Raw genomic sequence first — 72089 nt, 5'->3', positions numbered from 1 at the left:
TCGGTCTTCTCTCGGGAAAATGATCCAAATGCCCTGTCACGGCACGGCTAATCGTCTGGAGGCATCACCCTTGTCAATGGTTACATCCTATCCTCTCAGTGAAAATGGTCAACGCACCCTGTCACGGCACGGCTATTCATCTGTCGGTTCTCGATCATGTTGGAATAGGATTTACTATCCTTTTGCGTCTGTCACTACGCCCAGCAATCACGAGTTTGAAGCTCGTCACAGTCATTCAGTCATTGAATCCTACTCGGAATACCACAGACAAGGTTTAGACTTTCCAGATTCTCTTGAATGCTGCCATCATTCTAGCTTACACCACGAAGATTCCGATTAAGAGATCTAAGAGATACTCATTCAATCTAATGTAGAACGGAAATGGTTGTCAGGCACGCGTTCATAGGGAATGATGATGATTGTCACGTTCATCACATTCAGGTTGAAGTGCGAATGAATATCTTGGAAGCGAAATAAGATGAATTGAATAGAAAACAGTAGTACTTTGCATTAATCTTTGAGGAACAGCAGAGCTCCACACCTTAATCTATGGAGTGTAGAAACTCTACCATTGAAAATACATAAGTGATAATGGAGTTCATTGGTCTCGGCCCCAGAGGGGAACCGGAGTAACCAAGACTCTGAATACAATGATAAAAAGTTCTATTTATAATAAACTAGTCACTAGGGTTTACAGAAGTAAGTAATTTGATGCATAAATCCACTTCCGGGGCCCACTTGGTGTGTGCTTGGGCTGAGCATGAATGTTACACGTGCAGAGGTCATTCTTGGAGTTGAACGCCAGCTTTTGTGCCATTTTGGGCGTTGAACTCCACTTTGCAACTTGCTTCTGACGCTGGACGCCAGAATTGGGCAGAGAGCTGGCGTTGAACGCCAGTTTACGTCATCTAAACTTGGGCAAAGTATGGACTATTATACATTGCTGGAAAGCCCTGCATGTCTAATTTCCAACGCAATTGGAAGCGCGCCATTTCAAGTTCTGTAGCTCCAGAAAATCCACTTTGAGTGCAGGGAGGTCAGAATCCAACAGCATCAGCAGTCCTTCTTCAACCTCTGAATCTGATTTCTGCTCAAGTCCTTCAATTTCAGCCAGAAAATACCTGAAATCACAGAAAAACACACAAACTCATAGTAAAGTCCAGAAATGTGAATTTAACATAAAAACTAATGAAAACATCCCTAAAAGTAACTAGATTCTACTAAAAACATACTAAAAACAATGCCAAAAAGCGTATAAATGATCCGCTCATCACAACACCAAACTTAAATTGTTTCTTGTCCCCAAGCAACTAAAAATCAAATAGGATAAAAAAAAGAGAATATACTATAAATTCCAAACCATCAATGAAACATAGCTCCAATCATATGAGCGGGACTTATAGTTTTTTGCCTCTTGAATAGTTTTGGCATCTCACTTTATCCATTGAAGTTCAGAATGATTGGCATCTATAGGAACTCAGAGTTCAGATAGTGTTATTGATTCTCCTAGTTCAGTATGATGATTCTTGAACACAGCTATTTTATGAGTCTTGGCCGTGGCCCTAAGCACTTTGTTTTCCAGTATTACCACCGGATACATAAATGCCACAGACACATAATTGGGTGAACCTTTTCAGATTGTGACTCAGCTTTGCTAAAGTCCCCAATTAGAGGTGTCCAGGGTTCTTAAGCACACTCTTTTTTTTGCTTTGGACCTTGACTTTAACCGCTCAGTCTCAAGTTTTCACTTGACACCTACACGCCACAAGCACATGGTTAGGGACAGCTTGGTTTAGCCGCTTAGACCAGGATTTTATTCCTTTAGGCCCTCCTATCCACTGATGCTCAAAACCTTGGGATCCTTTTTATTTGCCCTTGCCTTTTGGTTTTAAGGGTTATTGGCTTTTTGCTCTTGCCTCTTGGTTTTAAGAGCTTTGGCTTTTTCTGCTTGCTTTTTCTTTTTCTTTCTATTTTTTTTTCTGCAAGCTTTGTTCTTTGCTGCTTTTTCTTGCTTCAAGAATCATTTTTATGATTTTTCAGATTATCAAATAACATGTCTCCTAGTCGTCATTCTTTCAAGAGCCAACATATTTAACATTCTTAAACAACAACTTCAAAAGACACATGCACTGTTCAAGCATTCATTCAGAAAACAAGAAGCATTGTCACCACATTAATATAATCAAACTAAGTTTAAGGATAAATTCAAAACTCATGTACTTCTTGTTCTTTTGAATTAAAACATTTTTCATTTAAGAGAGGTGATGGATTCATAGGACATTCATGACTTTAAGACAAAGTTACTAACTACTAATGATCATGTAATGAAGACACACACATAGATAAGCACATAACATAGAAAACGAAAAACAGAAGAAATAAGAACAAGGAATGAATCCACCTTAGTGATGGTGGCGTTTCCTTCTTGAGGAACCAATGATGTCCTTGAGCTCTTCTATGTCTCTTCCTTGTCTTTGTTGCTCCTCCCTCATTGCTTTTTGATCTTCTCTAATTTCATGAAGGATGATGGAGTGCTCTTGATGTTCCACCCTTAGTTGTCCCATATTGGAACTCAATTCTCCTAGGGAGGTGTTGATTTGCTCCCAATAGTTTTGTGGAGGAAGATGCATCCCCTGAGGTATCTCAGAGATCTCTTGATTTGCAGCCACATGTTCTACCACTCTGCTATAGACCTTTGAGATGAATCTTTCCATCTCCTATGACTCGGAGGTGGAAGCCTTTGTCTTCCCTTCCCCTTTTCTAGAGGTTTCTCTGGTCTTAGGTGCCATCAATGGTAATGGAAAAACAAAAAGCTTATGCTTTTACTACACCAAACTTAGAATGTTGCTCGCCCTCGAGCAAAAGAAGAAAGAATAATAGAAGAAGAAGAAGAAAATGTAGAGAAGATGGGGGAGGTGTGTCTCGGCCAAGAAGAGAAGAGAGGGTGGTGTGTATGGATATGAGTGGTGAATGGAAAGCAGAAGGGATGATCATGAATGGAGAGAGAGAGGGTGAGGTGGGTGGGGATCCTGCGGGGTCCACAGATCCTGAGATGATCATGTGGGGTCTACAGATCCTGAGATGATCCTGTGGGGTCCACAGATCCTGAGGTGTTCAAGGATTTACAACCTTGCACCAAATTAGGCATGTAAAATGCCCTTGGACACAACTCTGGGCGTTCAGCGCCAGGTTGGTGCCCATTTTGGGCGTTCAACGCCCATTTGTTGCCATTTCTGGCGTTGAACGCCAGAACCATGCTTGTTCTGGGTGTTCAGCGCCAGGATGCTGCCCATTTTGGGCGTTCAGCGCCAGAACCATGCTCTGTTCTGGCGTTGAACGCCAGACAGGTGCTTCCTCCAGGGTGTGATTTTTCTTCTGCTGTTTTTGATTCCGTTTTCAATTTTTATTTTTATTTTGTGACTCCACATGATCATGAACCTACAAAGACATATAACTAATAAAAATATAATTAAATAAAGATTTGGTTGCCTCCCAACAAGCGCTTCTTTAATGTCAATAGCTTGACAGTGGGCTCTCATGGAGCCTCACAGAATGGCAGAGCTGTGTTAAGACCTCCCAACACCAAACTTAGAGTTTGGATATGGGGGTTTGACACCAAACTTAGAGTTTGGTTGTGGCCTCCCAACACCAAACTTAGAGTTTGACTGTGGGGGCTTTGGTTGACTCTGCTTGGAGAGAAGCTTTTTCTGCTTCCTCTCCATGGATGCAGAGAGAGATCCTTGAGTTGTAAACACAAGGTTGTCCTTATTTAATTGAAGGATCAATTCTCCTCTGTCCACATCAAACACAGTTCTTGCTGTGGCCAGGAAAGGTCTTCCTAGGATGATGGATTCATCCTCTTCCTTTCCAGTATCCAGGACTATGAAATCAGTAGGGATGTAAAGGCCTTCAACCTTTACTAACACATCCTCTACCTGTCCATAAGCCTGTTTTCTTGAATTGTCTGCCATCTCTAATGAGATTTTAGCAGCTTGCACCCCATAGATTCCCAGTTTCTCTATTACAGAGAGGGGCATGAGGTTTATACCTGAACCCAGGTCACACAGAGCTTTAAAGATCATGGTGCCTATGGTGCAAGGTATTAAGAACTTTCCAGGATCCTGTTTCTTCTGAGGCAATGTCAGTTGATCCAGATCACTTAGTTCATTGGTGAATAAGGGAGGTTCATCTTCCCAAGTCTCATTGCCAAATAATTTGGCATTCAGCTTCATGATTGCACCAAGAAACTTGGCAGCTTGCTCTTCAGTAACATCCTCATTCTCTTCAGAAGAGGAGTACTCATCAGAGCTTATGAAGGGCATAAGGACGTTTAATGGGATCTCTATAGTCTCTAGATGAGCCTCAGAGTCCTTTGGTTCCTCAGAGGGAAGCTCCTTATTGATCACTGGACGTCCCAGGAGGTCTTCCTCCTTGGGATTCACGTCCTCCTCTCCCTCTTTGGGTTCGGCCATTTTGGTTATGTCAATGGCCTTGCACTCTCCTTTTGGATTTTCTTCTGTATTGCTTGGGAGAGTGCTAGGAGGGATTTCAGTGATCCTTTTACTCAGCTGGCCCACTTGTGATTTCTAATGGAAAACCTTGTTTCATTCATGAAACTCACAGTGGCTTTAGATAGATCAGAGACTAAGTTTGCTAAGCTAGATGGATTCTGCTCAGAATTCTCTGTCTGTTGCTGAGTGGATGATGGAAAAGGCTTGCTATTGCTAAACCTGTTTCTTCCACTATTATTAAAGCCTTGTTGAGGCCTTTGATCTTTCCATGAGAAATTTGGATGATTTCTCCATGATGAGTTATAGGTGTTTCCATAAGGTTCACCTAAGTAATTTACCTCTGCTATTGCAGGGTTCTCAGGATCATAAGCTTCTTCTTCAGAAGATGCCTCTTGAGTACTGTTGGATGCAGCTTGTATTCCATTTAGACTTTGAGAAATCATATTGACTTGCTGAGTCAATATTTTGTTCTGAGCCAATATGGCATTCAGAGTATCAACCTCAAGAACTCCCTTCTTCATAGGCGTCCCATTATTCACAGGATTCCTTTCAGAAGTGTACATGAACTGGTTATTTGCAACCATGTCAATGAGTTCTTGAGCTTCTGCAGGCGTTTTCTTTAGGTGAATGGATCCACCTGCAGAAGTATCCAATGACATCTTTGATAGCTCAGATAGACCATCATAGAATATATCCAGGATGGTCCATTCTGAAAGCATGTCAGAAGGACACTTTTTGGTCAGCTGCTTGTATCTTTCCCAAGCTTCATAAAGGGATTCACCTTCTTTCTGTCTGAAGGTTTGAACATCCACTCTAAGCTTGCTCAGCTTTTGAGGAGGAAAGAACTTGGCTAGGAAAGTCGTGACCAGCTTATCCCAAGAGTTCAGGCTGTCTCTGGGTTGAGAGTCCAACCAGATTCTAGCTCTGTCTCTTACAGCAAATGGGAAAAGCATGAGCCTGTAGACTTCAGGATCTACTCCATTAGTCTTAACAGTATCACAGATCTGCAAGAATTCAGTTAAGAACTGAAAAGGATCTTCAGATGGAAGTCCATGAAACTTACAGTTCTGCTGCATCAGAGAAATTAGCTGAGGTTTCAGCTCAAAGTTGTTTGCTCCAATGGCAGGAATGGAGATGCTTCTTCCATGTAAATTGGAATTAGGTGCAGTAAAGTCACCAAGCATTCTCCTTGTATTATTATTATTTTCGGCTGCCATCTCCTCTTCCTGTTCGAAAATTTCTGAAAGGTTCTCTCTGGATTGTTGTAATTTAGCTTCTCTTAATTTCCTCTTCAGAGTCCTTTCAGGTTCTGGATCTGCTTCAACAAGAATGTTCTTGTCCTTGCTCCTGCTCATATGAAAAAGAGAGAACAGAAAAATAATAATAATAGGGGTCCTTTTTACCACAGTATAGAGGTCCCAGTGTGAGTTAGAAGAAAAGAGGAAGAAGAATTTCGAACACAGATGGAAGAGGGGGTTCGAATTTGGGTGAGATGAAGTGTTAGTAGATGAATAAATAAATAGAGGGAGATGAAAGAGAATGGGGATTTTCGAAAATAATTTTTTGAAAAAGAGTTAGTGATTTTCGAAAATAGTTTTTGAAAAAGGTTAGTAGTTTTCGAAATTTTTAAAATCAAAAGTTAAAATAATTAGTTAATTAAAAAGAAATTTTGAAAAAGAGGGAAGATATTTTCGAAAATTATAGAGAGAGAGAGTTAGTTAGGTAGTTTTGAAAAAGATAAGAAACAAACAAAAAGTTAGTTAGTTAGTTGAAACAAATTTTGAAAAGATAAGAAGTTAGGAAGTTAGAAAAGATATTTTGAAATCATATTTTGAAAAAGGTGAGATAAGAAGATATTTTTGAAAAGATATGATAGAAATTAATTTTTGAAAAAAGATTTGAATTTTTAAAATCACAATTAATGACTTGATTCACAAGAAATCACAAGATATGATTCTAGAACTTAAAGTTTGAATCTTTCTTAACAAGTAAGTAACAAACTTGAAATTTTTGAATCAAAATATTAATTGATTATGTTATTTTCAAAAATTTGATATAAAAAAAGAAAAATATTTTTGAAAAATATTTTTGGAATTTTCGAAAATAACTAAGAAATTTGAAAAAGTCTTGACTTTTGAAAAAGATTTTGGAAAAGATGAGATTTTTAAATTGAAAATTTGATTTGACTCATAAAAACAACTAGATTTTTAAAAATTTTTAAAAAAGTCAAATCTAATTTTCGAAATTTTAAGAGAGAAGAAAGGGAAAGATATTTTTTTGATTTTTGAATTTTTAATAATGAGAGAGAAAAACAAGAAAAATGATGCAATGCATGAAATTTTTAGATTAAAACAATGAATGCATGCAAGAATGCTATGAATGTCAAGATGAACACCAAGAACACTTTGAATGTCAAGATGAACACCAAGAACATATTTTTGAAAAATTTTTAATGCAAGGAAAACATGCAAGACACCAAACTTAGAATTCTTTAATGCTTAGACACTAAGAATGCATATGAAAAACAAGAAAAGACACAAAACATGCAAATGCAAAGATCAAACAAGAAGACTTACCAAGAACAACTTGAAGATCATGAAGAACACTATGAATGCATGAGAATTTTCGAAAAATGCAAGATGCACATGCAATTGACACCAAACTTATAACACGACTCAAGACTCAAACAAGAAACACAAAATATTTTTGATTTTTATGATTTTATGATTTTTTTGTATTTTTATTTTAAAATTTTTGAAAATCATTTTGAAAAAGAAAAAAAAAGAAAAAATAAGGATTCAAAATTTTTCATATGAATTCCAGGAATCTTGTACTCTTTAGTCTAAAGCTCCAATCTGAGGGTTAGACATGGCTTAATAGCCAGTCAAGCTTTAGAATGGATTTACATCCATTGAGGTGATTAGTTGAAGACCAATCCCAAAGGAGTTTGGGTATGGCTTTTCAGCCAGATAGGATTCAACATGTTACCATGAAACTCTAGAATTCATTCTTGAAAGTTTTGAAGCCATAGAATAATTTATTTTTGAAAACATTTTTATTTTAAAAATTTTTTTCGAAAACAAAGGAGAAAATTTTGAAAGATTTTTGAAAAATTTTTGAAAACAAAACAAAAAGAAAGTTACCCAATCTGAGCAACAAGATGAACCGTCAGTTGTCCAAACTCGAACAATCCCCGGCAACGGCGCCAAAAACTTGGTGTGCAGAAATTGTGATTACACTTTAATTATGTAAAATTCATCGCTCTTTCTTTCCCTGGTAGTGGCGCCAAAAACATGATGCCAATACCATGGTTCACAACTTCGCACAACTAACCAGCAAGTGCACTGGGTCGTCCAAGTAATACCTTACGTGAGTAAGGGTCGAATCCCACGGAGATTGTTGGTATGAAGCAAGCTATGGTCACCTTGTAAATCTCAGTCAGGCGGATATAAAATAGTAATGGGGTTTTCGAAAATAATTAATAAAATAGGGATAGAAATACTTATGTAAAGCTTTGGTGAGAATTTCAGATAAGCGAATAGAGATGCTTTCGTTCCTCTGAACCTCTGCTTTCCTGCTATCTTCATCCAATCAGTCTTACTCCTTTCCATGGCTGGCTTTATGTAATGCATCACCATTGTCAAGGGCTACTTTCGGTCTTCTCTCGGGAAAATGATTCAAATGCCCTGTCACGGTACGGCTAATCATCTGGAGGCATCACCCTTGTCAATGGTTACATCCTATCCTCTCAGTGAAAATGGTCAACGCACCCTGTCACGGCACGCTATTCATCTGTCGGTTCTCGATCATGTTGGAATAGGATTTACTATCCTTTTGCGTCTGTCACTACGCCCAGCAATCACGAGTTTGAAGCTCGTCACAGTCATTCAGTCATTGAATCCTACTCGGAATACCACAGACAAGGTTTAGACTTTCCGGATTCTCTTGAATGCCGCCATCATTCTAGCTTACACCACGAAGATTCCGATTAAGAGATCTAAGAGATACTCATTCAATCTAATGTAGAATGGAAGTGGTTGTCAGGCACGTGTTCATAGGGAATGATGATGATTGTCACGTTCAACACATTCAGGTTGAAGTGCGAATGAATATCTTGGAAGTGAAATAAGATGAATTGAATAGAAAACAGTAGTACTTTGCATTAATCTTTGAGGAACAGCAGAGCTCCACACCTTAATCTATGGAGTGTAGAAACTCTACCGTTGAAAATACATAAGTGATAATGGAGTTCATTGGTCTCGGCCCCAGAGGGGAACCGGAGTAACCAAGACTCTGAATACAATGATAAAAAGTTCTATTTATAATAAACTAGTCACTAGGGTTTACAGAAGTAAGTAATTTGATGCATAAATCCACTTCCGGGGCCCACTTGGTTTGTGCTTGGGCTGAGCATGAATGTTACACGTGCAGAGGTCATTCTTGGAGTTGAACGCCAGCTTTTGTGCCATTTTGGGCGTTGAACTCCACTTTGCAACTTGCTTCTGGCGCTGGACGCCAGCATTGGGCAGAGAGCTGGCGTTGAACGCCAGTTTACGTCATCTAAACTTGGGAAAAGTATGGACTATTATATATCGCTGGAAAGCCCTGGATGTCTACTTTCCAACGCAATTAGAAGCGCACCATTTCGAGTTCTGTAGCTCCAGAAAATCCACTTTGAGTGAAGGGAGGTCAGAATCCAACAGCATCAGCAGTCCTTCTTCAACCTCTGAATCTGATTTCTGCTCAAGTCCTTCAATTTCAGCCAGAAAATACCTGAAATCACAGAAAAACACACAAACTCATAGTAAAGTCCAGAAATGTGAATTTAACATAAAAACTAATGAAAACATCCCTAAAAGTAACTAGATTCTACTAAAAACATACTAAAAATAATGCCAAAAAGCGTATAAATTATCCGCTCATCAGGGATTTTATGACCTTTTAACCACATTTATTCAATGAAATAGCATGGTTTCATGATTGTCTCCTAATTTGTGCTTAAGTGTGAAAACATGCTTTTTAGGTCCTTAATTGTTTAATCTTGATTTACCATTGATTCCATTAGATGCCTTGATATGTTTGTTAAGTGATTTCAGATTTAGGAGGCAAAGATTGGATCAAGGAAATGAAGGAAAAGCATGTAAAAATGGAGAACTCATGAAGAAATGAAGGAATCGCAAAAGCTGTCAAGCCGACCTCTTCGCACTTAATCGGCCATAACTTGAGCTACAGAGGTCCAAATGATGCGGTTCCAGTTGCGTTGGAAAGCTAACATCTGGGGCTTCAAAATGATATAAGATTTTCTATAGTTGCTACACGTATGGTAATGCATACGCGCACTGTATGCACATGCGTCGTTGCTACCATATGATCCACTTAAAGCAATTAGTGGCCAGCGAATTCTAAAGCCTTGTGGGCCCAATCTAACTCATTTCTAATGCTATTTAACCCAAGGATTGAAGAGGGATGTCACATCTAGTCCTTAGTTTAGTTTTATTTTAGTTTTCACATGCTTTAGTTAGTTTCTAGAGAGAGAAGCTCTCTCTTCTCTCTGGAATTAGGAGTAGGTTAGATCTAAATTAGGAATTCTTAGATCTAGGTTAATTTCATGCTTTGATTTACTTTTCCTTTTGCAATTCTTCTTCTTCTACCTTTTCTCTCTCTAGTTTAGCATTTAATTCATGTAATTCTCTACTTTTATATTGATGCACTTTTGTTCTTCTATCTCTCTTTCAATGCAATTTATGATTCATGTTCCTTTATTGTTGATTTGATTTGTTGTTGTTTAATTTCTTGCAATTGAGTAGTGTAGATTTACATTCCTTGTAATTTTACTATGCTTTCCTTTTATGCCTTCTAAGTGTTTGATAAAATGCTTAGTTGGATTTTAGAGTAGAATTTTAGTGCTCTTGGCTTGGGAAGGTAACTTAGGAACTCTTGAGTTACTAATGTCCAAGTGATTGACGATTGGGAGCCATTAACGCTAGATCTCACTAATTGATTTGGTGGAGAACTAGGACTTATGGTCTTGGATTGACATAGCTCACTTGACTTTCCTCTACTATTAGTTAGGGGTTAACTTAGTGGGGTTTGTCCTTGCCAATTCTTATGTTGTGGTTAGTGATAAGGATAGTGATCCTTGACCACCAACCTTTGCCAAGACCTTTTTAGTTGTTAGTTTATTTTTATTGTCATTTACATTTCTTGTCTTTTATCCCAAAAACTCCAAAACATACCTCATAACCAATAACAAGACACTCTATTGCAATTCCTAGGGAGAATGACCCGAGGTTCAATACTTCGGTTTATAAATTTAGGGGTTTGTACTAGTGACAAACAATCTTTTGTATGAAAGGACTATTGTTGGTTTAGAAACTATATTACAACGAGAATTTATTGTGAAATTCTAAACCACACAAAAGTCTAATCATCAAAATGGCGCCGTTGCCGGAGAATTGCAATGGTGTTGTGTTATTGGTTATTATATATATGTGAATATTGTAAATAGCTTGATTTTTGGATTGCTTGTTAGTTTTTTGCTAGTTTTAGGATTTTGTTTCATTATTTCTTATTAGCTTTTGTTCTTATTTTCTCTTTTCATTATGAATTCTCACTTTGGCTATGAGTTTGGTTCTAATTATGTTGTAGGATATGAGAGCTTCAATGAGGATGTGTATCAAGGATGGGACAACCAAAGGTGGGAGGAGCCATATGCATATAATCAATCTTCATGGCAACAACCTCCACCAATGCACTATGAAGAAGAGCCATTCTTTGATGCATATCAATCCAATGGCTATGGTGAATCCTCTTGTGACTTTCAAGAACCACCACCATATGCCTGTGAGCCATACCCTCAACATAACCCTCAACCATACTCACAAGTCTCTTTTCACCAAACACCTCCATATGACCTTGATCCATATCCACCATACCAACCACCTTTTGAACCATATGAGCCATACATGGAATCACCATTCCAAGATTACTACTCCCAAGAACCACCTCACTATACACCACCACCTTACCAAGAAGAACCACCTTCCTATTATGAACCTATTCTCCAAGACATTGAACCCTCCTACCCACTCCAATCCTCAATGGATGAAATCCTTAGCCTTATACTTCAAGGGCAAGGAGAAATGCAAAGGGAGACTGATGAGCGGATAATTTATACACTTTTTGGCATTGTTTTTAGTATGTTTTTAGTAGAATCTGGTTACTTTTAGGGATGTTTTCATTAGTTTTTATGTTAAATTCACATTTTTGGACTTTACTATGAGTTTGTGTGTTTTTCTGTGATTTCAGGTATTTTCTGGCTAAAATTGAGGGACTTGAGCAAAAATCAGACTCAGAGGTAGAAGAAGGACTGCTGATGCTGTTGGATTCTGACCTCCCTGCACTCAAAGTGAATTTTCTGGAGCTACAGAACTCAAAATAGCGCGCTTCCAATTGCATTGGAAATTAGACATCCAGGGCTTTCCAGCAATATATAATAGTCCATACTTTGGCCGAGTTTAGATGACGTAAAAGGGCGTTGAACGCCAGTTCTACGCTGCTGTCTGGAGTTAAACGCCAGAAACAAGTCACAAACCAGAGTTGAACGCTAGAAATACGTTACAACCTGACGTTCAACTCCAGAAAGAGCCTCTGCACGTGTAACATTCAAGCTCAGCCCAAGCACACACCAAGTGGGCCCCGGAAGTGGATTTATGCATCAATTACTTACTTTTGTAAACCCTAGTAATTAGTTTATTATAAATAGGACTTTTTACTATTGTATTAGACATCTTTGGATCATCTTTGAACGCCTGGTTCTTAGATCATGGAGGCTGGCCTCTCGGTCATGCCTGAACCTTTCACTTATGTATTTTTAACGGTAGAGTTTCTACACTCCATAGATTAAGGTGTGGAGCTCTGCTGTTCCTCATGAATTAATGCAAAGTACTACTGTTTTCTATTCAATTCAACTTATTCCGCTTCTAAGATATTCATTCGCACTTCAACATGAATGTGATGAACGTGACAATCATCATCATTCCCTATGAACGCGTGCCTGACAACCACTTCCGTTCTACCTTAGATTGAATGAGTATCTCTTAGATCTCTTAATCAGAATCTTCGTGGTGTAAGCTAGATTGATGGCGGCATTCATGAGAATCCGAAAAGTCTAAACCTTGTCTGTGATATTCCGAGTAGGATTCAGGGATTGAATGACTGTGACGAGCTTCAAACTCGCGAGTGCTGGGCGTAGTGACAGACGCAAAAGGAGGGTGAATCCTATTCTAGTATGATCGAGAACCTCAGATGATTAGCCGTGCTGTGACAGAGCATTTGGACCATTTTCACAAGAGGATGGGATGTAGCCATTGACAACGGTGATGCCCTTACATAAAGCCAGCCATGGAAAGGAGTAAGATTGATTGGATGAAGATAGCAGGAAAGCAGAGGTTCAGAGGAACGAATGCATCTCTATGCGCTTATCTGAAATTCTCACCAATAATTTATATAAGTGTTTCTATCATTATTTTATGTTTACTTATTATTTAATTTCGAAAACTCCATAACCTTTTGATATCCGCCTGACTGAGATTTACAAGGTGACTATAGCTTGCTTCATACCAACAATCTCTGTGGGATCGACCCTTACTCACGTAAGGTTTATTACTTGGACGACCCAGTGCACTTGCTGGTTAGTTGTATCGAAGTTGTGAATGAAAAACGATTTATTAAGACGTGCGTACAGAGTTTCTGGCGCCGTTGCCTGAGATCACAATTTCGTGCACCAAGTTTTTGGCGCCGTTGCCGGGGATTGTTCGAGTTTGGACAACTGACGGTTCATCTTGTTGCTCAGATTAGGTAATTTTCTTTTGTTTTATTTTCAAAAAATTTTTCAAAAATCTTTCAAAAATTTCTCCTTTGTTTTCGAAAAAAAAAATATTTTCAAAAATATATTTTTCGTCAGAATTTTTAAGAATGAATTCTAGTGTTTCATGAAGCATGTTGAAGCCTGGCTGGCTGTAAATTCATGTCTAATTCTTTTGGATAGGGTATGTCAGGCGTGTCATATCTGAGTTACATACTAAAGCTTGGCTGGCTATTAAGTCATGCCTAACCCTCAGATTGGAGCTTTAGACTAAAGAGCACAAGATTCCTGGAATTCATATTAAAAATTTTGGAATCCTTATTTTTCTTTTTCACATTAATTTTCGAAAAATCCAAAAAAATTAATAAAATCATAAAAATAAAAAATATTTCATGTTTCTTGTTTGAGTTTTGAGTCAAGTTGAAAGTTTGGTGTCAATTGCATACTCATCTTGCATTTTTCGAAAATTGCATTCATGCATTGCATTCATCATGATCTTCAAGATGTTCTTGATAAACCTTCTTGATTGATCTTCATATTTTAGTGTTTTGTGTTGTATGGTGTTTTTCATATGCATTCTTGAATCCATAGAGTCTAAACATGAAAGATTTCTAAGTTTGGTGTCTTGCATGTTTTCTTTGCATTAAAAATTTTTCAAAAATATGTTCTTGATGTTCATCATGATCTTCAAAGTGTTCTTGGTGTTCATCTTGACATTCATAGCATTCTTGCATGCATTCATTGTTTTGATCTAAAAATTTTCATGCATTGCATTATTTTCATGTTCTTCTCTCTCATCATTTAAAAATTCAAAAAATCAAAAAAATATCTTCCCCTTTTTCTCTTAAATTCAAAAATTTGAGTTGACTTTTTCAAAAATTTTTAAAATCTAGTTGTTTTTATGAGTCAAATCAAATTTTCAATTTAAAAATCTTATCTTTTTCAAAATCTTTTTCAAAAATCAAATCTTTTTCATTTTTCTTAGTTATTTTTGAAAATTTTAAAAATATTTTTCAAAAAATCTTTTTCTTATCTTTGTCTCCTATTTTTCGAAAATAACATCATCAATTAATGTTTTGATTCAAAAATTTCAAGTTTGTTACTTACTTGTTAAGAAAGATTCAAACTTTGAGTTCTAGAATCATATTTTGTGATTTCTTGTGAAGCAAGTCATTAATTGTGATTTTAAAAATCAAATCTTTTTCAAAACTAATTTCAATCATATCTTTTCAAAAATATCTCTTTATCTTATCTTTTTCAAAATTTGATTTTTAAAATATCTCCTCTAACTTCCTATCTTCTTATCTTTTTCAAAAAAAAAAAATTGATTTTCAAAATTTGTTTCAACTAACTAACTAACTTTTTGTTTGTTTCTTATCTTTTTCAAACTACCTAACTAACTCTCTCTCTCTAATTTTCGAAAATATCTTCCCTCTTTTTCAAAATTTCTTTTTAATTAACTAATTATTTTAATTTTTTTTATTTTAATTTTCGAAAACTAACCTTTTTTTCAAAAACTATTTTCGAAAATCACTAACCCTTTTTCAAAAATAATTTTCGAAAATCCTTCTCCCTCATCTCCCTCTAATTATTTATTCATCTACTAACACTTCTCTTCATCTCACATCACTTCTCCTATCCTTACCCTTGTGTTTGGATTCTTCATTCTTCTTCACCCCTATTCCTTTTCTTCTTCTACTAACAATAAGGAACCTCTTTACTGTGACATAGAGGATTCCTCTTCTTTTCTTGTTCTCTTCTCTTTCTTATGAGCAGGAACAAGGAAAAAGGCATTCTTGTTGAAGCTGATCCAGAACCTGAAAGGACTCTGAAGAGGAAACTAAGAGAAGCTAAATTACAACAATCCAGAGATAACCTTATTGAAAATTTCGAACAAGTAAAGGAGATGGCAGCCGAACCCAACAACAATAATTCAAGGAGGATGCTTGGTGACTTTACTGCACCTAATTCCAATTAACATGGAAGAAGCATCTCCATTCCTGCCATTGGAGCAAACAATTTTGAGCTTAAACCTCAATTAATTTCTCTGATGCAGCAGAACTGCAAGTTTCATGGACTTCCATCTGAAGATCCTTTTCAGTTCTTAACTGAATTCTTGCAGATATGTGATACTGTTACGACTAATGGAGTAGATCCTGAAGTCTACAGGCTCACGCTTTTCCCTTTTGCTGTAAGAGACAGAGCTAGAGTATGGTTGGACTCTCAACCTAAGGATAGCCTGAACTCTTGGGATAAGCTGGTCAAGGCTTTCTTCGCCAAGTTCTTTCCTTCTCAAAAGCTGAGTAAGCTTAGAGTGGATGTTCAAACCTTCAGACAGAAAGAAGGTGAATCCCTCTATGAAGCTTGGGAGAGATACAAAGGACTGACCAAAAAGTTTCCTTCTGACATGCTTTCAGAATGGACCATCTTGGACATATTCTATGATGGTCTGTCTGAATTAGCTAAAATGTCATTGGATACCTCTGCAGGTGGATCCATTCACTTAAAGAAAACGCCTGCAGAAGCTCAAGAACTCATTGACATGGTTGCTAATAACCAGTTCATATACACTTCTGAGAGGAATCCTGTGAGTAATGGGATGCCTATGAAGAAGGGAGTTCTTGAAATTGATACTCTGAATGCCATATTGGCTCAGAATAAAATATTTACTCAGCAAGTCAATATGATTTCTCAGAGTCTGAATGGAATGCAAGCTGCATCCAACAGTACTCAAGATGCATCTTCTGAAGAAGAAGCTTATGATCCTGAGAACCCTGCAATAGCAGAGGTAAATTACTTAGGTGAACCTTATGGAAACACCTATAACTCATCATGGAGAAATCATCCAAATTTCCCATGGAAGGATCAACAAAATCCTCAACAAGGCTTTAATAATGGTGGAAGAAATAGGTTTAACAATAGTAAACCTTTTCCATCATCCACTCAGCAACAGACAGAGAACTCTGAACAAAATACCTCTAATTTAGCAAACTTAGTCTCTGATCTATCTAAGGCCACTGTAAGTTTCATGAATGAAACAAGGTCCTCCATTAGAAATTTGGAGGCACAAGTGGGCTAGCTGAGTAAAAGGATCACTGAAATCCCTCCTAGTACTCTCCCAAGCAATACAGAAGAAAATCCAAAAGGAGAGTGCAAGGCCATTGAATTGATCACCATGGCCGAACCTGTAAGGGAAGGAGAGGACGTGAATCCCAAGGAGGAAGACCTCTTGGGACGTCCAGTGATCAATAAGGAGCTTCCCTATGAGGAACCAACGGAATCCGAGACTCACCTAGAGACCATAGAGATTCCATTGAACCTCCTTATGCCATTCATGAGCTCTGATGAGTATTCATCTTCTGAAGTGAATGAGAATGTTACTGAAGAGCAAGTTACCAAGTACCTTGGTGCAATCATGAAGCTGAATGCCAAATTATTTGGTATTGAGACTTGGGAGGATGAACCTCCCTTGTTCACCAATGAACTGAGTGATCTGGATCAACTGACATTGCCTCAGAAGAGACAGGATGCTGGAAAGTTCTTGATACCTTGTACCATAGGCACCATGACCTTTGAGAAGGCTCTATGTGACCTTGGTTCTGGGATAAACCTCATGCCCCTCTCTGTAATAGAGAAACTGGGAATCTATGGGTGCAAGCTGCTAAAATCTCATTAGAGATGGCAGACAATTCAAGAAAACAGGCTTATGGACAAGTAGAGGACGTGTTAGTAAAGGTTGAAGGCCTTTACATCCCTGCTGATTTCATAGTCTTGGATACTGGGAAGAATGAGGATGAATTCATCATCCTTGGAAGACCCTTCCTAGCCACAGCAAGAGCTGTGATTGATGTTGACAGAGGTTCATGATCATGTGGAGTCACAAAATAAATATAAAAATTGAAAACGGAATCAAAAACAGCAGAAGAAAAATCACACCCTGGAGGAGGATCTCACTGGCGTTCAAACGCCAGTAAGAAGCATCTGGCTGGCGTTCAACGCCAGAACAGAGCATGGTTCTGGCGCTGAACGCCCAAAATGGGCAGCATCTGGGCGTTTGAACGCCAGAATTGCACCCTGGAGAAGAGCTGGCGCTGAACGCCCAGAACAAGCATGGTTCTGGCGTTCAACGCCAGAAATGGGCAACAAATGGGCGTTCAACGCCCAGAACAAGCACCAATCTGGCGCTGAACGCCCAGAGTTGTGTGCAAGGGCATTTTGCATGCCCAATTTGGTGCAAGGTTGTAAATCCTTGAACACCTCAGGATCTGTGGATCCCACAGGATCCCCACCTACCTCCACTCACTTCTTCTCACCCCTCTTTGACACAATCCCATAAACACTCTTCCCCAAAACTCTTCACCAATCACCTCAATCTCTCTTCCCTATCACCACTTCACCACTCACATCCATCCACTCTTCCCCATAAACCTACCTCATAAACTCCACCTACCTTCAAAATTCAAAATCAATTTCCCACCCAAACCTACCCTATATGGCCGAACCTTACCCCCCTCCCTTCCCTATATATAGCCCTCCATTCTTCCTCATTTTCACACAACACAACCCTTTCTTCCCCTTCTTGGCCGAAACACATCTCCCTTTTCTCCTCCATATTTTCTTCTTCTTCTTCATCTATTCTTTCTTTTCTTGCTCGAGGGCGAGCAATATTCTAAGTTTGGTGTGGTAAAAGCATAAGCTTTTTGTTTTTCCATTACCATAGATGGCACCTAAGACCGGAGAATCCTCTAGAAAAGGGAAAGGGAAGACAAAAGCTTCCACCTCCGAGTCATGGGAGATGGAAAGATTCATCTCCAAAGCTCATCAAGACCACTTCTATGATGTTGTGGTCAAGAAGAAGGTGATCCCCGAGGTCCCTTTCAAGCTCAAGAAGAATGAGTATCCGGAGATCCGACATGAAATCCAAAGAAGAGGTTGGGAAGTTCTAACAAAACCCATCCAACAAGTCGGCATCCTAATGGTTCAAGAGTTCTATGCCAAAGTATGGATCACTAGGAACCATGATCAAAGTAAGAACCCGAACCCAAAGAATTATCTCACCATGGTTCGGGGAAAATACTTAGATTTTAGTCCGGAAAACATGAGGTTGGCGTTTAACTTGCCTATGATGCAAGGAGATGCACGCCCCTACACTAGAAGGGTCAACTTTAATCAAAGGTTGGACCAAGTCCTCATGGACATATGTGTGGAAGGAGCTCAATGGAAGATTGACTCCAAAGGCAAGCCGGTTCAATTAAGAAGACTGGACCTCAAGCCTGTGGCTAGAGGATGGTTGGAGTTCATCCAACGCTCCATCATCCCCACTAGCAACCAATCTGAAGTTACTGTGGATCGGGCCATCATGATTCATAGCATCATGATTGGGGAGGAAGTAGAAGTTCATGAAGTCATCTCCCTTGAACTCTACAAAATAGCCGAAAAGTCCTCCCCCATGGAAAGGCTAGCTTTTCCTCATCTTATTTGCCATCTATGTTACTCAGCTGGAGATTTCATAGAAGGAGACATTCCTATTAAGGAAGAGAAGCCCATCACTAAGAAAAGAATGGAGCAAGCAAGAGAGCCCATTCATGGAGCTCAAGAGGCGCATGAAGCTCATCACCATGAGATCCCGGAAATGCCTCAAATGCATTTTCCTCCACAAAACTATTGGGAGCAAGTCAACACCTCCCTAGGAGAATTAAGTTCCAACATGGGACAATTAAGGGTGGAACATCAAGAGCACTCCATCATCCTTCATGAAATAAGAGAAGATCAAAAAGCAATGAGGGAGGAGCAACAAAGACAAGGAAGAGACATAGAAGAGCTCAAGGACATCATTGGTTCCTCAAGAAGGAAACGCCACCATCACTGAGGTGGACTCATTCCTTGTTCTTACATTCTTTGTTTTTCGTTTTCTCTATGTTAAGTGCTTATCCATGTTTGTGTCTTCATTACATGATCATTAGTATTTAGTAACTTTGTCTTAAAGTTATGAATGTCCTATGAATCCATCACCTCTCTTAAATGAAAACTATTTTAATTCAAAAGAACAAGAAGTACATGAGTTTCTAATTTATCCTTGAATAACTTAGTTTAATTATATTGATGTGGTGACAATGCTTCTTGTTTTCTGAATGAATGCTTGAACAGTGCATATGTCTTTTGAAGTTGTTGTTTAAGAATGTTAAATATGTTGGCTCTTGAAAGAATGATGATAAGGAGACATGTTATTTGATAATCTGAAAAATCATAAAAATGATTCTTGAAGCAAGAAAAAGCAGCAAAGAACAAAGCTTGCAGAAAAAAAAAAAGAGAAAAAAAATAGCGAAAAAAAAAAAGAGAGCAAAAGCAAGCAGAAAAAGCCAAAAGCTCTTAAAACCAAGAGGCAAGAGCAAAAAGCCAATAACCCTTAAAACCAAAAGGCAAGGGTAAATAAAAAGGATCCCAAGGCTTTTAGCATCAGTGGATAGGAGGGCCTAAAGGAATAAAATCCTGGCCTAAGCGGCTAAACCAAGCTGTCCCTAACCATGTGCTTGTGGCGTGAAGGTGTCAAGTGAAAACTTGAGACTGAGCGGTTAAAGTCAAGGTCCAAAGCAAAAGAAGAGTGTGCTTAAGAACCCTGGACACCTCTAATTGGGGACTTTAGCAAAGCTGAGTCACAATCTGAAAAGGTTCACCCAGTTATGTGTCTGTGGCATTTATGTATCCGGTGGTAATACTGGAAAACAAAGTGCTTAGGGCCACGGCCAAGACTCATAAAATAACTGTGTTCAAGAATCATCATACTGAACTAGGAGAATCAATAACACTATCTGAACTCTGAGTTCCTATAGATGCCAATCATTCTGAACTTCAATGGATAAAGTGAGATACCAAAACTATTCAAGAGGCAAAAAGCTACAAGTCCCGCTCATCTGATTGGAACTATGTTTCATTGATAGTTTGGAATTTATAGTATATTCTCTTCTTTTTATCCTATTTTATTTTTCAGTTGCTTGGGGATAAGCAACAATTTAAGTTTGGTGTTGTGATGAGCGGATAATTTATACGCTTTTTGGCATTGTTTTTAGTATGTTTTTAGTAGAATCTGGTTACTTTTAGGCATGTTTTCATTAGTTTTTATGTTAAATTCACATTTCTGAACTTTACTATGAGTTTGTGTGTTTTTCTATGATTTCAGGTATTTTCTGGCTGAAATTGAGGGACTTGAGCAAAAATCAAACTCAGAGGTAGAAGAAGGACTGCTGATGCTGTTGGATTCTGACCTCCCTGCACTCAAAGTGGATTTTCTGGAGCTACAGAACTCAAAATGGCGCGCTTCTAATTGAGTTGGAAAGTAGACATCCAGGGATTTCCAGCAATATATAATAGTCCATACTTTGGCCGCGTTTAGATAATGTAAAAGGGTGTTGAACGCCAGTTCTACGCTGCTGTCTGGAGTTAAACACCAGAAACAAGTCACAAACCAGAGTTGAACGCCAGAAATACGTTACAACCTGGCGTTCAACTCCAGAAAGAGCCTCTGCATGTGTAACATTCAAGCTCAGCCCAAGCACACACCAGGTGGGCCTCGAAAGTGGATTTATGTATCAATTACTTACTTCTATAAACCCTAGTAACTAGTTTATTATAAATAGGACTTTTTACTATTGTATTAGACATCTTTGGATCATCTTTGGATGTCTGGTTCTTAGATCATGGGGGCTGGCCTCTCGGCCATGCCTGAACCTTTCACTTATGTATTTTTAACGGTAGAGTTTCTACACTCCATAGATTAAGGTGTGGAGCTCTGCTGTTCCTCATGAATTAATGCAAAGTACTACTGTTTTCTATTCAATTCAACTTATTCCGCTTCTAAGATATTCATTCGCACTTCAACATGAATGTGATGAACGTGACAATCATCATCATTCCCTATGAACGCGTGCCTGACAACCACTTCCGTTCTACCTTAGATTGAATGAGTATCTCTTAGATCTCTTAATCAGAATCTTCGTGGTGTAAGCTAGATTGATGGCGGCATTCATGAGAATCCGAAAAGTCTAAACCTTGTCTGTGGTATTCTGAGTAGGATTCAGGGTTTGAATGATTGTGACGAGCTTCAAACTCGCGAGTGCTGGGCGTAGTGACAGACGCAAAAGGAGGGTGAATCCTATTCCAGTATGATCGAGAACCTCAGATGATTAGCCGTGCTGTGACAGAGCATTTGGACCATTTTCACAAGAGGATGGGATGTAGCCATTGACAATGGTGATGCCCTTACATAAATCCAGCCATGGAAAGGAGTAAGATTGATTGGATGAAGATAGCAGGAAAGCAGAGATTCAGAGGAACGAATGCATCTCTATGCGCTTATCTGAAATTCTCACCAATAATTTACATAAGTGTTTCTATCCTTATTTTCTGTTTACTTATTATTTAATTTCGAAAACTCCATAACCTTTTGATATCCGCCTGACTGAGATTTACAAGGTGACCATAGCTTGCTTCATACCAACAATCTCCGTGGGATCGACCCTTACTCACGTAAGGTTTATTACTCGGACGACCCAGTGCACTTGCTGGTTAGTTGTATCGAAGTTGTGAATGAAAAATGATTTATTAAGATGTGCGTACAGAGTTTCTGGTGCCGTTGCCTGAGATCACAATTTCGTGCACCAGAGACACTAGAATTTGTGGCCACCTTGACCAAGGTAGTAAGCATTTTAGCCTCCCAACACTTGAGCACTCAAAGTACTCCCATGGTCACATGTGGAGAATTAATTGAAAAGCATAGCATGAAGGAGCGATTGGAAACTCCGGTGGAAAATGAGGGATGTTATTTTGTATTAGAGCAATTGGAGGAGCATATGATCATTGAAGAAGAGGAAGAAGTGGTTGAAGACTTAGGAGATGCGGAACCTCCTTGGGAACCTAGAGTTGAAGAGAACCTCTCCAAGAAGATTGAGTTTGATGTTGAGGAGGAGAGTGCACAACCTCCAAAATAATTTTTGAATGAAGACTTGGAGGGAATGAAGCAAGAATTGAGTTTCCTTGGTGATGAAGACCATGCATCCAACCCTCTTGGTGGTGAATCCTTTGAATTTGAAGAACTTTCTCCCAATGAGATGGAAAGCAATGTGGAGGTAGATTTCTCTCTTCCTCCCATTTATGATTTGAGTGATGGAGAAGAGCTAGATGAAATTGATGAACAAAGGATTGAAGTTGAAGAAGTATATAAAGAGGTGGAGATTGACAAGGAAGAACATAAGGGAGTAGAGCTTGCAAGCACATTGGAGATACCTCCCCCCAAGTCACCACCATCTATTCTTTCATTCAAGAGGGTAAATTCCTTATACTTAAGCTTTATTATTCCCCTTGAATATGGTTTGCTTGAGACGGATGGTCAACTTAGACATATTTGTGGCTTTAAGAGTAAAAGGGAGATGGCTAGTGGTTGGAAACATTATTCTAGGCTCATTATGGTTGCATATTCAAAGCTTAATTGCAAGGTTTGGTGTAGAGCTAGATTGTTTGGGTCTAAGAGAATGTTTGATCACTTTATTGAGAATTCTAAGGTCATGCCACCCAAATGGAATAATGATAATCAACTCAAAGATGGGTGTGGCAACAAGATATGGGATTCGGGAATACATGAGGATCAATTTTGGGAGCCCATAATCTATGAAGAACTCCATCAAAGCTTGGGAAAATTGAACTCGAAGGATGAAGCTTATTGGAAATGCAAGCATTGGTGGGTGTTCAAGGATGGTTTCAAGCACAAGTCACCTTGATGGAGCTCCCCATAAGTCCAACTTAAGGACAATAAACAAAAGTGCTAGGTGGGAGACACCCCATCATGGTAACTTCTTTTCATTTTCTCTTTTTGTACATATTGGTAATTAGTTTAAACTCATGTTTTTTTGTTGATTTGTTGAGTATATTTGGTAGTTTAGTATGTCAAATAAGGTTTTATGGTGTTTTGGTAGCTGTTTGGAGGTTTGGAATGCTTGGATTGGTGCAAAAACATAGAAAAATTTTGAAAAAAAAAAACAGAGCACCATCCACGCGTACGCGCACTGCACGCGTACGCATGCATCAAGCATTTTCACCTACCCATGGGCACGCGCCATGTACGCGTACGCGTGGATACCAAATTTTCATTCCTCCATACATTGACCCGAGAGTTGTGCAAGTGTTGAGCGCGCATTGTGCCTTTCGCACAAACCAACTCGCGCGTACGCGTACATGACGCGTACGCGTCACTCTCGAAATAAGCCATCGACGCAGACGTGCCATGCGCGCGTACGCGCCGATGACCTTCCATCAACACATCTCTTTTCTTCTCCTCATTCTATTTCTTTCCTTCTCCTTTCTTCTTCCCTTCTTCTACCCCTCATCCAACACTCCCAAACACCATTGATAACCATTTATTTTAGTTAGTTAATTAGTTAGTTAGTTAGTTGATCAGTTAGTTAGTTTAATTTTCATTTATTTTTCTCTTTTTCATTGTAAGTGTGGATTGTTATTCTTGTTTACCATTAAATGCTGCTGAGTATTAAAAAGGGATGTTATCTTAATATCATTATATTTATAATCTTTGTTGGATTCTATTATTGAGATTATATTTTGCTATTTGGTTTTGAGTTTTTCATGCTTACCTTTTTAGAATACCAAGTGATGAGAATTGCCTTCGAGCTTGTAACTCTTCTTGAATTGCATGATTTGGCCACCATGTGATTTGAACCCTATTCTTTGATTAGGCAATCTATTGACATTGGATGGTGTGCATTTACTTTAATGCATTGTATTTCACGATTATATGCATCCATATGCTTATAGCTTGAATGCCTTCATGCTTCTTTAATGCTTGTTTTACCTTACAAGTTCACTTAAAGCATTTCAAGCACACTAGGATGAGTGATGTGCATGCTTCTTTTGTGACATCGCTTTTTATGCTAGTGTGTTCTAAAAGGCACAATTTAGAATTCACACACTTATTTGTCATTAATGTCACACTAATTCACTCACTCAATTCTAGTGATTAGTACCTCATTCCAACAATGTATGCTTCCTTGCTTATGTATTTTCTCATCTTATGGTGTTATTTTCTGTTTTTCATGATTGATGCACCACAAGCAAAAATGGAAGCGGGAGAGTCGCCGTACCCCTTGCTCATCTTCGAATGCATCGAGGACGGTGCAAACTTTTAAGTGTGGCGAGGTCATCCGACCGTTCGGCGATTTTGGGTGACAAGTTGCTAATCTCAACACTTTTGCATTTCATTTTTTAGGGTTTTTAGGATTTTTACTTGCATTTTCTTATTTTTGCATACATATACACAATAAGCTTAGTTAAAATAATGAGGTTTTTCAAGATTTCTATCTATAGGACACCTCAATTGATTTGAGTGAAAACTTTTCATAGAACTTGCTTGAATTATATATATATATTATGGAACATGTTTTGAGCTAAAAACACAAGCAAGTGAGATTTGAGCCTGTTCATACCCTGGGTCGAGCTGTCCGACCCGGGATGCTTAGCGACATGGCGACCGACCTCTTCATGTCCGATTACCCGATCTCTTCTTAAAGAGATCGGCCAAATCAACAGGAAAGCCCAGTAAAGGGCCCAAATAGAGGAACACGACCCAAATCCAAAGGCAATCCAAGCCTATAGAGATAAAGGTGGTTCCCTTGAAGATAAGCTCACTTCACCCAAAATAAGATAAGATAAGATAAGATAACTAACTTATCTTATCAGAAAGCTCAGCCCACACTACTATAAATATGCTGGAGCATCCAGGTATAACTCATACTCTGATTCTACAATAAACCTGCTTAATACCCGTGCTAACTTAAGCATCGGAGTCTCTTGCAGGTACCCCCACCCTCCGGTGACCAAGGATCAGAAGTGCAGCCAGTCCAACAAGTCAGACACAACAGCTCCGGCCGCTACCAGCCAGCCGGACACGTCATCTCTGACCAGTATAGAAGATCTCATCCGAGATCGACCTACAGTTTCAGGTAACCCTCGGAACATTGGCGCCGTTGCCGGGGAACTTGGAAGTCATCCCATCACCATGGCGGACGAACAGGATAATGACCACAACTCAGATTTAGAGGACAGAACGCCGCACAAAAACACGAGTGCCACACCAAAGGACACTCCGGAATCTAACGGAGACAAAAACTCATCACATCCGGGAGTAATAGAAGCACTTCAAGATCGCCTAAAGCAACTCGAAAGAGAAAGCCAGTACCAGCAAGAAGTCGGCAAGGATCTACAAAGAGAGGTAAGGCGACGTTGAGAATTAGAAGATAAACTTCTACAACTTGAAGCCGATCTCAAAGCAAAGACTACCCGGACCACCCCTGAAGACAACTCTCGCAAAGATCAAGATCCATTCACTAGGGAAATCATGAAGACTAAAATCCCTAAAGACTTCAAACTTCCGGATATGACTTTGTATGATGGCACTACAGATCCCAACCATCACCTTAGCAACTTCAGAAGCAGAATATACCTCACCGACGCCTCAGACGCCGTTCGCTGCAAAGCTTTTCCAACGACTCTCACGAAGACAGCAATTCGATAGCTCGACAACCTACCTCCAAAGTCCATCTCCAACTTTGACGACCTGGCCAAAAAATTCCTGGCCAGATTCTCCATCCAAAAAGACAAGGCTAAGCACGCCCCCAGTCTACTAGGTATCAAGCAAGAAGATCGGGAAAGTCTTCGCAACTACATGGAAAGATTCAACAAAACGTGCCTAGACATACAAAGCTTACCAACAGAGGCTGCCGTCATGGGCCTCATCAACGGCCTACGAGAAGGACCTTTTAGCCAATCTATATCAAAGAAATATCCCACATCCCTAGATGAGGTACAAGAGCGGGCAGAGAAGTACATCAACATGGAAGAAAATTCCCGACTTGGAGAAGCCTCGAAATCCGGTTTCACCAACCGAGATAAAGATAAAGAATCCAAGAAGAAGGAAGATCGAACGGGCGAAAAAATCAAAAAGTATCATAATTACACCCCTCTTCGGGTGTCCCTTGTGGATATTTACAAAGAAGTCTGTAACACAGAAAAGATACCCCCAGCTCGACCACTCAAAGGCAAAAGAGGAGGAGGAAATCGGAACGAATACTGTGAATATCATCGGGTCCGAGGACATTCCACCAACGAGTGCTTCGACTTAAAAAACATCGTAGAAAAGTTAGTAAGGGAAGGAAAACTAAATCGGTATCTAGCCACCCGAGATGATGAACAAAGAAAAAGACGAAGAGATGAAGATGTCGGACGAGCTGAGCGATCACCTCGTATGCCAGAAAGACATGTCCATATGATACACGGAGGATTTGCAGGAGGTGGAATCTCCAAATCATCCCGCAAAAGATACCTCAAAGAAGTATATCATGTCGAAGGGAAGGAAGAAGCACCCGACATCCCTACAATCACGTTCACCAAAGAAGACACATATGGTATTATCTCAGGACACGACGATCCCATGGTCATCACCATTATACTGGCAAACGCCAATCTCCACCGCACATTAATAGACCAAGGGAGTTCTGCCGACATCTTATTCAAAACTGCCTTCGACAAACTCGGCTTAGAAGAAAAGGAGCTTAGAGCATACCCGAACAGCCTGTTCGGACTGGGAGATACCCAAGTACAACCACTGGGATATGTGTCGCTACATACAACCTTCGGAAAAGGGAACCAATCCAGAACACTCAAGATAGACTACATTGTGGTCGATGTGAGTTCAACCTACAATGCCCTAATAGGTCGGACAACACTAAATCAACTCGGCACAATAGTCTCGACTCCACATCTATGCATGAAATTCCCAACTACAGAAGGGATAGTCACGATAAAAGCAGATCAAAAGATGGCACGCCGCTTTTATAACGAAAGTCTAAACCTCAGAGGTAGAGGAGAAGAGTTCCATACAATTGAGCTTGGTGGAGTTCAGAGACGTGAAGAACTCCGTCCACAACCTGAAGGAGAAATAGAGAAAGTTTAGATCGGGGATACCTCGAACAAAACAACTAATATTGGCACGATCCTGAAGGGAGACACAAAAGAATTACTAGTACAGTTCTTACGAGATAATGTCGATCTCTTCGCATGGAAAGCTGCAGACATGCCAGGCATGGAAAGCTAATGAGTCATAAGTTGGCGGTCTATCCAGGATCTTGGCCGGTACAACAGAGACGAAGAAAACATGGGCCAGAACGATCCCAAGCTGTGGAAGAACAGGTACAAGCACTACTGGCGGCAGGATTCATAAGAGAAGTTAAGTACCCACTATGGCTAGCTAACGTCGTCTTGGTGAAAAAATCAAATGGGAAATAGCGAATGTGCACCGACTACACCGACCTCAACAAAGCCTGCCCAAAAGATCCTTACCCACTCCCAAGTATTGACGCTCTGGTAGATGCTTCATCCGGATATAGATACCTCTCGTTTATGCATGCATATTCCAGATACAACCAAATTTCCATGTATCCACCAGATCAAGAAAAGACCTCGTTTTTGACGCCAAAAGCAAATTACTGCTACATTGTAATGCATTTCGGTCTCAAGAATGCGGGAGCTACGTATCAAAGGGTAATGAATAAAGTCTTTTCAGATCATATCGGAAAGATCATGGAAATCTACATGGACGACATGTTAATAAAGACATAAAGTGAAGAGACATTATTGTCCGACCTGGCCCAAGTGATCGACACTATAAGGAAGCGTGACATGCGCCTCAATCCCGTAAAATGCACTTTTGCAGTAGAAGCAGGCAAGTTCTTGGATTTTATGCTCACATAAAGAGGAATTGAGGCAAATCCGGATAAATTCCAGGCCATACTCAACATGAAAAGCCCAACTTGTGTCAAAGAAGTACAACAACTCAACGGGAGGTTAGCGGCCTTGTCCAGGTTCCTAGCGGGATCAGCGATAAGATCCCTTCCTTTCTATGCCACTCTAAGGAAAGGAAAGAACTTCGAGTGGACAATGGAATGCGAGCAAGCCTTCCAGGATTTCAAAAGTTTCCTGGGATGACCACCTATCTTAACTCGACCACGAAAGGAAGAGCCACTCGTATTGTACCTTGCGGTAGGATGTCAGGCAGTAGCCTCAGCACTAGTTCGAGAGGACAACAAAGGGCAACAACCTGTATACTTCATTAGTAAAGCGCTGTAGGGATCTGAGCTGAACTACCAAAAAATAGAAAAGTTTGCCTATGCTCTCATACTGACATCTCGACCACTACGCCCGTACTTCCAGGCTCACACCATTAAGGTCCGGACCGACCAGCCCATAAAAGGGATACTGTAGAAAACAGATCTAGCAGGCAAAATTTTACAATGGGCAGTCGAGTTATCCGAGTTCGACCTCTAATATGAAGCTCGAACAGCAATCAAATCACAATACTTGGCCGAATTCATTGCAGAATTCACAGATACCCTGGAAACCCCCACAGAATGGAATCTCTACGTGGACGGGTCTTCAAATAAGTCTGGAAGCGGCGCAGGTGTGATAATAGAAAGCAACCAAGGAACCCAAGTTGAGCTTTACCTCAAATTTAGGTTTCCGGCTTCAAACAACCAGGCAGAATATGAAGCGTTACTAGCTGGTTTGAAGCTGGCTAAGGAGGTTGGAGCTCAAAAACTCAACATCTTCAGCGACTCACAAGTAGTCACCTCACAGATAACAGGGAGTTACCAAGCCAAAGATTCCACCATGAAAAAGTATTTGGATATAACCAAGGAACAGCTCGGACAACTCGGGGAATATAAGATCTGCCACATACCCCGCAAATAAAATGTCCGAGCTGATGCACTCTCAAAGCTAGCCAGCACCAAATCAGGGGGCAACAATAGAAGCCTCATCCAGGAAATGCTACAGAACCCGTCAATCTCGGAAGCAGAAAAAGTCCTAGCTATAACGAGTCAGGATCAATGATGGATGACCCCCATAACTAATTACCTCAAAAAAGAAACACTCTCCACAAATGAGAAGGAAGCAAAGAGGTTAAAACAGGAGGCTCAGTACTACACCATCATAAACAACACCCTATACAAAAGAGAGATTTCAATACCATTGTTAAAATGTGTGCCGACTTCTAACACAAGGGAAGTTTTAGAAGAAGTACACAGCGGTATTTGTGGCAATCATCCGGGGGCACAAGCTCTCACCAAAAAGGTACTTCGGGCGGGATTTTACTGGCCAACTCTACAAAAGGAAGCTACAGAATTTGTAAAGACATGTCCCCCATGCCAGAAACATGACAACTTTCACATCGCCCCGCCAGAAGAGCTCATCAGCGTAACTTCGCCTTGGCCATTTGCAAAATGGGGACTCGATCTTCTCGGACCCTTTCCCCAGGGATCAGGACAAGTCAAATTCCTCATAGTCGGAGTAGACTATTTCACAAAGTAGATTGAGGCAGAGCCCCTAGCCAACGCCACAACTCAAAGAAGCCGGAAATTCCTATATAGGAACATTGTCACGAGGTTTGGGGTTCCATACTCCATCACCACAGACAATGGCACTCAATTCACAGATGCAGGCTTTAGGAAATTAGTAGCCGACTTGAACATAAAGCACCAGTTCACCTCTGTCGAACATCCTCAAGCCAATGGGCAAGCCGAAGCTGCCAACAAAGTCATATTGGCTGGGTTGAAACGGAGACTGCAAGATACGAAGGGAGCTTGGGCTGAAGAACTTCCACAGGTCCTATGGGCATATCGAACTACGACACATTCCACCACAAACGAATCACCGTTCTGATTAGTGTACGGCGTGGAGGCAATAATCCCAGCAGAGGTCGAGGAAGGGTCACCTAGAGTAGTCCACTACAATGAAGAAGCCAACTCTCAACTTCAAAGAGAAGAACTCGACCTACTTCCGGAAAATCCAAGAAAGAGCTCGGATCAGGGAAGAAGCGCTAAAGCGCCGAATGGCTTCAAGATATAATCAAAAGGTAGTTCCAAGAGGTTTCGCGGAGAATGATCTCATCCTAATCCGAAATAATATTGGAACAACTCGACCCGGAGAAGGAAAGTTGGTAGCAAATTGGAAAGGACCCTACCGAGTCATAGAAGTACTTGGGAAGGGCTACTATAGACTATCCGAACTCGATGGACGAGAGCTTCCCAGATCGTGGCACGCCTACAACCTAAGAAGGTACTATAGCTAGAAAAGGTAAAATATCTCATCATAGGATGCACTCTTTTTCCTAAAAAGGTTTTTTAATGAGGCACCAAGTTGAGATCCAGATATTATCCGACCTAAAAGGATGAAAAACTCCAACATGTATATATTTGCACTTTCTTCTGAATAAAAAATATTTTAGATACTCTACAAATTCTCAAGACGCATTAATTTGAAGCATTCATCGTCCGATTATAAAGCAACAGATCGGCAGAAAGTGAAAAACAAATTCACTGCACGATCACGATAAAAGGCCAATAAAGATGAAAACGCGATTCATTTAAAGGTCGACCAAAGAAAGACAGAAACCACCTTCTACAAATCCGCAAAGATGAACACCGAATAATGTAAGAAGTTATCGAAAGTGATCCAAAAAAAAGAACCTGACGAGGTCTTATGGATTGCGAAATAATAACTTAAAGACTGGCCGACGTTGAGAAGTCGGACCAAGTCAACCCAAGTTATTAGCAAATCCCTGGAAAGAGGTCTGGCCAACCCTATAAAAGAGGAATTTCTATAACTTAGAAGAGATCGACATAAAGAAGTCGGTCTCCTACGAAAAACAAGTTATAAAATTAATCCCTGAAAGAGACCTAACAAAGGTCCAAGAAAGAGGATTACAAAATAACTTAGAAGAGATCGACATAAAGAATTCGATCTCCTACGAAAAACAAGTTATAAAAGTAATCCCTGAAAGAGACCTGACAAAGGTCCAAGAAAGAGGATTACAAAATAACTTAGAAGAGATCAACATAAAGAAGTCGGTCTCCTACGAAAAACAAGTTATAAAAGTAATCCCTGAAAGAGACCTGACAAAGGTCCAAGAAAGAGGATTACAAAATAACTTAGAAGAGATCGACATAAAGAAGTCGGTCTCCTACAATAAACAAGTTATAAAAGTAATCCCTGAAAGAGACCTGACAAAGGTCCAAGAAAGAGGATTACAAAAGTAACTTAGAAAGAGGACGACGTAAAGAAGTTGACCTCCTACGAAAAGTTATAGAAGTAATCCCTGAAAGAGACCTGACAAGGGTCCAAGAAAGAGGATTACAAAAATAACTTAGAAAGAGGACGACATAAAGAAGTCGACCTCCTACGAAAAGTTATAAAAGTAGTCCCTAAAAGAGACCTAACAAAGGTCCAAGAAAGAGGATTACGAAATAACTTAGAAGAGATCGACATGATGAAGCCGGTCCACTACAAAAATAACTTGGAAAAGGACGACGCAAAGAAATCGGTTATGGATAAAATACAAGTAAGAGCAAGCAAATACGAATTGGATCCACGCATCTACGACCTCCAAGTACAAAGCAGTTCAAAGAGGCCGAGCAGCAAGGCTCTAGTATTCTAAAACCCGGAAAGGTGCCAAGACAAGTGCAAACAAGCATGCTATAGAATACAATATTATAAAGCTTTAGGGTCAAGCCCAAAAGCTTAAAAGCTACTTGTTTTTTAAAACAAAAGTTGCTAAACAAGCAACCAAAAGGAGTACCAGTAGTCAGCAAAATATTCAATTATACAAAATAAAGAGTTTTAAAGCCCACAAGCCGGGCCAACTACGCAAATATCCAAAGAAAACTCAGCTAAAGATTAGAAGACTTTTTAGCAGCATCAGTCTGGGGTGAAGGAGGGCGAGCCTGGAGAGGCACAGCATCCACGGTACCATCATCCCGGTTCAAGATCTGACAGTCCAGATCAGAAACAGAATGACCAACCTCAACCGGAGGAATCGTAGAAGCGGGCACCTTGGCAGAAAGCACAGGGGGAGGATCAACATCATCATCATCTTGGTCGTCGGGGACAATCTTACCATCCCTCACAACATTGTCCAAGCTAAAGAGAGTAAGGTCAACCTCAGGAGCAAGAACTTGAACTTGCTCTTTTAGATTATCATAGGCAGCGTTCACGCTGCCGACGAGGTGACCTTGAAGCTCGGAATAGTCTACTCGGGCAGACTCCAGCTCCTCCCTCAGACGCACCACCTCCTGATAAGATGTAACATAACTGTCCTTATGCCTCAATGTCGTGTCCTCGGCCAACCGCACAGAAGCCACCAGAGCAAGGGAACTCACCTTTTCATTCTTTAGATCCTTCTCCAACTTGGCTACCTTTACCTCAAGCTCTTCCTTCAGGCCCTTCATCCGGTCGAACTCCTGTTTAGCCTCCTCCATAAATTCTTTGGTGGCATGGAGAGGAAGATTCTGAGCAGTTCGGTACAGTGCAGCCCCATATATGCCATTTTAACACTGTTTCGGGTCATAAAATCCAGATGGCGAAGGATTGATACATCATCCATGGCGAGGGCACCGTAGGGACCGATTTGCTGATCTACAAACTCGATTGCATTAAAATCACGAGCGTCAAGGTTGAAAGGCTCAATTGTTTTTTGTTTCTTATTGGGAGGAGCACCAGAAGTAGTGGTAGAAGTCTGTGGAGGATCAGTCAGATGAACTCGAGGAGTAGGGATCACCTTCCTCGGCCCAGGAGAACTCGGCATGGGTGGCTTCACTAGAACTTGAGAAGATCCCTCTCCGGCCGCCTTGGCCGAGATGTTTTAAGCAGCAGCAGCCTTCTTCGCCTTCTTGTAGGCCTTCATGGAATCATTATTTTTTGACATCTCTGAAAATACAAAATCAACCATAAGGATGAGTTACAACCTAGGAGAAGCAAAACTAAGAAACAAGTATGAGAAACAAGTCAGACAGTACCCAAAGCAGTTCAAACCAAAGATGGATCACTTAAAAATCTTTTTGTATCCAGATGGGGTGGTTCCCCCCACAAATCTTCAAGAACAACTACAAAAGCCCGTTCAACCTCATTAAGCATCTCCCATGTATAACGAGGCACTCACATTCTTTTGCCACTCTAGAGGAAAAGCAGGCTTGTGATTCTCATCAAGAAAAAAAGGGCGGACTCCTTCAACAGCACGGACTCGGAAGAAATAATTCTTAAAATCTTTAAAAGACTCATCATACATGGCAAAAACTTTATGCCCCTGGGCCGATCTGAAAGAAACCCAGGAAGCTTTTTTTTGGAAGAACCTCCGGGCTTGGCCGAGACAAAAAGATAGAGGAAAAGATTTTGAGAAGGTGTTATGCCTAACTCTTGGCAAAGCAGTTGAAATATCTTGATAAAACCCCAGGAATTCGAATGAAGCTGGGATGGAGCAATGTTACATGACCACAACAAGTCGGTCTCGAAAGCAGTAAAAGGAAAAATAACGTCCAACTGGCTGAAGAAATATTCATAGACATAGAAGAAGGGACGCTCCCCCTCGACCGAAGTAGGAAAACAAGCCCTCTCATCAGAGTCAGGAGCTACAAGCTCATAATCCCTCTCCCGAGCACTGTTACCACAAATCCTATGACGTTTCCTCAGCTCTACACAAAATTCAGCGTCCACGACAGAGACACACATTAGGACAAGGGAGTTCAGCCAATCGGACATCCCCTCGGGAACTTTAAAAGACATCTCTACAATGTTATTGCGAGAAGACATGAGGCCAACTAATCCTACAAAAAGAAAAGAAGATTGAATCACTAAAAAACATCTCGGAGGAAGGGCAAAGCAACTCGACTAATATGATACAGACAGAAAAGGAAAACCCCAAGACTCAAACCAAAGTCCTGGGGCATCCTTTGGAGGCAGTGGCAAAGCAAGATTTCAGGAAAAATCTACAGCTTACGTCCCGGTATTTCCCAAACAAGAAAAGAAGATTTCAAGTAGACAAACGTTTTGAAAAAGGGAAGTAAAAACACAAAAGTCATCTAAGCCACTATCTTTCTACAGTCTATCAACAAAAAGCATTGTCGACATCAAAAATGCCAAGCAGAAAATCATCAAAGGCACAACCTTTTTTAGAATCAAACAAAAACCATCAACGAAAGCACAAGCAGAAACGGTGATAACATACAAAAGCCCTAAAAGCATCAAGCAACAGAAAAAGCAAAAAAGTTCATACGAAAGACGAAGAAACTCCCAGAACACACAATACAAAAGCAATTAGGCGCAACAAAAACAGAAAGATCCAAACTTTCTCCAAGCAAAATCAAAACTTCAGCACAAAACCAAAGCCAAAGCAACGAAAGAGAAAAGTAATTGCAAAATGGAACTAACCTGGAGAAATGAGAAGTTACGGAAGAAGTAGAAAGGAAGGAATTGCTGGACCGCTGGAAGGCACCGCAATGCAAGAAAAGACAGAGATAGAGAGAACGAAGGAGTTAAAAAGAAAAAGGAAGAAGAGAAACCATTTTTCTGAGGAAGCAAAATTCAAAATAAAGCCAAGAGAAATGGGGTAATTAATACCAATTAATGAAGGTATTAAACCCTCGCTCGTTCCCTAGAACGAAGCGCTAATACAAAAGCGCGCGTTTTTAGAGGAAAAACGTTCTACATTCAAAAAAGCTCTACAAAGAAAGGAATCGACAAAAGTGCTCGAGTTCGGCTTCGCTATAAAAAGTTCGAAGTCAAAAAACTCGACCTCAAAGCAGAAGACCGAGCTCAAGCAGGGGCACTGTTCATACCCTGGGTCGAGCTGTCCGACCCGGGATGTTTAGCGACATGGCGACCGACCTCTTCAGGTCCGACTACCCGATCTCTTCTTAAAGAGATCGGCCAAATCAACAGGAAAGCCTAGTAAAGGGTCCAAATAAAGGAACACGACCCAAATCCAAAGGCAATCCAAGCCTATAGAGATAAAGGCGGTTCCCTTGAAGATAAGCTGACTTCACCTAAAATAAGATAAGATAAGATATGATAACTAACTTATCTTATCAGAAAGGTCAGCCCACACTACTATAAATACACTGGAGCACCCAAGTATAACTCATACTCTGATTCTACAATAAACCTGCTTAATACCCGTGCTAACTTAAGCATCGGAGTCTCTTGCAGGTACCCCCACCCTCCGGTGACCAAGGATCAGAAGTGCAGCCAGTCCAACAAATGGACACAACAGCTCCGGCCGCTACCAGCCAGCCGGACACGTCATCTCCGACCAGTACAGAAGATCTCATCCGAGATCGACCTACAGTTTCAGGTAACCCTCGGAACAGAGCCTAATGGTGTGGTTACATTTTATAACCACTTATTTCTGTAATCTTTGATTTGTTTGATTCACTATGTCCATTATTTTGGGTATTCATGCATTTATATGATTGAGGCCATCATTTCATTTAGCTCACTTACCCAAATGGCCTTACCATTCATCTTCTATTGTTAGCCAATTTGATCCTATGATTAACCCACTTGTTCTTAATGTAGCACATTACAAGCCTTAAAGCGAAAAATAATAAAAGTCCTTGTTTTGGATCTTTGATTAGCTTAAGCTAGTGAGTGTGTGTTTCATTCAAGTGTGGGAACTGTTCATATCCTGGGTCGAGCTGTCCGACCCAGGATGTTTAGCGACATGGCGACCGACCTCTTCAGGTTCGACTACCCGATCTCTTCTTAAAGAGATCGGCCAAATCAACAGGAAAGCCCAGTAAAGGACCCAAATAGAGGAACACGACCCAAATCCAAAGGCAATCCAAGCCTATAGAGATAAAGGCGGTTCCCTTGAAGATAAGCTGACTTCACCCAAAATAAGATAAGATAACTAACTTATCGTATCAGAAAGGTCAGCCCACACTACTATAAATACACTGGAGCACCCAGGTATAACTCATACTCTGATTCTACAATAAACCAGCTTAATACCCGTGCTAACTTAAGCACCGGAGTCTCTAGCAGGTACCCCCACCCTCCGGTGACCAAGGATCAGAAGTGCAGCCAGTCCAACAAGTCGGACACAATAGCTCCGGCCGCTACCAGCTAGCCGGACACGTTATCTCTGACCAGTACAGAAGATCTCATCCGAGATCGACCTACAATTTCATGTAACCCTCGGAACATTGGCGCCGTTGCCGGGGAACCTAGAAGTCATCCCATCACCATGGCGGACGAACAGGATAACGACCACAACTCAGATTTAGAGGATAGAACGCCGCACAAAAACACGGGTTCCACACCAAAGGACACTCCGGAATATAACGGAGACAAAAACTCATCACATCCGGGAGTAATAGAAGCACTTCAAGATCGCCTAACGCAACTCGAAAGAGAAAGCCAGTACCAGCAAGAAGTCGGCAAGGATCTACAAAGAGAGGTAAGGCGACGTCGAGAATTAGAAGATAAACGTCTACAACTTGAAGCCGATCTCAAAGCAAAGACTACCCGGACCACCCCTGAAGACAACTCTCGCAAAGATCAAGATCCATTCACTAGGAAAATCATGAAGACTAAAATCCCTAAAGACTTCAAACTTTCGGATATGACTTTGTATGATGGCACTACAGATCCCAACCATCACCTTAGCAACTTCAGAAGCAGAATGTACCTCACCAACGCCTCAGACGCCGTTCGCTGCAAAGCTTTTCCAACGACTCTCACGAAGACAACAATTAGATAGTTCGACAACCTACCTCCAAAGTCCATCTCCAACTTTGACGACCTGGCCAGATTCTCCATCCAAAAAGACAAGGCTAAGCACGTCCCCAGTCTACAAGGTATCAAGCAAGGAGATCGGGAAAGTCTTCGCAACTACATGGAAAGATTCAACAAAACGTGCCTAGACATACAAAGCTTACCAACAGAGGCTGCCGTCATGGGCCTTATCAATGGCCTACGAGAAGGACCTTTCAGCCAATCTATATCAAAGAAATATCCCACATCCCTAGATGAGGTACAAGAGCGGGCAAAGAAGTATATCAACATGGAAGAAAATTCCCGACTTGGAGAAGCCTCGAAATCCGGTTTCACCTACCGAGATAAAGATAAAGAATCCAAGAAGAAGGAAGATCGAACGGGCGAAAAAATCAAAAAGTATCATAATTACACCCCTCTTTGGGTGTCCCTTGTGGATATTTACAAAGAAGTCTGTAACACAGAAAAGATACCCCCAGCTCGACCACTCAAAGGCAAAAGAGGAGGAGGAAATCGGAACGAATACTGTGAATATCATCGGGTCCGAGGACATTCAACCAACGAGTGCTTCGACTTAAAAAACATCATAGAAAAGTTAGTAAGGGAAGGAAAACTAAATCGGTATCTAGCCACCCGAGATGATGAACAAAGAAAAAGATGAAGAGATGAAGATGTCGGACGAGCTGAGCAATCACCTCGTACGCCAGAAAGACATGTCCATATGATACACGGAGGATTTGCAGGAGGTGGAATCTCCAAATCATCCCACAAAAGATACCTCAAAGAAGTATATCATGTCGAAGGGAAGGAGGAAGTACCCGACATCCCTTCAATCACGTTCACCAAAGAAGACGCATCCGGTATCATCTCAGGACAAGACGATCCCATGGTCATCACCATCATACTGGCAAACGCCAATCTCCACCGCACATTAATAGACCAAGGGAGTTCTGCCGACATCTTATTCAAAACGGCCTTCGACAAACTCGGCTTAGAAGAAAGGGAGCTTAGAGCATACCCGAACAGCCTGTTCGGACTGGGAGATACCCCAGTACAACCACTTGGATATGTGTCGCTACATACAACCTTCGGAAAAGGGAACCAATCCAGAACACTCAAGATAGACTACATTGTGGTCGACGTGAGTTCAACCTACAATGCCCTAATAGGTCGGACAACACTAAATCAACTCAGCGCAATAGTCTCGACTCCACATCTATGCATGAAATTCCCAACTACGGAAGGGATAGTCACGATAAAAGCAGATCAAAAGATGGCACGCCGTTTTTATAACGAAAGTCTAAACCTCAAAGGTAGAGGATAAGAGTTCCATACAATTGAGCTTGGTGGAGTTCAGAGACGTGAAGAACTCCGTCCACAACCTAAAGGAGAAATAGAGAAAGTTTAGATCGGGGATACCTCGGACAAAACAACTAATATTGGCACGATCCTGAAGGGAGACGCAAAAGAATTACTAGTACAGTTCTTACGAGATAATGTCGATCTCTTCGCATGGAAAGCTGCAGACATGCCAGGCATAGACCCCAAGCTAATGAGTCACAAGTTGGCGGTCTATCCAGGATCTCGGCCGGTACAACAGAGACGAAGAAAACATGGGCCAGAACGATCCCAAGCTGTGGAAGAACAGGTACAAGCACTACTGGAGGCAGGATTCATAAGAAAAGTCAAGTACCCAATATGGCTAGATAACGTCGTCTTGGTGAAAAAATCAAATGGGAAATGGCGAATGTGCACCGACTACACCGACCTCAACAAAGCCTGCCCAAAAGATCCTTACCCACTCCCAAGTATCGACGCTCTGGTAGATGCTTCATCCGGATACAACCAAATTCCCATGTATCCACCAGATCAAGAAAAGACCTCGTTTTTGATGCCAAAAGCAAATTACTGCTACATTGTAATGCCTTTCGGTCTCAAGAATGCGGGAGTTACGTATCAAAGGCTAATGAATAAAGTCTTTTCAGATCATATCGGAAAGATCATGGAAGTCTACATGGACGACATGTTAATAAAGACACAAAGTGAAGAGACATTATTGTCCGACCTGGCCCAAGTGTTTGACACTATAAGAAAGCATGACATGCGCCTCAATCCCGCAAAATGCACTTTTGCAGTAGAAGCAGGCAAGTTCTTGGGTTTTATGCTCACACAAAGAGGAATTGAGGCAAATCCGGATAAATACAGGCCATACTCAACATGAAAAGCCCAACTTGTGTCAAAGAAGTACAACAACTCAACGGGAGGTTAGCGGCCTTGTCCAGGTTCCTAGCGGGATCAGCGATAAGATCCCTTCCTTTCTATGCCACTCTAAGGAAAGGAAAGAACTTCGAGTGGACAATGGAATGCGAGCAAGCCTTCCAGGATTTCAAAAGTTTCCTGGGACGACCACCTATCCTAACTCGACCACGAAAGGAAGAGCCACTCGTATTGTACCTTGCAGTAGGAAGTCAGGCAGTAGCCTCAGCACTAGTTTGAGAGGACGACAAAGGGCAACAACCTGCATACTTCATTAGTAAAGTGCTGCAGGGATCCGAGTTGAACTACCAAAAAATAGAAAATTTTGCCTATGCTCTCATACTGACATCTCGACGACTACGCCCGTACTTCCAGACTCACACCATTAAGGTCCGGACCGACCAGCCCATAAAAGGGATACTGTGGAAAACAGATCTAGCAGGCAGAATTTTACAATGGGCAGTCGAGTTATCCGAGTTCGACCTCCAATATGAAGGTTGGACAGCCATCAAATCACAATACTTAGCCGAATTCATTGCAGAATTCACAGATACCCTGGAAACCCCCACAGAATAGAATCTCTACGTGGACGGGTCTTCAAATAAGACTGGAAGGGGCCCAGGTGTGATAATAGAAAGCAACCAAGGAACCCAAGTTGAGCTTTCCCTCAAATTTGGGTTCCCGGCCTCAAACAACCAGGCAGAATATGAAGCGTTACTAGCTAGTTTGAAGCTGGCTAAGGAGGTTGGAGCTTAAAACCTCAACATCTTCAGCGACTCACAAGTAGTCACCTCACAGATAACAGGGAGTTACCAAGCCAAAGATCCCACCATGAAAAAGTATTTGGATATAACCAAGGAACAGCTCGGACAACTCGGGGAATATAAGATCTGCCATATATCCCGCGAACAAAATGCCCGAGCTGATGCACTCTCAAAGCTAGCCAGCACCAAACCAGTGGGCAACAATAGAAGCCTCATCCAGGAAATGCTACAGAACCCGTCAATCTCGGAAGCAGAAAAATTCCTAGCTATAACAACTCAGGATCAAGGATGGATGACCCCCATAATTAATTACCTCAAAAAAGAAACACTCCCCACAAATGAGAAGGAAGCAAAGAGGTTAAAACGGGAGGCTCAGCACTACACCATCATAAACAACACCCTATACAAAAGAGGGATTTCAATACCATTGTTAAAATGTGTGCCGACCTCTAACACAAGGGAAGTTTTAGAGGAAGTTCACAGCGGTATTTGTGGCAATCATCTCGGGGCACAAGCTCTCACCAAAAAGGTACTTCGGGCGGGATTTTACTGGCCAACTCTACAAAAGGAAGCTACAGAATTTGTAAAGACATGTCCCCCATGCCAGAAACATGCCAACTTTCACATCGTGCCGCCAGAAGAGCTCATCAGCATAACTTCGCCTTGGCCATTTGCAAAATGGGGACTCGATCTTCTCGGACCCTTTCCCCAGGGATCAGGACAAGTCAAATTCCTCATAGTCAGAGTAGACTATTTCACAAAGTGGATTGAGGCAGAGCCCCTAGCCAACGCCACTGCTCAAAGAAGCCGAAAATTCCTATATAGGAACATTGTCATGAGGTTCGGGGTTCCATACTCCATCACCACAGATAATGGCACTCAATTCACAGATGCAGGCTTCAGGAAATTAGTAGCCGACTTGAACATAAAGCACCAGTTCACCTCCGTCGAACATCCTCAAGCCAATGGGCAACAAAGTCATATTGGCTGGGTTGAAACGGAGACTGCAAGATGCGAAGGGAGCTTGGGCTGAAGAACTTCCACAGGTCCTATGGGCATATCGAACTACGCCACATTCCACCACAAACGAATCACCGTTCCGATTAGCGTACGGCTTGGAGGCAATAATCCCAGTAGAGGTCGAGGAAGGGTCGCCTAGAGTAGTCTACTACAATGAAGAAGCCAACTCTCGACTTCAAAGAGAAGAACTCGACCTACTTCCGGAAATCCAAGAAAGAGCTCGGATCAGGGAAGAAGCGCTAAAGCGCCGAATGGCTTTAAGATATAATCAAAAGGTTGTGCCAAGAGGTTTCGCAGAGAATGATCTCATCCTAATCCGAAATGATATTGGAACAACTCGACCCGGAGAAGGAAAGTTGGCAGCAAACTAGAAAGGACCCTACCGAGTCATAGAAGTACTTGGGAAGGGCTACTACAGACTGTCCGAACTCGATGGACGAGAGCTTCCCAGATCGTGGCACGCCTGCAAGCTAAGAAGGTACTATAGCTAGAAAAGGTAAAAGATCTCATCATAGGATGCACTCTTTTTCCTGAAAAGGTTTTTTAATGAGGCACCAAGTTGAGATCCAGATATTATTCGACTTAAAAGGATGAAAAACTCCAACATGTATATATTTGCACTTTCTTTTGAATAAAAAATATTTTAGATATTCTAGAAATTCTCAAGACGCATTAATCTGAAGCATTCATCGTCCGATTATAAAGCAACAGATCGGCAGAAAGTGAAAAACAGATTCACTACACGATCTCGGTAAAAGGCCAATAAAAATGAAAACGCGATTCATCTAAAGGTCGACCAAGGAAAGACAGAAACCACCTTCTACAAATCGGCAAAGATGAATACAGAATAATACAAGAAGTTATCGAAAGTGATCCAAAAAAAGAACCTGACAAGGTCTTATGGATTGCTAAATAATAACTTAAAGACTGGCCGACGTTGAGAAGTCGAACCAAGTCAACCCAAGTTATCAGCAAATCCCTGGAAAGAGGTCTGGCCAACCCTATAAAAGAGGAATTGCTATAACTTATAAGAGATCGACATAAAGAAGTCGGTCTCCTACGAAAAATAAGTTATAAAAGTAATCCCTGAAAGAGACCTGACAAAGGTCCAAGAAAGAGGATTACAAAATAACTTAGAAGAGATCGACATAAAGAAGTCGGTTTCCTACAAAAAACAAGTTATAAAAGTAATCCCTGAAAGAGACCTGACAAAGGTCCAAGAAAGAGGATTACAAAATAACTTAGAAGAGATCGACATAAAGAAGTCGGTCTCCTACGGAAAATAAGTTATAAAAGTAATCCCTGAAAGAGACCTGACAAAGGTCCAAGAAAGAGGATTACAAAAGTACTTAGAAGAGATCGACATAAAGAATTCGGTCTCCTACAACAAACAAGTTATAAAAGTAATCCCTGAAAGAGACCTGACAAAGGTCCAAGAAAGAGGATTACAAAAATAACTTAGAAAGAGGACGACGTAAAGAAGTTGACCTCCTACGAAAAGTTATAAAAGTAGTTCCTGAAAGAGACCTAACAAAGGTCCAAGAAAGAGGATTACGAAATAACTTAGAAGAGATCGACATGACGAAGCCGGTCCACTACAAAAATAACTTGGAAAAGGACGATGCAAAGAAATCAGTTATGGATAAAATACAAGTAAGAGCAAGCAAATATGAATTGGATCCACGCATCTACGACCTCCAAGTACAAAGCAGTTCAAAGAGGCCAAGCAGCAAGGCTTCAGTATTCTAAAACCCGAAAAGGTGCCAAGACAAGTGCAAACAAGCATGCTATCGAATACAATTTTATAAAGCTTTAGGGTCAAGCCCAAAAGCTTGAAAGCTACTTATTTTTTAAAACAAAAGTTGCTAAACAAGCAACCAAAAGGAGTACCAGCAGTCAGCAAAATATTCAACTATACAAAATAAAGAGTTTTAAAGCCCACAAGCCGGGCCAAATATGCAAATATCCAAAGAAAACTCAGCTAAAGATTAGAAGACTTTTTAGCAGCATCAGTCTGGGGTGAAGGAGGGCGAGCCTGGAGAGGCACAGCATCCACGGTACCATCATCCCGGTTCAAGATTTGACAGTCCGTATCAGAAACAGAATGACCAACCTCAACCAGAGGAATCGTAGAAGCGGGCACCTTGGCAGAAAGCACAGGGAGAGGATCAACATCATCATCATCTTGGTCGTCAGGGACAATCTTACCATCCCTCACAACATTGTCCAAGCTAAAGAGAGTAAGGTCAACCTCAGGAGCAAGAACTTGAACTTGCTCTTTTAGATTATCATAGACAGCGTTCATGCTGCCGATGAGGTGACCTTGAAGCTCGGAATAGTCTACTCGGGCAGACTCCAGCTCTTCCCTCAAACGCACCACTGATGAGCGGATAATTTATACGCTTTTTGGCATTGTTTTTACACAGTTTTCAGAATAATTTAATTAGTTTTTAGTATATTTTTATTAGTTTTTAATTAAAATTCACATTTCTGGACTTTACTATGAGTTTGTGTGTTTTTCTGTGATTTCATGTATTTTTTGGCTGAAATTGAGGGACTTGAGCAAAAATCAGATTCAGAGGTTGAAGAAGGACTGCAGATGCTGTTGGATTCTGACCTCCCTGCACTCAAAGTGAATTTTCTGGAGCTACAAAACTCTAAATGGCGCGCTCTCAATTGCGTTGTAAAGTAGACATCAGGGGCTTTCCAGCAATATATAATAGTTCATACTTTGCCCGAGTTTAGATGACGCAAACTGGCGTTCAACGCCAATTCCATGCTGCATTCTGGAGTTAAACGCGAGAAACAGGTTGCACAGTGGAGTTAAACACCAGAAATAGGTTACAAACTGGCGTTCAACTCCAAGAAAAGCCTCTACATGTGTAAAGCTCAATGCTCAGCCCAAGCACACACCAAGTGGGCCCCAGAAGTGGATTTCTACATCATTACTCATTTCTGTAAACCCTAGTAACTAGTTTAGCATAAATAGGACTTTTTACTATTGTATTTACATCCTTAGTTTATCTTTGGATCGTCTTTTGATCCTTTGATCATGTTTGGGGGCTGGCAATTCGGCCATGCTGGACCTTCATCACTTATGTATTTTCAACGGTAGAGTTTCTACACACCATAGATTAAGGTGTGGAGCTCTGCTGTTCCTCACGAATTAATGCAAAGTACTATTGTTTTTCTATTGAATTCAAGCTTATTCCTATTCTAAGATATCCATTTGCACCCAAGAACATGATGAATGTGATGATTATGTGACGCTCATCATCATTCTCACATATGAACGCGTGCCTGACAAACACTTCCGTTCTACATGCAAACAAGCTAGAATGAATATCTCTTAGATATCTAATACAGAGGACCGAGTCCGAGATATTAGAATCTTCGTGGTATAAGTTAGAACCCATGGATGGCCATTCCTGAGATCCGGAAAGTCTAAACCTTGTCTGTGGTATTCCGAGTAGGATCTGGGAAGGGATGGCTGTGACGAGCTTCAAACTCGCGAGTGCTGGGTGTAGTGACAGACGCAAAAGGATAGTAAATCCTATTCCAGTATGATCAAGAACCGACAGATGATTAGCCTTGCAGTGACAGCGCATTGGACCATTTTCACAGAGAGGATGGGATGTAGCCATTGACAACGGTGATGCCCTATATAAAGCTTGCCATGGAAAGGAGTAGGAATGATTGGATGAAGACAGCAGGAAAGCAGAGGTTCAGGAGGAATGAAAGCATCTCTATACGCTTATCTGAAATTCTCACCAATGAATTACATAAGTATCTCTATCCCAGTTTATATTTTATTTATATTTTTATTATTAAATCTCCATAACCATTTGAATCCGCCTGACTGAGATTTACAAGGTGACCATAGCTTGCTTCAGGCCGACAATCTCCGTGGGATCGACCCTTACTCACGTAAGGTTTATTACTTGGACGACCCAGTGCACTTGCTGGTTAGTTGTGCGAAGTTGTGATAAAGAGTTGAGATTACAATTGTGCGTACCAAGTTGTTGGCGCCATTGATGATCACAATTTCGTGCACCAAGTTTTTGGCGCTGTTGCTGGGGATTGTTCGAGTTTGGACAACTGACGGTTCATCTTGTTGCTCAAATTAGGTAAATTTATTTTAATTTTAAGCTTTTTGTTTTTATTATTCTTAATTTCGAAAAAAAAATTTTCTTCTTTTTCGTTTTTCCCAAAATAATTTTCAAAAAAAAAAGCCAAAAAATTAATAAAATCATAAAAACCAAAAATATTTTGTTTCTTGTTTGAGTCTTGTGTCAAATTTTAAGTTTGGTGTCAATTGCATCTTTTTAATCTTTCTTAAAATTTTTGAAAACTCATGCATTTGTTCTTCATGATCTTCAAGTTGTTCTTGATGAATTTTTTTGTTTGATCTTTAAAATTTCTTATTTTGTGTCTTTTCTTGTTTTTCATATGCATTCTTGAATTCTTAGAGTCTAAATATTAAAAATTTCTAAATTTGGTGTCTTGCATGTTTTCTTTTATTAAAAATTTTTCAAAAATACATACTTGATGTTCATCATGATCTTCAAAGTGTTCTTGGTGTTCATCTTTGCATTCAAAGTGTTCTTGCATATTTTTCTTGTTTTGATTCATAATTTTCATGTTTTGAGTCTTTTTGATGTTTTTCTCTCTCATCATAAAAATTCAAAAATAAAAAAATATCTTTCTCTTATTTCAATCATTAATTTCGAAAATTTGAGTTGACTTTTTCAAAACTTTTTAAAATTTAGTTGTTTCTTATGAGTCAAGTCAAATTTTCATTTTAAAAATCCTATCTTTTTCAAATCTTTTTCAAAAATAAAATTTTTTTCATTTGTCTTTCATATTTTTGAAAATTTCAAATTAATTTTCAAAATATTTTTCTTATTTTTATTCCATATTTTCGAATTCAATGCTGACAATTAATGTGATTGATTCAAAAATATTAAGTTTGTTACTTGCCTAATAAGAAAGGTTCAATCTTTAAATTTTAAAATCAAATCTTTTTGTTTCTTGTTAGTCAAGTAATCAACTTTGATTTTCAAAATCAAATCTTTTTAAAATTCTTTTTCAAATCTTATTTCAATCACATCTTTTTCAAAATTTAATTTCAAAATCTTTTCTAACTTTTTATCTTTTCAAATTTGATTTTCAAATCTTTTTCAACTAACCACTTTACTTTTTGTTTGATTCTTATCTTTTTCAAAACTACCTAACTAACTCCCTCTCTAATTTTCGAAAATCCCTTCCCTCTTTTTCAAATTTCCTTCTTAATTAACTAATTATTTTGATTTCAATTTAATTTGATTTCAATTTTAATTTTCGAATTTTAACTTTAATTTTAAAATATTTTTATTTTATTTTATTTAAATTTTCGAATTCTTCTCTTCCTCACCTCCTTCTATTTATTTATTCATCTACTAACACTTCTCCTCCACCCAAAAATTCGAACCCCATCCCCCTATCTGTGTTCGAATTTTTCCTCTTCTCCTTCTTACATTCTTCTCTTCTTATACTTGCATAAGGAATCTCTATACTGTGACATAGAGGATTCCATATTTTCTTTTGTGTTCTCTTCTTTTTCATATGAGCAGGAACAAGGATAAGAACATTCTTGTTGAAGCCGATCCTGAACCTGAAAGGACTCTGAAAAGGAAGCTAAGGGAAGCTAAAGCTCAACTCTCTAGAGAAAATCTGACAGAAATTTTCGAAAAGGAAGGAGATATGGCCGAAAATAATAACAATGCAAGGAAGATGCTTGGTGACTTTACTGCACCAAATTCCAATTTACATGGAAGAAGCATCTCCATCCCTACCATTGGAGCAAACAATTTTGAGCTTAAACCTCAACTAGTTTCTCTGATGCAACAAAACTGCAAGTTTCATGGACTTCCATCTGAAGATCCTTTTTAGTTCTTAACTGAATTCTTGCAGATATGTGATACTGTTAAGACCAATGGGGTTGATCCCGAGGTCTACAGGCTCATGCTTTTCCCGTTTTCTGTGAGAGACAGAGCTAGAATATGGTTCGACTCTCAACCTAAAGATAGCCTGAACTCTTGGGATAAGCTGGTCATGGCTTTCTTAGCCAAGTTCTTCCTCCTCAAAAGCTTAGTAAGCTTAGAGTAGATGTTCAAACCTTCAAACAAAAGGAAGGTGAATTCCTCTATGAAGCTTGGGAGAGATACAAGGAACTGACCAAAAAGTGTCCTTCTGACATGCTTTCAGAATGGACCATCCTGGATATATTCTATGATGGTCTGTCTGAGCTATCAAAGATGTCACTGGACCATTCTGTAGGTGGATCTATTCACCTAAAGAAAACGCCTGTAGAAACTCAAGAACTCATTAACATGGTTGCAAATAACCAGTTCATGTACACTTCTGAAAGGAATCCTGTGAGTAATGGGACACCTCAGAGGAAGGGAGTTCTTGAAATTGATGCTCTGAATGCCATATTGGCTCAGAACAAAATATTGACTCAGCAAGTCAATGTGATTTCTCAGAGTTTGAATGGAATGCAAGCTGCATCCAACAGTACTCAAGAGGCATCTTCTGAAGAAGAAGCTTATGATCCTGAGAACCCTGCAATAGCAGAGGTGAATTACATGGGTGAACCCTATGGAAACACCTATAATCCCTCATGGAGAAATCATCCAAATTTCTTATGGAAGGATGAACGAAAGCCTCAACAAGGCTTTAATAATGGTGGAAGAAACAGGTTTAACAATAGTAAACCTTTTCCATCATCCACTCAGCAACAGACAGAGAATTCTGAGCAGAATCTATCTAGCTTGGCAAATATAGTCTCTGATCTATCTAAGGCCACTTTGAGTTTCATGAATGAAACAAGGTCCTCCGTTAGAAATTTGGAGGCACAAGTGGGCCAGCTGAGTAAAAGAGTCACTGAAATCCCTCCTAGTACTCTCCCAAGCAATACAGAAGAGAATCCAAAGAGAGAGTGCAAGGCCATAGATTTAACCATCATGGCCGAACCTACAAGGGAGGGAGGGGACGTGAATCCCAGTGAGAAAGACCTCCTGGGACGCTCAGTGATCAATAAGGAGTTCCTCAATGAGGACCTAAAGGAATCTGAGGCTCACCTAAAGACCATAGAGATTTCATTAAACCTTCTTCTGCCCTTCATGAGCTCTGATGAGTACTCTTCTTCTGAAGAGGATGAAGACATTACTGAAGAGCAAGTTGCCAAGTACATTGGTGCAATCATGAAGCTGAATGCCAAATTATTTGGTAATGAGACTTGGGAAGATGAACCTCCCTTGCTCACCAATGAACTGAATGCATTGGATAGGCAGAAATTACCTCAAAAGAAACAGGATCCTGGTAAATTCCTAATTCCCTGTAACATAGGCACCATGAACTTTGAGAAAGCTCTATGTGACCTGGGGTCAGGAATAAACTTAATGCCACTCTCTGTAATGGAGAAACTTGGGATCTTTAAGGTGCAAGCTGCTAGAATCTCATTAGAGATGGCAGACAACTCAAGAAAATAGGCTTATGGACTAGTAGAGGACGTGTTAGTAAAGGTTGAAGGCCTTTACATCCCTGCTGATTTCATAATCCTAGACACTGGGAAGGATGAGGATGAATCCATCATCCTTGAAGACCCTTCCTAGCCACAGCAAGAGCTGTGATTGATGTGGATAGAGGAGAATTGATCCTTCAACTGAATGAGGACAACCTTGTGTTTAAAACTCAAGGATCTCCTTCTGTAACCATGGAGAGGAAGCATGAAAAGCTTCTCTCACTACAGAGTCAATCAAAGCCCCCACAGTCAAACTCTAAGTTTGGTGTTGGGAGGCCACAATCAAACTCTAAGTTTGGTGTTGAACCCCCACATTCAAACTCTAAGTTTGGTGTTGGGAGGTTCCAACCTTGCTCTGATTATCTGTGAGGCTCCATGGGAACTCACTGTCAAGCTATTGACATTAAAGAAGCGCTTGTTGGGAGGCAACCCAATGTTATTTAATCATATCTATTTTATTTTCTCTTTGTTATTTCATGTTTTATTAGGTTGATGATCATGTGGAGTCACAAAAACTACTGAAAAATCAAAAACAAAATAAAAAAACAGTATTAAAAACAGCACACCCTGGAGGAGAGCAGTCTGGCGTTTAAACGCCAGAAACAAGCATCTGTCTGGCGTTTAACGCCAGAAACAGGCACCAAGCTGGCGTTTAACGCCAGAAACAAGCATCTACCTGGCGTTAAATGCCAGAAACAAGCTACATTTGGGCGTTTAACGCCAGAAATAGGCAGCAGTCTGGCGTTAAATGCCAGGATTGCATAGCAAGGGAGTTTTACACGCCTAATTGGAGCAGGGATGTTAAGTTCTTGACCCCACTTGATCTGTGGACCCCACAGGATCCCCACCACTTCTTCTCTCCTCTTCACACCTTTTCATAACTCTCTTTTCCAAAATAACCTCCACCAATCACCTCTAATTCCCCTCCAAAACCATCATACACCCACCTACACCCACCCACTCAAATTCAAACCATCACTCCTTCCTTTTCACACATCATAACCACCTTAAACCCCAGTGGCCGAACCATTCACACACCTCCATCTCCTCCATCTCTTCTTCTTCTCATCCTTTCTTTCTTCTTTTGCTCGAGGACGAGCAAACATTTTAAGTTTGGTGTGGAAAAAGCATTGCTTTTTTGTTTTTCCATAACCACTAATGCCTCAAGGGATGCACTTCCCTCCACAAAACTATTTGGAGCAAATCAACACTTTTCTAGGAGAATTAAGTTCCAACATGGGACAACTAAGGATGGAGCACCAAGAGCACTCCATCATCCTCCATGAAATTAGAGAAGATCAAAGAGCTATGAGGGAGGAGCAACAAAGATAAGGAAGAGACATAGAGGAGCTCAAGAGCACCATTGGTTCTTCAAGAAGAGGAAGACGCCATCCTCACTAAGGTGGACTCATTCCTTAATCTCCTTGTCTATTTATTTTACTGTTTTTCAATTTTTGAGCTTTATGTTTTATTTATGTTTGTGTCTTTACTATATGATCACTAGTGTCTAAGTGTCTATGCCTTAAAGTTATGAATGTCCTATGAATCCATCACCTCTCTTAAATGAAAACTGTTTTAATTACAAAAGAACAAGAAGTACATGGTTTCGAATTCATCCTTGAAACTGGTTTAATTATTTTGATGTGGTGACAATACTTTTTGTTTTCTGAATGAATGCTTGAACAGTGCATATGTCTTTTGAAGTTGATGTTTATGAATGTTAAATATGTTGGCTCTTGAAGAATAAGGAAAAAGGAGAAATGTTATTTGATAATCTGAAAAATCATAAAAATGATTCTTGAAGCAAGAAAAAGCAGTGAATACAAAAGCTTGCGAAAAAAAAAGAAAAAAGAAAAAGAAAAAGCAAGCAGAAAAAGCCAAAAGCTCTTTAAACCAAAAGGCAAGAGCGAAAATCCAATAGCCTTTAAAACCAAAAGGCAAGGGTAAATAAAAAGGATCCAAGGCTTTGAGCATCAGTGGATAGGAGGGCCTAAAGGAATAAAATCCTGGCCTAAGCGGCTAAACCAAGCTGTCCCTAACCATGTGCTTGTGGCGTGAAGGTGTCAAGTGAAAACTTGAGACTGAGCGGTTAAAGTCAAGGTCCAAAGCAAAAACAGAGTGTGCTTAAGAACCCTGGACACCTCTAATTGGGGACTTTAGCAAAGCTGAGTCACAATCTGAAAAGGTTCACCCAGTTATGTGTTTGTGGCATTTATGTATCCGGTGGTAATACTGGAAAATAAAGTGCTTAGGGCCATGGCCAAGACTCATAAAGTAGCTGTATTCAAGAATTAACATACTGAACTAGGAGAATCAATAACAATATCTGAATTCTAAGTTCCTATAGATGCTAATCATTCTGAACTTCAATGGATAAAGTGAGATGCCAAAACTATTCGAGAGGCAAAAAGCTACAAGTCCCGCTCATTTGATTGGAGCTAAGTTTCATTGATATTTTGGAATTTATAGTATATTCTCTTCTTTTTATCCTATTTTATTTTCAGTTGCTTGGGGACAAGTAACAATTTAAGTTTGGTGTTGTGATGAGCGGATAATTTATACACTTTTTGGCATTGTTTTTACAAAGTTTTCAGTATAATTTAATTAGTTTTTAGTATATTTTTATTAGTTTTTAATTAAAATTCACATTTCTGGAATTTACTATGAGTTTGTGTGTTTTTCTATGATTTCAGGTATTTTCTGGCTGAAATTGAGGGACATGAGCAAAAATCAGATTCAGAGGTTGAAGAAGGACTGCAGATGCTATTGGATTCTGACCTTCCTGCACTCAAAGTCGATTTTCTGGAGTTACAAAACTCCAAATGGTGCGCTCTCAATTGCGTTGGAAAGTAGACATCTAGGGTGTTCCAGCAATATATAATAGTCCATAATTTGCTCGAGTTTATACGACGCAAACTGGCGTTCAACTCCAAGAAAAGCCTCTACACGTGTAAAGCTCAATGCTCAGCCCAAGCACCCACCAAGCAGGCCCCAGAAGTGGATTTCTGCATCATTTACTCATTTCTGTAAACCCTAGTAACTAGTTTAGCATAAATAGGACTTTTTACTATTGTATTTACATCCTTAGTTTTATCTTTGGATCATCTTTTGATCCTTTGATCACGTTTGGGGGCTGGCCATTCGGCCATGCCTGGACCTTCATCACTTATGTATTTTCAACGGTAGAGTTTCTACACACCATAGATTAAGGTGTGGAGCTCTGCTGTTCCTCATGAATTAATGCAAAGTACTATTGTTTTTCTATTGAATTCAAGCTTATTCCTATTCTAAGATATCCATTCGCACCCAAGAACATGATGAATGTGATGATTATGTGACGCTCATCATCATTCTCACTTATGAACGCGTGCCTGACAAACACTTCTGTTCTACATGCAAACAAGCTCGAATGAATATCTCTTAGATATCTAATACAGAGGACCGAGTCCGAGATATTAGAATCTTTGTGGTATAAGTTAGAACCCAGGGATGGCCATTCCTGAGATCCGGAAAGTCTAAACCTTGTCTGTTGTATTCCGAGTAGGATCTGGGAAGGGATGGCTGTGACGAGCTTCAAACTCGCGAGTGCTGGGCGTAGTGACAGACGCAAAAGGATAGTAAATCCTATTCCAGTATGATCGAGAACTGACAGATGATTAGTCATGCAGTGACAGCGCATTGGACCATTTTCACAGAGAGGATGGGATGTAGCCATTGACAACGGTGATGCCCTACATAAAGCTTGCCATGGAAAGGAGTAGGAATGATTGGATGAAGACAGTAGGAAAGCAGAGGTTCAGGAGGAACGAAAGCATCTCTATACGCTTATCTGAAATTCTCACCAATGAATTACATAAGTATCTCTATCCCACTTTATATTTTATTTATCTTTCTATTATTAAATCTCCATAACCATTTGAATCCGCCTGACTGAGATTTACAAGGTGACCATAGCTTGCTTCAGGCCGACAATCTCCGTGGGATCGACCCTTACTCACGTAAGGTTTATTACTTGGACGACCTAGTGCACTTGCTGGTTAGTTGTGCGAAGTTGTGATAAAGAGTTGAGATTACAATTGTGCGTACCAAGTTGTTGGCGCCATTGATGATCACAATTTCGTGCACCAACCACCTCCCGATAAGATGTAACATAACTGTCCTTATGCCTCAATGCCGTGTCCTCGGCCAAAGCACAAAAGCCGCCAGAGCAAGGGAACTCGCCTTTTCGTTCTCCAGATCCTTCTCCAACTTGGCTACCTTTACCTCAAGCTCTTCGTTCAGGCCCTTCATCCGGTCGAACTCCTGTTTAGCCTCCTCCATAAATTCTTTGGTGGCATGGAGAGGAAGATTCTAAGCAGTTCGGTACAGGGCAGCCCCCATATATGCCATTTTAACACTGTTTTGGGTCATAAATTCTAGATGGCGAAGGAGTGATACATCATCCATGGCGAGGGCACCGTAGGGACCGATTTGCTGATCTACGAACTCGATTGCATTAAAATCAGAAGCGTCAAGGTTGAAAGGCTCAATTGTTTTTTGTTTCTTGTTGGGAGGAGCACCAGAAGTAGTGGCAGAAGTCTGTGGAGGATCAGTCAGACGAACTCGAGGAGTGGGGATCACTTTCCTCGGCCCAGGAGAACTCGACACGGGCGGCTTCACTGGAACTTGAGAAGATCCCTCTCCGGCCGCCTTGGCCGAGATGTTTTGAGCAGCAGCAGCCTTCTTCGCCTTCTTGTAGGCCTTCATGGAACCATTATTTTTCGACATCTCTGAAAATATAGAATCAACCATAAGGATGAGTTACAACCTAGGAGAAGCAAAACTAAGAAACAAGTATAAGAAATAAGTCAGACAGTACCCAAAGCAGTTCGAACCAAAGATGGATCACTCAAAAATCTTTTTGTATCCAGATGGGGTGGTTCCCCCCACAAATCTTCAAGAACAACTAAAAAAGCCCGCTCAACCTCATTAAGCATTTCCCATGTATAACGAGGCACTCTCACATTCTTTTGCCACTCTAGAGGAAAAGCAGGCTCGTCATTCTCATCAAGAAAAAAGAGGCGGACCCCCTCAACAGCACAGACTCGGAAGAAATAACTCTTAAAATCTTTAAAAGACTCATCATACATGGCAAAAACTTTATGCCCCTGGGCCGATCTGAAAGAAACCCAGGAAGCTTTCTTTTTGGAAGAACCTCCGGGCTTGGCCGAGACAAAAAGATAGAGGAAAAGATTTTGAGAAGGTGTTATGCCTAACTCTTGGCAAAGCAGTTGAAATATCTTGATAAAATCCCAGGAATTCGGATGAAGCTGGGATGGAGCAAAGTTACATGACCACAACAAGTCGGTCTCGAAAGCAGTAAAAGGAAAAATAACGTCCAACTGGCTGAAGAAATATTCATAGGCATAGAAGAAGGGACGCTCCCCCTCGACCAAAGTAGGAAAACAAGCCCTCTCATCAGAGTCAGGAGCTACAAGCTCATAATCCCTCTCCCGAGCACTGTTACCACAAATCCTATGATGTTTCCTCAGCTCTACACAAAATTCAGTGTCCACGACAGAGACACACATTATGACAAGGGAGACCAGCCAATCAGACATCCCCTCGGGAACTTTGGAAGACATCTCTACAACGTTATTGCGAGAAGACATGAGGCCAACTAATCCTACAAAAAGAAAAGAAGATTGGATCACTAAAAAAATCTCGGAGGAAGGGCAAAGCAACTCGACTAATATGATACAGACAGAAAAGAAAAACCCCAAGACTCAAACCAAAGTCCTGGGGCATCCTTTGGAGGCAGTGGCAAAGCAAGATTTCAGGAAAAATCTACAGCTTACGTCCCGACATTTCCCAAACAAGAAAAGAAGATTTCAAGTAGACAAACGTTTTGAAAAAGGGAAGTAAAAACACAAAAGTCATCTAAGCCACTATCTCTCTACAGTCTATCAACAAAAAACATTGTCGACATCAAAAATGCCAAGAAGAAAATCATCAAAGACACAACCTTTTTCAGAATCAAACAAAAACCATCATCGAAAGCACAAGCAGAAACGGTGATAACATGCAAAAGCCCTAAAAGCATCAAGCAACAGGAAAAGCGAAAAAGTTCATACAAAAGACGAAGAAACTCCCAGAACACACAATACAACAGCAATTAGGCGCAACAAAAATAGAAAGATCCAAACTTTCTCCAAGCAAAATCAAAACTTCACCACAAAACCAAAGCCAAAGCAACGAAAGAGAAAAGTAATTGCAAAATGGAACTAACCTGGAGAAATGAGAAGTTCCGGAAGAAGTAGAAAGGAAGGAATCGCTGGACCGCTGGAAGGCACCACAACGCAAGAAAAGACAGAGATAGAGAGAACGAAGGAGTTACAAAGAAAAAGGAAGAAGAGAAACCATTTTTCTGAGGAAGCAAAATTCAAAATAAAGCCAAGAGAAACGGGGTAATTAATACCAATTAATGAAGGTATTAAACCACTCGCACGTTCCCTAGAACGAAGTGCTAATACAAAAGCGTATGTTTTTAGAGGAAAAACATTCTACATTCAAAAAAGCTCTACAAAGAAAGGAATCGACAAAAGTGCTCGAGTTTAGCTTCGCTATAAAAAGTTCGAAGTCAAAAAACTCGACCTCAAAGCAGAAGACCGAGCTCAAGCAGGGGCACTGTTCATACCCTGGGTCGAGCTGTCTGACCCGGGATGTTTAGCGACATGGCGACCAACCTCTTCAGGTCCGACTACCCGATCTCTTCTTAAAGAGATCGGCCAAATCAACAGGAAAGCCCAGTAAAGGGCCCAAATAGAGGAACACGACCCAAATCCAAAGGCAATCCAAACCTATAGAGATAAAGGCGGTTCCCTTGAAGATAAGCTGACTTCACCCAAAATAAGATAAGATAAGATAAGATAACTAACTTATCTTATCAGAAAGGTCAGCCCACACTACTATAAATACACTGGAGTACCCAGGTATAACTCATACTCTGATTTTACAATAAACCTGCTTAATACCCATGCTAACTTAAGCATCGGAGTCTCTTGCAGGTACCCCCCACCCTCCGGTGACCAAGGATCAGAAGTGCAGCCAGTCCAACAAGTCGGACACAACAGCTCCGGCCGCTACCAGCCAGCCGGACACGTCATCTCCGACCAGTACAGAAGATCTCATCCGAGATCGACCTACAGTTTTAGGTAACCCTCGGAACAGGAACCTTGGGACATTGGGGGAATAAAAGGGTAGTTTTGTATTTTGTTGTAATTATTAGGAATTGGGTACGTGCTCATGTATTATTTAAATGTAAAACCTTATGCATTGATGTTCCTGTATATAGTTTGAAAGAAAGAAAAAAATGAGAAAAAGAAAAGAAAAAGAAAAATAGTATGGAAAAGAAAAGAAAAAAAAATAGAAAAGCAAGAAAAGAAAAAAAAGAAGAAAGAAATAAAGAAGGGGAAAAAATGCCCCAAAGTGAAGCTCAATAAAGATCAATGCGTAAGTGTTGTGAAATGAAAAGGAATACATGAGTATGTGAAAAAGTGAAAAAAATGGGTAGTTAGGTTAGTTTTGAATTGTATAGGATGTCATAGGTTCGGTGGGAAGTTTAAGTTGATCAAAGATTCAAATTTTAAGCTCACTTAACCATATATGCATCCTACCTTGACCCTAGCCTCATTACAACCAATGAAAAGACCTCATGATAATTGTATGCATGCATGAAATATATGTTGATTGTTATAAGAAAAACAAATTTTAGAAAGCATGAAATAGAGGAGAATTGAGAGAATCAACCCTAAACACTTGAGCGAATAGAGTGCAAACACATCCGGTGAGGGTTTGATGCTCAATTACATGTTTTCACCTATGATCATCTCTCTTCATGCAAGTTTGTAAAAATACTTAATAGCTCAATTCGATTGTAGTTTGGCATGGTTGTTAATAACTTTAGCCCTTGTGCATATATGCTTCTTAGACATTGATTTATTTTGACCAAGCAATTTCATTCATGTAGATAGTTGCATGTAGTTTAGGTTGCATTTAGTTAGATTTCATTGAATAAATGTTGATACCCCTTTGCTTTCTCTTGGTTTAAGCATGAGGACATGCTTAGTTTAAGTGTGGGGAGGTTGATAAACCCCATTTGTAGGGTTTATCTTGTGCTTAATTTAGGGGATTCTATGACCTTTTAACCACATTTATTCAATGAAATAGCATGGTTTCATGATTGTCTCCTAATTTGTGCTTAAGTGTGAAAACATACTTTTTAGGTCCTTAATTATTTAATCTTGATTTAACTTTGATTCCATTAGATGCCTTGATATGTTTTTTAAGTGATTTCAGATTTAGGAGGCAAAGATTGGATCAAGGAAATGAAGGAAAAGCATGTAAAAATGGAGAACTCATGAAGAAATGAAGGAATCGCAAAAGCTGTCAAGCCGATCTCTTCGCTCTTAATCAGCCATAACATGAGCTATAGAGGTCCAAATGACGCGGTTCAAGTTGCGTTGGAAAGCTAACATCCGGAGCTTCGAAATGATATAAGATTTGTCATAGTTGCTACACGTATGGTGACGTGTACGCGCACTATACGCGCACGCATCGTTGCTGCCATATGATCCACTTAAAGCAATTAGTGGCCAGCGAATTCTAAAGCCTTGTGGGCCCAATCCAACTCATTTCTAATGTTATTTAACCCAAGTATTGAAGAGGGATGACACATCTAGTCATTAGTTTAGTTTTATTTTAGTTTTCACATGCTTTAGTTAGTTTCTAGAGAGAGAAGCTCTCTCTTCTCTCTAGAATTAGGAGTAGGTTAGATCTAGATTAGGAATTCTTAGATCTAGGTTAATTTCATGCTTTGATTTACTTTTTCTTTTGCAATTCTTCTTCTTCTACCTTTCCTCTCTCTAGTTTAGCATTTAATCATGTAATTCTTTACTTTTATGTTGATGCACTTTTGTTCTTCTATCTCTCTTTCAATGCAATTTATGATTCATGTTCCTTTATTGTTGATTTGATTTGTTGTTGTTTAATTTATTGCAATTGAGTAGTGTAGATTTACATTCCTTGTAATTTTACTATGCTTTCCTTTTATGCCTTCTAAGTGTTTGATAAAATGCTTAGTTGGATTTTAGAGTAGAATTTTAGTGCTCTTGGCTTGGGAAGGTAACTTAGGAACACTTGAGTTACTAATGTCCAAGTGATTGACGATTGGGAGCCATTAACGCTAGATCTCACTAATTGATTTGGTGGAGAACTAGTACTTATGGTCTTGGATTGGCATAGCTCACTTGACTTTCCTCTACTATTAGTTAGGGGTTAACTTAAGTGGGGTTGGTCCTTGCCAATTCTCATGTTGTGGTTAGTGATAAGGATAGAGATCCTTGACCACCAACCTTTGCCAAGACCTTTTTAGTTGTTAGTTTATTTTCATTGTCATTTACATTTCTTGTCTCTTATCCGAAAAACCCCAAAACATACCTCATAACCAATAACAAGACACTCTATTGCAATTCCTAGGGAGAACGACCCGAGGTTCAATACTTCGGTTTATAAATTTAGGGGTTTGTACTAGTGACAAACAATCTTTTGTATGAAAGGACTATTGTTGGTTTAGAAACTATATTACAACGAGAATTTATTGTGAAATTCTAAACCACACAAAAGTCTAATCATCAATCTCCTCTCTTTAACTAGTTTGGGACACCTTTTGAATTGGTAATCCACTTGGTTCCAGGGATGCATATGTCCTCTAGAACTTTATCTAGCCTTTTATCCTTGGCCATTCTCCTGTTAAAGGACTCTGGATCATCTTGTAGTTGAGAAAGTTTAAGAACCTCTCTCAATTTGTCAAAGTGGAAGTAAATAACCTTTCCTCTGATCATAGTCCAAAAGGAGTAGAAAGCAGTTCCTTCTAATCTTTTCTTTTCTGTCATCCACAGATTTGCATAAAATTCCTGGACCATGTTTCTTCCAACATGTATCTCAGGATTAGCCAGGACTTCCCAGCCCCTATTTTGAATCTGCTCTTAGATCTCTGGGTATTCATCTTCTTTCAGATTGAACCTAACTTCCGGGATCACTGATCTTCTGCACACAATTTTGAAATAATGATCTGCATGTTCTTTGGTGCAGAAGATTTCATGCATCCAACGTGGTTTTGGATTGCTTTCTTTCTTCTCTCTTGAAGCGGTTTGTCTTCCTTTGGGTGCCATGAGATGGTTTATTTTATCTCATGGATCACAGAAATCACACCAAACTTAGAGATTTGCTTGCCCTCAAGCAAAATAAAAAGAAAGAAGATGAATAGAGGGAGAGAAGGATTTGAATGATGGAGTAAAGGGGATGGCCAAATTTATAAATAAAGGGAAGGGAGGAGAGGGGTTCGAAATTTTTAGAAAAAGATATGATTTGAAAGATATGATTGATAAAAGATAAACATGATATTAAAAAAAGAGAAGATTATTTTCAAAATTTAAGAGATATGAAAAGGATATTAGGAAGTTACATCTGAATTTTTATTTATGCATCTAAGAAATAAAAGATGATATGAATGAGTTAAAAAGATTTGAAAAGAAATTGGAAATATGAATGAGTTTTTGAAAAGGAATTGAAAAGAGTTGAAAAAGAATCAAGAAGAATTTATAAGATTATAAATTTTTGTGAATGGAAATTAAAAAATGAATGTTTGTAATGTTTGGATACAGAAAATTTTGATTTAAAACATGAAAATTCGAAAAAAAATTGAATTGAAAACGAAATTACCTCTCCCCTAGCTGTTCTGGCGTTAAACGCCCAAAATGATAGCCATTCTGGCGTTTAACGCCCATCTGGTGGCCATTTTGGGCGTTTAACGCCCAGCCAGATACCCTGGCTGGCGTTAAACGCCAGAAATCCTTCCTTACTGGGCGTTTTTCTGAACGCCCAGAATGATACCTTTACTGGTGTTAAACGCCCATAATGGTAGCCACTCTGGCGTTTAACGCCCAAATTGCATCTTTACTGGCGTTTTGATGCCAGTGAGCTCTTTTTCTCTGTGATTCTTCTGCTTTATGTTCTGAACCTTCATATCCTTGACTTGTTCACTGAAAAGCATTAATAAACATGAACAACAAAATTAAATGGACTTATATAATTGTTATAAACATCTAATTCTTTGATAATGGCTGGGTTGCCTCCCAGCAAGCGCTTCTTTACTGTCTTTAGCTGGACTTTAATGAGCTTTTTAATTTAGTCTCAGTTTTGAGCATTCTTGCTCAACATTGCCTTCAAGATAATGTTTGATTGTTTGATTCTCTGTCCATTGACAATGAACGTTTTGTCAGAATCAATATCTTGAAGCTCTACATAGCCATATGGTGACACACTTGTAATCACATACGGTCCCCTCCACCGGAATTTCAATTTCCCAGGGAACAATCTGAGCCTAGAGTTAAATAGCAGGACCTTTTGTCCTTTCTCAAAGACTCTAGATGACAGCCTTTTGTCATGCCATCTTTTTGCTTTCTCTTTATAAATTTTAGCATTTTCGAAAGTATTGAGTCTGAACTCCTCCAGCTCATTCAACTGGAGTAATCTTTTCTCTCCAGCTACCTTAGCATTAAGGTTTAGGAACGTGGTTGCCCAGTAAGCCTTGTGTTCCAGTTCCACTGGCAGATGACAAGCTTTTCCATACACAAGCTGGCATGGAGAGGTCCCTATAGGAGTCTTGAATGTTGTTCTGTATGCCCACAGAGCATCATCCAGACTTCTTGCCCAATCCCTTCTACGGGTGCTCACAGTCCTTTCCAGGATTCGTTTGAGTTCTCTATTCGAGACTTTAGCCTGCCCATTTGTCCGTGGATGATATGGAGTTTCCACTTTATGGTTAATTCCATATCTGACTAGAGCAGAGTCAAGCTGTTTATTGTAGAAATGAGTGCCTCCATCACTGATCAGTATCCTAGGGACACCGAACCTGCTGAAGATATGCTTCTGGAGGAACTTCATTACTGTCTTAGTATCATTAGTGGGTGTTGCAATTGCCTCTACCCATTTAGATACATAGTCTACTACCACCAGAATATAAGTGTTTGAATATGATGGTGGGAAAGGTCCCATGAAGTCAATACCCTATACATCAAACAACTCAATCTCTAAGATCCCTTGCTGAGGTATGACGTAACTGTGAGGTAGATTACCAGCTCTCTGGCAACTGTCACAGTTATGTACAAACTCTCAGGAGTCTCTATAGAGAGTAGGCCAGTAGAAATCACATTGGAGAACCTTTGTGGCTGTTCGCTCACCTCCAAAGTGTCCTCCATATTGTTATCCATGGCAATGCCATAGGATCTTTTGTGCCTCTTCTCTAGACACACATCTGCGGATTACTCCGTCTGCACACCTCTTAAAGAGATATGGTTCATCCCACAAGTAGTACTTTGCATCAAAAATCAATTTTTTCATTTGTTGCATACTGTACACTTTGGGTATGAATCTCACAGCTTTATAGTTTGCAATATCTGCAAACCATGGCAATTCCTGAATGGCAAAGAGTTGCTCATCCGGAAAGGTTTCAGAGATCTCAGTAGGAGGGAGGGACGCCCTGCTACTGGTTCTATCTGGGAGAGGTGATCAGCTACTTGGTTCTCTGTCCCTTTTCTGTCTCTTATTTCTATATCAAACTCTTGTAGAAGCAACACCCATCTTATGAGTCTGGGTTTTGAATCCTGCTTTGTCAGGAGATATTTTAGAGCAGCATGGTCAGTGTACACAATCACTTTTGATCCTACTAAATAAGATCTGAACTTGTCAATGGCATAAACCACTGCAAGCAACTCCTTTTCTGTGGTTGTGTAATTCTTCTGCACGTCATTTAAAACACGGCTAGCATAATAAATGGCATACAGAAGCTTGTCATGCCTCTGTCCCAATACTGCACCAATGGCATGGTCACTGGTGTCACACATTAGCTCAAATGGTAATGTCCAATCCAGTGCAAAAATGACTGGTGCTGTGACCAGCTTAGCTTTCAGAGTCTCAAATGCCTGCAGACATTCTGTGTCAAAGATAAATGGCATGTCAACAGCTAGCAGATTGCTCAGAGGTTTTGCAATTTTTGAGAAATCCTTTATAAACCTCCTATAGAATCCTACATGCCCCAGAAAGCTTCTGATTGCTTTAACATTGGCAGGTGGTGGTAATTTTTCAATCACCTCTATCTTATCTTGATCCACCTCTATTCCCTTGTTTGAAATTTTATGCCCAAGGACAATTCCTTCAGTCACCATAAAGTGACATTTTCCCAGTTTAAAACCAGGTTAGTCTTTTGTCACCTTTTTAGAACAAGTGCTAGATGGTCAAGAGCTGAATGAGTCTCCAAATACTGAGAAGCCATCCATGAAGACTTCCAGAAATTTCTCTACCATATCAGAGAAGATAGAGAGCATGCACCTCTGAAAGGTTGCAGGTGCATTGCACATACCAAATGGCATCCTTCTGTAGGCAAATACTCCAGAAGGACATGTGAATGCTGTTTTCTCTTGGTCCTGAGGATCTACTGCGATTTAGTTGTAACCTGAATAGCCATCCAAAAAGCAGTAGTATTCATGACCTGCTAGTCTCTCTAGCATCTGGTCTATGAATGGTAAAGGAAAATGATCCTTTCTGGTGGCTGTATTGAGTCTTCTGTAGTCAATACACATACGCCACCCTGTAACTATTCTTGTAGGAACCAGTTCATTTTTTTCATAATGAACCACTGTCATGCCTCCCTTCTTGGGGACAACTTGGACAGGGCTCACCCAGGGGCTATCAGAAATAGGATAAATAATCCCAGCCTCTAGTAATTTAGTGACCTCTTTTTGCACCACCTCCTTCATGGTTGGATTCAGCCGCCTCTGTGGTTGAACCATTGGCTTAGCATCATCCTCCAATAGGATCTTGTGCATGCATTTGGCTAGGCTAATGCCCTTAAGATCACTTATGGACCACCCAAGAGCTGTCTTGTGTGTCCTTAGCACCTGAAGTAGTTCTTCCTCTTCCCTTGGCTCTAAAGCAGAGCTTATGATCACGGGAAAAGTGTTATCTTCTCCCAGAAATGCATATTTCAGGGATAGTGGTAGTGGCTTGAGCTCGGGTTTAAGAGGCTTCTTCTCTTCCTGAGGAGTTTTCAAAGGTTCTTCTATTTTCTCTGGTTCCTCCAGATCAGGCTGAACATCTTTAAAAATGTCCTCTAGCTCTGATTCGAGACTCTCAATCATATTGACCTTTCCACTAGGGAGTCAATAATATCAGTGCTCATGCAGTCTTTTGATGTGTCTGGATGCTGCATAGCTTTGACAGCATTCAACTTAAACTCATCCTCATTGACTCTCAGGGTTATCTCCCATTTTTGGACGTCAATGAGGGTTCGTCCAGTTGCTAGGAAAGGTCTTCCTAGAATGAGAGTTGCACTCTTGTGCTCCTCTATTTCCAGCACTACAAAGTCAGTGTGAAAGGCAAATAGCCCAACCTTGACAATCATGTCCTCAATTATGCCTGATGGAATCTTAATGGAGCCATCAGCAAGTTGGAGGCATATCCGGGTTGGTTTAATTTCATCAGTCAAACCAAGCTTTTTGATAGTGGATACAGGTATTAGGTTGATACTTGCCCCAAGATCACATAGAGCTGTCTTGGTACAAGCACCCTCTAATGCGCATGGTATCATAAAGCTTTCGGGGTCCTTAAGCTTCTTTGGCAAGCTTTTCAAAATGACTGCACTGCATTCTTCAGTGAGGTAAACTTTTTCAGTTTCTCTCCAATCCTTCTTATGACTTAAGATTTCTTTCATGAACTTAGCATAAGAGGGTATTTGCTCAAGTGCCTCTGCAAACAGAATCTTTATTTCAAGAGTCCTGAGATAGTCTGCAAAGCGGGCAAATTGTTTATCCTATTCCGCTTGGCGGAGTTTCTGAGGATAAGGCATCTTGGCTTTATATTCTTCAACCTTAGTTGCTGCAGGTTTATTTCCTACAGAAGGGGTTGGAGAAGCTTGCTTACGGGGGTTGTTATCAGCACTTGCAGGTGTCTGATCCCTTATTGGCGTTTGAACGCCAGAATTGGGTGCTGCATGGGCGTTTAACGCCAGATTGCCACCCTTTTCTGGCATTTGGACGCCAGAACTGGCCATCCCTTGGGCGTTTAACGCCACTTTCTTACCCTTTTCTGGCGTTTGAACGCCAGAATAATTTATCTCTGGGTTCTTATTGTCCTTAAAGGGATTTTGGGCAGTGGGTTGGTCATTCTCTGTCAGTTGTTCCTTTCTTGGCTTTCTGCTGCTTTGAGTTAAGACCTTCAATGTCTTCCCACTCCTTAATTGAACAGCTTGGCATTCTTCTGTTATCTGTTTAGATAGCTGCTGTCTTGTCTAATCCAATTGTGCTTCCATATTCTGGTTAGCATTTTTAGTGTCTTGGAGCATCTCTTTTAATTCTGCAAACTATTTTGTTATAATAAGCAATTATTGATTGAGTTCAGCAACTTGTTCTTGAGGACTAAGTTCAGTGGATACTGCTTTAGCTTCTTCTTTCATGGAGGACCCACTTCTTAAGTATAGATATTGATTTCTAGTAACTGTATCATTGAGCTCTTGAGCCTCTTCAATTGTCTTTCTCATATGTATAGATCCACCAGCTGAGTGGTCTAGAGATATTTGGGCCTTTTCTGTAAGCCCATAGTAAAAGATATCCAACTACACCCATTCTGAAAACATTTCAGAGGGGCATTTCCTTAGCATCCCTCTGTATCTCTCCTAGTCATTATAAAGGGATTCATTATCCTCTTGTTTAATGCCTTGGATGTCCAGCCTTAGTTGTGTCATCCTTTTTGGAGGGAAATATTGATTCAGGAATTTGTCTGATAACTGTTTCCATGTTCTTATGCTTGCTGTGGTTTGGTTATTTAACCACATCCTAGCTTGATCTTTTACAGCAAATGGAAACAGTAATAATTTGTAGACATACTGATCTACTTCCTTATCATGTACTATATCAACAATTTGTAAGAACTGTGCCAGAAACTCAGTAGGTTTTTCCTGTGGAAGACCGGAGTACTGGCAATTTTGCTGCACCATGATAATGAGATGAGGATTTAGCTCAAAACTGCTTGCTCTGATGGGGGTTATACAGATACTATTCCCATAGGAAGCATTAGTAGGATTAGCATATGACCCCAGAGTCCTTCTGGACTGTTCATTTCCACTTAGGTCCATGATGGAGAAAGGGAGATGATGTGGATTGCAAATAAAATATATTTTTGATTTTATTTTATTTAATTAAGAATAAACCGAATTAAAAAGAAATAAGATAAAATAAAATAATTGGAAAATAGAATATAAGTTTTGAAAACTAAAAGAGAAAATAAAAAAATTTGAATACTAAAATGATTAATTAATTAAATAGGTTTGAAAAATTTTGGATATGATTTTCGAAAATTGAAGAGAGAGAAAGTGGTTAGGGAGTTTTGAAAAAGATATGTCTTAAAATTAAAGATACTTGTAAAAATAAATAAATAAAAGAAAAGATTTGAAAAAGATATGATTTTAAAATTTGAAGATTGATACTTTCTCAACAAGGAAACACCAAACTTAAAATTTTTCAATCAGAATAATAAAATGGGACAAGTAATTCAAAAATTATGAATAAGAAAAGAAAAGATTTTGAAAAATTTTATAAAAGATTTTCGAAAAATATATAAAAAAAGGAATTGAAAAATATAAATTTTAAAGTTGAATTTCTAACTTGACTAACAAGAAACTACCAAATTTTAAAAATTTTTACTAAGTCAACCTAGGTAATTCAAAAATGATAAGTAATTAAAGGAAAAGATATTTTTTTTGAATTTAATGAGGAAAGAGAAAAACAATAAAATGACACCAAACTTAGAATTTTTAGATCAGAACAAAGAAAACTTTGAATGTCAAGATGAACACCAAGAACACTTTGAAGATCAAGATGAACACCAAGAACAAATTTTGGAAATTTTTAAGAAAAATAAAAACACAAAGGACACCAAACTTAAAAATTTTTATACTTTGGACACCAATAGTTCGAAAATGCACAAGAAAAACAAGGAAAGACACAAAACAAGAAAAATTAAAGATCAAACAAGGAAAATAAACAAGAACAACTTGAAGATCAAGAAAGAACTAAAAACATGTAATTCGAAAAATTGAAAGAAAAATAAATTCATGCAATTAACACCAAACTTAAAACTTGAAACTAAACTCCATTATTAGTTTATTGGTTTTTATCTATTTATTAGAAATTTTCAAAAAAAAATCTAGAAAAAGAAAATAAGGAATTTAAAAATTTTAACAAAAACAATAATAAAAGACTCAAATTTAGTGACTCTAAACCAAAAAGATAAATTTTCCCTAATCTAAGCAACAAAATAAACCGTCAGTTGTCCAAACTCGAACAATCCCCTGCAATGGCGCCAAAAACTTGGTGCACGAAATTGTGATTACACTTTTCACAACTCCGCACAACTAACCAGCAAGTGCACTGGATCGTCCAAGTAATACCTTACGTGAGCTTTCAAGCTTTCACGTGCATATGCCCAAGGTTGGAGTTAAACGCCACCCTGGGTGCCAAAATGGGCGTTTAACGCCGAGAATTATGCCAGTTCTGGCGTTTTACGCCAGAAAGTTTTAGGCTAACTTTGAACGTCAGTTTGGGCCATCAAATCTCGAGAAAAGTATGGATTATTATATATTGCTGAAAAGCCCAAGATGTCTACTTTCCAATGCAATTGAGAGCGCGGGAGGGTCAAAATGCAACAGCATCTGCAGTCCTTTTTTAGCCTCTGAATCAGATTTTTGCTCAGGTCCCTCAATTTCAGCCAGAAAATACCTGAAATCATAGAAAAACATACGAACTCATAGTAAAGTCCAGAAATGTGATTTTTGAATAAAAACTAATAAAAATATAATAAAAAGTAATTAAATCATTCTAAAAACTATGTAAAAACAATGACAAAAAGGGTATAAATTTTCCGCTCATCATGTTACATTCGACTGATGGAGAGAGTTTTTGACGAAGAGCTCGTTCAAGGGATGCGGAGAGTGCATTCAAGGGATGAAAAATGGGTTTGACAGAGAGACAGAGAGGTCTTCAAGGGATAGAGAGTGTGTTTGACGGAGAGCAAGGTGAGAGTGTGTTTGACGGAAAGTGACAGAGGTGTTCGAGGGATGAATTGGGTGTTTGACGGAGAGAGACAGAGGTGAGAGTGTGTTTGACGAAAAGTGACAGAGGTGTTCGTGGGAATGGAGATGTGTTTGACACCTTTGTCTCTCTCTGTCAAACACACTCTATCCCTCGAACACCTCTGTCTCTCTCTATCAAACAGACTTTCCATCCCTCAAATGCACTCTCCGCATCCCTCCAACGCACTCCCCGTCAAACACTCCCTCAAACTTAACACTACATAGCCATGAGACTGGCGCAGCTAGAATCGGGGTTTGCTCTAGCGCAGCCGGAATCGAGGTCACCACCGGCGCAGCCATGCCTAGTCTAGAAGTTGTTCATGGTAGCCTCAATCGTCATCGGAATCCACTTTACCTCGGCTGTACAGCTATCAATGCTAATACCCGCCTGCCAGATTTTTGGAGTACTTGTCAGATTGATCTCTTTCGCTTGCTCAGCGGACCCGTTTCCTGCTTGGTTCTCGAGCCCATCCTCGGTTATTACAGCAGCCGATGCACCTGTAAACTCGAGTGCCACCGCCTCTTATCCTTGCCGGTGCCATTGCCCTCACCACGGCTCTTTTGATGATTGGCTCCCCCGCAGACATCCGCTACGCCTTTTGAGACACCCTCTCCGACACAGAACCTCAGCCACGTACCGTAACCATCTTAGTGATCAGCTTCTGGATGTTGGACACATCGATCAACTTGATCCAAGTCCCCTGCCGAGCCTTCCTTGGTGACCTCAAGGCCAGCAACCAACGAAAAATCAGACTGGTAAATACGCTATTCGCATTCTTCATGGCAATGGGAAGCGTGCTAGGTTACTTGGCCATGTCCCCTCAGATATTCCCGACAATGTTCACATTCACAATTACAAAAGCATGTGACCCTATCTGCGCAAATGAGAAAGGCTATTTATTCTTCTCGATGCTCCTTCTAGTGTCCTAGACAAGTCTGCTTCTGTCCTGCGTCAAGGATAAGCAAGTTTTACCTGAGGAGTCATGCGAGCGAAAAGAGGAAGATGATAGATGGGCGGTTGTTACATGTTTCCGGGACATGTTAGGGACGATGAAGGGACTGAAAAAGCCGATGTTATCGCTGATTGTGGTAACATCAATGAACTGGTTGGCATGGTCAATGTTCTTCATGTACATCTCTGATTGGATGGGGAGGGAGGAGTACAGAGGGAAGCCTGGGATTAAAGTGCATAAAGTGCGTCACACAGGCTACCAATATGGAAATTGTGGTCTTATGCTAACTTGGTTGGTTATGGGTGCTATGTCCTTGGCTGTGGGACCCATTGCACGTGCGCTTGGTAGCACAAAAAATCTTTTGGCAGCTGGAAATTTTATCCTTGCTGGTGGCTTGGCTATGATGGTTTACATCAGCAAGCTCGCTAAAGACGAGCGGCTCGAGCGCCATGTTGACCTCTGCTTCTATGATCGTTACCCCTCCAACGCCCTCCGGATTGGGGTCTTGAGCTTCTTCGGCATTCTCCTTGTGGTATTTAATAATATATTTTTATCGTATCAAATGCAAATTGTATGCCATATTTGGATATATTCTTTTCTTAAATGATTATTCATTTTGGCCTCAATCAAATTGACCATATGAATTTCTTATTTCCAGGTTTTAGCCATGTTAATCGATTAATTTGGCTAAATGCTAAAAATAGGAAATTCACATGGCCAATTTTATTGAGGCCAAAAAGAATAATCATTTAAGACAATAATATATCCTAATATGGCATGCAATTTGTATTTGATACCATAAAAATATATTATTAATTACCGCAAGGGAAATGCCAAGAATGCCGAAGAAGCTCAAAATCTCAGCACATATGGTGTTGGGGGGTAACGATCTTACAAGAAGAGGTCAACATGGCGCTCGAGCCGCTCGTCTTTAGATAGCTTGCTGATGTAAACTGTCATAGCCAAGCCACCAGCAAGGATAAAATTTTCCGCTCCCCAAAGACTTTTGGCACCACCAAACGCACGTGCAATGAGTACCACAGCCAAGGACATAGCACCCATAACCAACCAAGTTAGCATAAGAATACAATTTCTATATCGGTAGCATGTGTCATACACTGTGTCAACTTTAATCCCAGGCTTCTACCGTACACCTTCCTCCCCATCCAATCAGAAATGTACATGAAGATCATTGACCACGCCAACCAATTTATTGATGTAATTGTCATGAGCGACAACATCGGCTTCTTTAACCCTTTCATCGTCCCTAACATTTTGGAAAAATATGTAACCACCGTTAATCTATCATCTTTCTGTCTCCGCTCACTTGAATCCTCAGGTAATACTTGCTTGTCCTTGACGCAGGAAAGAGCCACACCCGTCAAAGATACTAGAAGGAGCATCGACAAGAATAAACTACCTTTCACATTTGCGCAGATAGGGTCGCATGCTTTTGTAATCTTGAATGGTAACATTGTCGGAGAAGCCAATCATCAAAAGAGCTCTGATAAGAAAACGGCACCGGCATGGATAAAAGGACGGTATCGCCTGAGTTTACAGGTGCATCGGCTGCTGTAGTAACCAAGGATGGCCTCGAAAACCAAGTTGGAAACGGGACCGCTGAGCCAGACAAATGAGATATATCTGACAGGTACTTCAAAAATCTAGCAGCCGGGTATAAGCATTGTGATGAGCGGATAATTTATACCCTTTTTGGCATCATTTTTATATATTTTTAGTATGTTTTAGTCATTTTTTATTATATTTTTATTAGTTTTTATTCAAAAATTATATTTCTGGACTTTACTATGAGTTTGTGTATTTTTCTGTGATTTCAGGTATTTTCTGACTGATATTAAGGGACCTGAGCAAAAATCTGATCCAGAGGCTGAAAAAGGACTGCAGATGCTGTTGGATTCTGACCTCTCTGCACTCGAAGTAGATTTTCTGGAGTTACAGATGCCCCAATGGCACGCTCTTAATTGAGTTGGAAATTAGACATCCTGGGCTTTCCAGCAATATATAATAGTCCATACTTTGCTCGAGATTTAATGGCCCAAACTGGCGTTCAAAGTCAACCTAAAATTTCTGGCGTAAAACGCCCAAACTGGCACCAGAATTGGAGTTAAACGCCCAAACTGGAACCAAAATTGGAGTTTAACTCCAGGAACAGCCTAAGCACGAAAAAGCTTCAATACTCAGCCCAAGCACACACCAAGTGGGTCTCGGAAGTGGATTTCTGCACTATCTGCACTTAGTTACTCATTTTCTGTAACCCTAGGCTACTAGTCTAATATAAAAACTACTTTTAGAGATTCATTTAGTAACTTATGACATTTTCACACTTCATATTGTATTTCTGATGACATGAGTCTCTAAACCCCATAGGTGGGGGAGAGGAGCTTGGTGTGGGAAATTGTGATTACACTTTTTACAACTCCGCACAACTAACCAGCAAGTGCACTGGGTCGTCCAAGTAATACCTTACGTGAGTAAGGGTTGATCCCACAGAGATTGTCGGCTTGAAGCAAGCTATGGTTATTTTGTAAATCTTAGTTAGGAGATAAATGATAATAGTGGTTATATTTATAAAAATAAATAACATGAAATAAACAGTACTTGTGATTCAGTAATAGCGAACAGGCTGAGATTCAGGAGATGCTCTGTCATCTGAATCTCTGCTTTCCTACTGTCTTCTTCTCCAAACACGCATGGCTTCCCTCTATGGCAGGCTGTATGATCCTCTCGGATGAAAACAAATCCATATGCACTGTCACCGCACGGCTAATCATCTGTCGGTTCCCACTAGTGTCGGAATAGGACCCTTGTCCTTTTGCACACTGTCACTGCGCCCAACATTTGCAGGTTTGAAGCTCGTCACAGTCATCTCTTCCCAGATCCTACTCGAAATACCACAGACAAGGTTTAGACTTTTTGGATCCCAGGAATGATGCCAATTGGTTCTAGCCTATACCACGAAGGTTCTAACCTCCAGACTCGGTCCGTGGATTAGAAACCCAAGAGATACGCACTCAAGCTGTCACCCAATGACTACGTTGAGCTCAGATAGAATGGAGTGGTTTTCAAGCACGCATTCATAAGGTTGAGGGTAATGATGAGTGTCACAAATCATCATATTCTCTATATTGAAGTACGAGTGAGTATCTTAAAATAGAATCAAGCGTAATTGAATAGAAAACAGTAGTAATTGCATTAATCCATTGAAACACAACAGAGCTCCTCACCCCACCTATGGAGTTTAGAGACTCATGCCGTCAAAGGTACAATATGAAATGTAAAAATTTCATAAGTTACAAAATGAATCTCTAAAAGTAGTTTTTATACTAGACTAGTAACTTAGGTTTACAGAAAATGAGTAACTAAGTGCAGATAGTGCAGAAATTCACTTCTGGGACCCACTTGGTGTGTGCCTGGGCTGAGCTTTTAAGCTTTAATGTTCATATGCCCAAAGCTGGCATTAAACGCCACCCTGGGTGCCAGAATGGGCGTTTAACGCCAAAAAAGGTGCCAGTTCAGGCGTTTTACGCCAGACAGTTTTAGGCTGACTTTGGACGCCAGTTTGGGCCATCAAATCTCAGTCAAAGTATGGACTATTACATACTACTGGAAAGCCCAGGATGTCTACCTTCCAACGTAATTGAGAGCGCGCCAATTGGACTTCTGTAGCTCTAGAAAATTCATTTTGAGTGCAGGAGAGTCAGAATCCAACAACATCTGCAGTCCGTTTTCAGCCTCTGAATCAGATTTTTGCTCAGGTCCCTCAATTTCAGCCAGAAATTACCTGAAATTACAGAAAAATACACAAACTCATAGTAAAGCCTAGAAATGTGATTTTTGAATAAAAATTAATAAAAATATAATAAAAAGTATCTAAAATATACTAAAAACTCCTTAAAAACAATGCCAAAAGGTATAAATTATCCGCTCATCACAACACCAAACTTAAATTGTTGCTTGTCCCCAAGCAACTAAAAACAAAATAGGATAAAAAGAAGAGAATATACAATGAATTCCAAACTTATCAATGAACTTAGTTCCAATTAGATGAGCGGGGCTTGTAGCCTTTTTGCCTCTGAACAGTTTTGGCATCTCACTTTATCCTTTGAATTTTAGAATGATTGGCCTCTATAGGAACTCAGAATTCAGATAGTGTTATTGATTCTCCTAGTTCAGTATGTTGATTCTTGAACACAGTTACTTTATGAGTCTTGGCCGTGACCCTAAGCATTTTGTTTTCCAGTATTACCACCGGA

At 40.1% G+C, this 72089-nt stretch overlaps 3 non-coding genes across 3 annotated transcripts; 1 reads left to right on the top strand and 2 right to left on the bottom strand.

Moving 5' to 3' along the window:
• The first annotated feature begins 5224 nt into the window (after positions 1-5224).
• On the top strand, positions 5225-5332 carry LOC148569122 (small nucleolar RNA R71). Its single transcript, XR_015882559.1, has one exon. It is a non-coding gene; the product is annotated as a small nucleolar RNA R71 (small nucleolar RNA).
• Positions 5333-15682: 10350 nt separating this feature from the next.
• LOC148569121 (small nucleolar RNA R71) lies at positions 15683-15790 on the bottom strand. Its single transcript, XR_015881569.1, has one exon. It is a non-coding gene; the product is annotated as a small nucleolar RNA R71 (small nucleolar RNA).
• Positions 15791-47209: 31419 nt separating this feature from the next.
• Positions 47210-47317, bottom strand: LOC148569120 (small nucleolar RNA R71). Its single transcript, XR_015881964.1, has one exon. It is a non-coding gene; the product is annotated as a small nucleolar RNA R71 (small nucleolar RNA).
• Between the last annotated feature and the right edge of the window lie 24772 nt (positions 47318-72089).

The sequence above is a fragment of the Arachis ipaensis genome, chromosome B4 (assembly GCF_059453495.1).
Source record: "Arachis ipaensis isolate K30076 ecotype BB chromosome B4, ASM5945349v1, whole genome shotgun sequence".
Lineage (NCBI taxonomy): Eukaryota > Viridiplantae > Streptophyta > Magnoliopsida > Fabales > Fabaceae > Arachis > Arachis ipaensis.
The sequence above is the reverse complement of the archived record's forward strand: the minus strand, read 5'-3'. Positions and strand labels throughout refer to the sequence as shown.